Source organism: Osmerus mordax, chromosome 1, assembly GCF_038355195.1.
Source record: "Osmerus mordax isolate fOsmMor3 chromosome 1, fOsmMor3.pri, whole genome shotgun sequence".
Classification (NCBI taxonomy): Eukaryota; Metazoa; Chordata; class Actinopteri; order Osmeriformes; family Osmeridae; genus Osmerus; species Osmerus mordax.
In genome coordinates, this window is record NC_090050.1 from 22,649,817 (window position 1) to 22,717,354 (window position 67,538).

Here is a 67,538-nt window from a genome sequence, read left to right on the forward strand (position 1 = left end):
GCAATGGAGGGGGGTATGGAGGGTGGTTGAATGAAGGGAGGGGGCAGGTTAGGAACAATGGAGGAGGGGAGGGGGGGGGCAATGTATGGAGGGAGGGAACTAAAGGAGGACAGAGTAAAGGCCAGGAGTGTGAGAGGGTGAGGAGGAAGCCTAACTGTTGGCTGGCGGCCTCCCTGGCGAGCTCTGAGGGGGGGAACTGAACGAAGAGGTCTCCAGCTCGGCTGATGAGCGTCTCGTACGGGAGGTCCTGGGGAATCTGAGACAGCAGGTGGTGGACAGACGCCATGTCACACTCACAGTCCAGCACTTCCTCCTCGCGGTGCAGCACAATCTGGAAGACACACACACTTCGTAAGACACATAGACGTGCTTGAAGACACACACACACGCGTGGTGCATAGACACACCACGATTCGTAGCAGCACAGACTCACCACAGCAGCAAAGTAGATGGGCATGAGGGGGTGGCAGGCCAGGAAGAAGTCGTACAACCGCACAACGTGTCTGAAGTCTGACAGGACGTGGCCGAACCAGGTGATCAGCCAGCTCAGGGCGAAGATGGTTCCCACCTCTGCCCTGGGACACACAATATACCGGATACAGTCATGACAGATCTATGGGAAGGCTCACACAGGGTCAAAGGTCTGTGGTAACATTCAAAGACTTTTGGAAAAGTTCGATCCAGCGGTTTAATGGAAGTCAAACTGATTCTAGTGCTACGTTCCCACCAAACACATTTTTTGTGCGGAGGGATTACATGTAGAGTCAATGCAAACATGCGCAAATTCGCTATTCACGTCTCACATCTTTCACTTGAGTTGAAAATTGGGGGGTAACATCTCAGGGTTTGGGTTAGAGATTCGCGCAAATAAACACAAATGAACGCAAAGCGAAAATTTGCTTAATTTGCTTCGCTTTTGGTGTGAACACAGCACAAGGTCTGTGGTAACATTCTTAGAATTGTGGTAACAGTTAGATTCTGAGGTCTAATGGAAGTCAGACAGATTCTACATTCTGTGGTAACATTCTAATCTAAGATCTATGCCACAGATTTTTGAATGTTACCACAGATGTAAGAATCTGACTGGATCGCCTTGGAATCTGGGGGAAAGTAAGGCGAGCTGGTTACTTACTCTTGCATGTAATCGTGCACCTCCGGGTTGACCCGCTCGATGATGGGCATCAGGTAGTTCAGGATATGTTTCGTGTTATCCATCGTGGGGTCCATGAAGTCCCTGCCGATCAGCACCGGCATAGAGCATATCGTTATAGTCTCAGCAGAAGGTAGCCCATTTATATGGGATGTCAACAGCATGCAGAATGTGGTGCTAATATGCTCAAAGTGCAGAGGCTAACGTGTACTGTAGAACAGAGCAAGTGGTGTGCATGCGATGCACTAGGAAGTAGTGTCCAAGGAAGTGTGTAAGGTGTTGTGTAGTAGGGTGTAGTGTGTAAGGGTACCTGAGGTGATGAGTGGAGAGCTTCTCAACCAGCGCGGTTGCTAGGCGCTCTCCCAGGACCAATAGGAAGGTGACAACAATGTCATGGTAACCCTGGTAGTAGTGCAGCTGTGGGTTTCTCTTCAGAACTCTCAGGATTATGTCAATCAGCTCCTCCTGCAGGCCCTCGCGCTGTTCATCAGGCATGCCTGCACACAGGGTCAAAGGTCAACCCTGACCCTAACCCTACTACTGCATGCCAGGCGGTTTGAGGCAACCATGTGAAGGCAGCGTGGCTTCTCTACGGTAGGGTAAAATACTGCTGAACAATCCTACAACTCCAGTATCCGACAACATGTTATAAGTTATATTAAGTTAAGTTATATTATATTGTCTCAGTTTACTTAGCCTTAAGTCTATTATTGGGTAAGTACATTGAGACCAAAACCAGAGTCAATTCCTTGTAAGTGTATACATACTTGGCCAATAAAGTTCTGATATTCTTTGAACTTGACTCCATCAAGTGGCACAACTCTGTATAACTACTGGGAGTTAGGATTGGGTTGGGGTTAAGGTCAGAGTTCAGGGTTAGGATACTCACCTGGAGGGAACCTTCGTAGCGAGCGCTGGACATCCAGAAGGACCTGGTTGTAATCCTTGTTATTCTCCCGCTCAACCACCTCTGAGGGCCAAAAGATGCTACCGTCTTAGTTTCATGTACGTGTCTGTTTGATTATATTGATGTGAGATATTCTCTTGTATATCTCTCATCATCAAATCAAATCAACATTTATTTGTATAGCCCTTTTTACACGCAAGCATGTCACAGAGGGCTTCACATACGCCCATAGAACTGCCCCTCACATCTCTGGCCTGTGTGTAATCTCTGTCCTGTATTTGTCATCTCTGGCCTGTGTTTCTGAAGTATCTGGGCTCCTCACCTGGTTTCTCTGGCAGGTTTTGGGTGGGCACGTTAAGAAGGCGTGGCCAGACCTGACAGCGGATGTTGTCGGAGAGTAGACCTCCTTCGCTGATGGCCATCCTCCTCAGGGCTGCCACATCCACGGGGGTCACGTTCAGAGCATGCGAGATGTCCGCCTCCTTCCTCTTCCTCCGAGACTCTCCGTCTGCCGTGAGACACGCGCTGCCGGTGAAGACGCCATCCAACTAACCGTTCAACGGCTCCCTCCCTGACAGTAGCTAACCAGTACAGCCGCAAGTGGCACTAATTTACCGGGTCTAAGAATAAGAGCGTCTGCTAAATGACGAAATGTAAATGTCTACACCATGTCCTGGCTAGTGGGTGTGACTAATAAACTGCACGGCTGCCTACCAAACATGACCCTCCATCCTCCCAAATCATGTTAAGTCTTTCGTATCAACAAGCAGCACACATAGACCTAACACTGTATACTCTGATTAGGTTAGCCAATCTTAAGATTTAGGGAATGTGATGAAATACTCAACCTTTCCCCTTGATTGTGAAGCAATCTCTCCCCATTCCCGTTATAATTTTTTTAAGTAGCAGCAGATCGTTTGAGACACAATTATGCTTCTTCTATCAGAATATTGCAGTTCCGTTGGTCATTTGATTTGATCGAGTTTGTCTCCTGTCCTGACCAGCTACACTTCTCAACCCAGTAACGTTACTCACCAAGTCTCATCTTCACCCTAACTGTGTCCTAGAGTCAATCTAATAATGTATCAGGGAACTTAAATTAAACTATGCCGTAGAGTCCACGTCACCAGGCAGACATCATTTAGCCGTCAGTAAACAATTTCTCTAGCAAATTGACATTTTTTGTCTGTCCTACTGTAGTCTATCGATATAGCGAGTTGGCTATTGAACAGTCAGTGTACTAGCTTGTCAAGGCATCTTGAAATTCCGCCTCACCGTGTGGAATACCCATTCCTCTTGTGTAAACGGCAACATTGACATCCCACGCAGATTAGGTAGCTACTGTACCAAGCTAGTCTATTAGCACAACTAGCTGGTGAGCTGCTGCTATTCGTTCATTAAGATTTACATAGTTAGGCAGCTGCTAGCAAGTAACAACATTAGCTAGCTATACTACAGTAGTCTAGCTACTATAGCCTATAGCTAGACTTATAGCTTGATATAGCTTGACTTACCGTGTCTTCCAATTCCATTTAAAGGTGAAGATGCACCAGCACTTCTAGATCTCTTCATTTTCCCTCTGCTATTAGCTAGTGCAACCTCGTTACCATTTTAATGTAGTTGGATCGACGGCTAACGTTAGCCAAGTTCAGCCTGTCTGCTAATAGCAACTCCTACCCACCAACTAACGTTAGCTGGTTGCTAGCAAGGCCACGGTGGGTCGAACGCAAGCAAGCTGGGAAGCAATGTCATTCAGAAATTGACCGTATGTTATATTGCTTGCCATCACATCAAACGCCATATTATTATCAGTTTCGAAGTAGAGTGCTGTCATCTGGCGGCTACATATTCGCAATGCTGTGACGTGCTAGCTAGATAACTAGCCTGGCTTGTTTACTAGTCACGTCTGCTTTGCGAGGATCAAGGTTTGATTCCTGAGCTTACTGAAGATGGTGCTACTGATGAGGACCAACAAGAAGGCTGACAACGCGTAAAAGTTAAGATGACGTGTGGCTCAGCGACTGTAATAAACCCTTGCACGTAGCTGGTACTGTACTGGGTGTGGTAAAGTAATAAGTTATCGTGTAAATTCATAATTCCGTTTATTGTTCTTATTTGGTAGCTGTAAACATTTACATTGGCACTGTCCCAAAATAGAAGAGCTCTTTACAGTTTTAAAGACACATGTAAAGTCAAAATTATGACATTTCTATTTATTCTTTGGTAATTGTAAACATTTGCATTTAGGTCTGCACAAAATATATTTTTTACACCATTTTGATGTGTGATGTAGGTAATGTAATTATGAAACAGACTAAACCTTTATTATCAACAAAACAAACTTGATTAGGTTTAGACGCTACATTTTAAGCCACATTTTCAACACTGCATAGGTCAATCAACACACCTATTCAGCATAAAGAATCGAATTTAAATTGACATAAATGGAATGAATACAAGCAACCTAAACAATTCATTCTCATTCACAACCATATTTTGTAAAATTGTACACGTTATAACAAAATGGACACAGTTCCCAACACTGTACCAACAAACTCCTGGAGAATGAAGAAAGGTTTAATAAACCCCAAAAGAAACAAGAAAAAAAATTGTAGGGAAAGTTATAAAGTGCTTTATATGAGGAACCAAGAAAAGTGAGTGTCAGATCTAACGGCCTCTTCCAGAGTGGGAACCTGGAGCCTGTGTTGTGGCTTCATTTACACCAACAGTAGTGACCAGGGTGAAACATGATTTCTTCACCTGGACGGAGAGGTAAGCAGTTCTAGCCTGTACGGTCCTGTTGTTTTTGGTCATCATTTTTAGCAATATATTATATAACAAGTCTACCGTGTAAAAGCTTTGGGAAACAAAAAAAGTACATGTGGTAAATTGGGGTTTGTGAAAAAAAGCCTTTAAAAGATGAAATTCTAATTTCCACCACAGCCCCAACGACACACAAACACATTTGATCCTGTACACAGCTATAACACCTGTATGTTAGTCTACTGTACTTCACACATTATAACAACACAAAACACCTTGTTCGTGCATACATAGAGCCATGATTGTGGTGGAAATTTGTACTTTCTTTTGAGGCTTTTCACAAACCATAAAACATCATTTTTTGTTGATTTATATTTGCCTTATAGATAGAAACAAATAGGATAGCAGTTTCACTGTAGTACAGTGCTGTAGCCGAGGGCAACCATCTAGCACGCATGGAGAGGAGTCTGGTCTCAGTGGCAGTTCTGGCAGTTGGGATGACAGCGAGCCACATTGAAGTTACAGCCACAACCCCCTGAGGTGTCTCCTGTCCCCTGCAAGTCAACAAACACAGGTTACCTAGGCAACTCCCATAGACACTCATAAAACCCTCTGACCCCTTTGTTTGCCTTATATTAAAAGAGTCAACAAAGGTATGTGGCTTTAACTAAACCAGTGGTTCTTAACCCTGGTCCTCAGGGAACCTCTGTCCTGCATGTTTTAGATGTTTCTTGGCTCCAACACACCTGATTCAAATGCATGTTCATTTCCAGGCTTCTACAGAGCTAGATAACAACCCATTTATTTGAATCAGATGTGTTGGAGCAGGGAAACATCTAAAACATGCAGGACAGGGGTTCCCTGAGGACAGGGGTTCCCTGAGGACAGGGGCAAGAAACACTGAACTAAACAATGATGTTATATCTGAGATTATCCCAAAGAAAGAAGCAGGCACAGCCAGTCAGAATGCACTGCTAGGTAACCATCAGTTAAGGTCAGGTTTGGTCTAATGGTCTAAAAGGTCAATCTTACCTTGGGTCCCCAGCGAGCCTGTTTGGTGACCCAACATATCTCAGTCTTACACATCAGGCAGCAGATCCAATCACAGCCATCCTTTTTCTGAACTATGACCTTACACTTGGGACAGTGCATGGCCTCTCCACTCTGCAACAAGCCCTGCAAGCCAAACAATAACATGCAACAACAATGAAACCGCACTTTAACACTATAAAAAAATTGGCAAACAACTATATACACTACATGACCAAGGTTAGTTTCCACCTTCCATTTTAAAACCATGACCATTAATATGAAGTTGGCAGCCAAGCTATATCAGCTGCCAACGTATCTTATAATAACATCCATATAATATATATATATATATATATATATATAATTTTACACAAGGTTAGGGGTCAGGGGTCACGTACCTCCAGCATCTGGGTTGTCTGCTTGGCGGCATCGTCATTCTCGGCTCGGATGCGGAGGTCATCCTGGTACTCCTTACAGTTCATATCTTTGTGGATTGCCTTCAGAGGAGAATACGGGCAGTCGCAAGCCATCATTAGTTTACAAAGACTACGGTGTTTTTGGCCGTCAGTGCTGTTGTCGAAGGCAACACCAACACTCGCACACTCACCTTGCAGAGGAGGCAGTTGGTCTCGCTGCAGAGTTCACAGTTGAACTCGTTGACTTCATCTTCAAAGATGCACCAGCCGGCACAGTCAGGGGTCTTGCAGTGGAAGCTGTTCTCACTGCGAGTCTCAGCGATGCTCAACCGCAACTCCAGGAACTTCTGGTGCTCCTCTGGGGTGAGAAGCTGTACAGCCAAGGAGGAACAAATCAGGGTCATGTTTATAGGGTCAAGTCTGGGGCAGCTTAGGGTCGGGTGTATAAGTTCACATCAAGGTCAGGTTTATGGGGTCAGTATCAGGTCATAGGGTCAGATCAGGGTCAGCCAACTCACAGATTTGATCTCTCTGTCCTGAAGCTTGCTGTCACAGCTGTAGTTCTCGTCACCATAGGGACATGACACTTCGGCATCCATGCTGGTCACTATGGTCCCCTTCAGACACTCCCTGTTAGGGTCAGTCAATCAATCTGATGTTCAGCGAGCCTTAAGTCATCATCTCAGTGATTCGGTTTACATTATGATCATATATTTAATTTTTGTGATGTGTACATTGCCATTTAACTACTATCCTCCACTAGTTACAGATTACATAGGAGATAGCATTAGCCAACCATCTGATCAGGACAAGTTCAGCATAGATTTATACTACTTATTAAATACTACAAAGTTTAGTACAGTAATATGTACTTTAACATATACAGTATATTACAGCAAAGTGCTATATTAAGGAGGACTTTTTATAGAGTGGTTTGGAGGATAACGCACTTGCAGAAGCAGTGCAGACATTCTCTGAGAGTGGCGCCCTCTCCTGGCAGAACGGAGTTGAAGCAGATGGGGCAGAGCACCTCCTGTGTGTTTGGGACCAAACTATGGAAGTCTGTTTCCAGAAGGCTCTGGAAGTTCCTCTGACGCTCCTCGTGCAAGACCTACAAAGGAGAAACACACAAACACAGATACACAAAATGTACAAAAAAAAAAAATATATATATATACTGTATCACAAGGCTGTAGCCATGGAGTCAACATTGGGGGGGGGGGGGGGGGAGAGAAATCTCCTGGGGAGTCTGAGGGTCCCCCTGAAAACCTTTTACGTTTAGTTATGAATATGATTACATTTTTTATGATAATTTCGGAAAGCGTGCATGGTTGCCTGTCATAGCGTAGCACATTTATATATATGTTTTTTTTTGTATCAATATATTGGGGGGGGGACATTTTGACCAGATTTGAATATTGGGGGGGATGTGTACCCCCCAATATATATTATGATTACGACCCTGCTGTATCATGTCATTGACACACGCCCACACACTGACCTGGTGGTACTGTAGGTTGGCCATCTCCTCCTGCTTTATTCGCTGTATCTCCTCCTGGTCTGGCTGGTGGACGTCAGGTACCTGGTACTCTGCAGGCCTCTCTCGCCCACACATCTCACAGCCTGGCCGGGTGGGCTTGTTCACATAGGTACACTCTGGACACGACCAACCAACCTGCACGCACACACACACACACATGGAGATGCAACATTAACACACACACACGGAGAAACTACATGCATAAATACACACAGAGAAACAACATACACACACACACACACACACACACAGAAACAACAAAAACACACACACAAGCGTAATGCATTCTAACAGTGATCAATTCCAAAGCTCATGTTCTGATCTGGTCTTGGAGCAGTGAGGGGTGCTGTGCTACCTGTGGTTTGGGTGGAGGAGGAGGAGGACGTGTCACGGTGGGTTTAGGAGGCGGGGTCAGCTTCTCGATGGCGTTCCCACCCAGCGCTTGGGGCTCCGCCAAGTACACAGACTCATATATACCTGAAAGCAACCAATCAAGGGCAAGGATTCTGGTCAACTGCCAATTGTTTTGAGGATATTTCAACAGAGAAGCAGCTTGGAGGTCATGGATAGATACAGAAAATGTGCTTTAGAAATCTTCAGTATGAGCTGTTTGATACACAGCTAACTACTGCCTGGCTGAGTCTGCTTGGCCTTGCCTCCACATAATCCACAGTAACAGTTTTGCAAAGAATTGTCAGAATCAAGAACAGGTTTCGCCAGGATTTAGTCATGCCTGAGTATTAAGGCACATGGTTTTAACAAGAACAAAAACTAAGTTGTTGTTGTTCAGTTACTTATAATTTGGCAACCACTGACGTTGCCAGGCTGTATCTTACTGTCAAGGAGTCTGTGCTCCTGGTCCTGCAGGTGGTGCTGGCGGGTGAGTTTGGCAGCGTGGCAGGACTGGATGTACAGGTAGGCCTGGTCGCCGTTCTTACAGATGCCGTGACTGTATAGCGTGTCATCGTCTTTGGTCAGACGCTTCCCGATAACCCAGCGTTGCAGGTAGGGGTGGAACCCATAGTCACTGTTGATCTGCAGGGATAGAAACACACATGGAAATCTAACCTGGATATAAAGCTACTGTTGCCACTACTTTGTATAAGATAGGAAGTTTGAGTCACTACTGATATGTAGGAATATGAAATAAATGTATATGCTAATGTTTATAATGTATGTACAGTCCTGTTTATAGTGATGTTTGAGGGTACTTTTGGACCAGAGGAATACAGGAATATCACAAAACAACATTGGATAATCAATGCAGCACACAGTGTGTGATGACGGAAAGAGAGGTGGATAGAGACTCTGTTCTACGCAGGGACAGGAACTGTCAGGGCTTCAGTTGCAATACTGGTCTGGGTCTGGGCAGAATGGAGGGAACAGGTACCTTCTCTTTCAGCTCAGAGATGGTCATGTCAACAGACACCAGCACCGTCACAGGGATGTAATTTTCTGACTGGGAGTCTCCCACCCCAACCTTCAGCCTGGACAGAGAACAGCCTGGGTTTAATAGGGACGGGGACAGCTAACACACTGGTTCACACTTCTGTCCTTTTCTCTCTCTCTCTCTAAAGGTTGGGGAGGTTAAAGGTGAATGTAGACCTACTTTATGGCATCCTGTGGGTAGGCCAGATTGGAGACCTTGACGCTCACAGGAATCCCCAGGTCAGACAGGCGCTCTGAACATTTGTGTGCCTTTTCTCTGTCTCCACTGCTCAGAGCCTCACCAAGCAGTTGGGCAAGCTCCTCCGCTGCAATACACACGCACACACAAGCACACAAAAGCGCGCGCACACACACACAGGTCAACGCAACATGGGAAAGGGTGGACTCCAAACTATTCAGCCCAAACATCGACACAAGACTACATTACATTACATTACATTTACATTTAGCAGACGCTTTTATCCAGAGCGACTTACAGTAAGTACAGGGACATTCCCCCGAGGCAAGTAGGGTGAAATGCCTTGCCCAAGGACACAACGTCAGTTGGCATGACCGGGAATCGAACTGGCAACCTTCGGATTACTAGACCGATTCCCTCACCGCTCAGCCATCTGACTCCCCTAGACTATCAGTCTTCCTTATGCATTTAAATGACCTTTCCCCCCCATTAACATGTCAACAAATACAACTGTTTTTTGAGTTCTGGGAGTGTTGCCTACCCTCTTTTAGGGAGTCCTCAGCCACTGACATCACTTTACCTAATCGAAACAGAAACAAACCTGGAATGTAAAGAGTAGTGTGAATATGGCCTCTATGCTTGTTTCTATTTACTTGGATGAAAATATGTATACTAAAAGAACACATACAGTCATGTTTTAAGGCTCTGGATAAGAGCGTCTGCTAAATGACTAAATGTAACTTGTCTGAATGAATATATACTCACATACATAAAGATAATTATATGCTTTCTGTGCTATATACCGAAACATTTGCCAATGGTCAAAGTTGCATGCATTCAGGTCCTTTAAAAGACGTTTAGGCCTATTAGGCTGTGTTATGTTTTTTCCAGCACAGCAATGGTTTCATGAACTACTTTGATCCTTGTTCCTCTTATATTCTATTACTAGCAACTAATATCATAACTCAGACTGAGGTCAGAGGACCTATAACAGCAACGCTTCGACACCACATATTGACGTTATATGCCTTGATTATTCGAAACTATACATTCGAAACTATAAACCACTTCTGACTGGCGCCGAAGCAATAAATAGGGCGCGCGGTTAAAACCGAAGGCAGAAGTTAGGAGAAGAAAAGTTACGGCGGTGTTCAGTGCAAAAAAATTACATTCATATACGGTCACAACAAACTTACCTCTTTAAACTCTCCTTCAGAACGTGTACGATGCTTTAAAGGTCAAAGGACTTGATACCTTCTCTCTCGTAAGCAATGTCATCCAAAGCAGGAAAATGGAAAGTGAAACTGGGCACGTCGTGACGAAATTATATTCGGACACAAGATCCCTATATCCGGAGTCGGGATGAAGCACAACGATTAATCAATTGCCGAGTCAGAGATATGACCCCCCGCCCGTCCCCCAAAGTACTCTCCTCACAGGTCTTTTCTCATCTTAAGAAATATGTTTTTATCTCGTAATCATAGCTACGTCGTGAAAAGCAAACTATTATTTTCTAGGCAGTATGCATGCAAGCCTGTTTAGGTAGGTTCAGAGAGGTTAAGATGACTGGTAAAAGATGAAGTACTGACTACACTTTTCACTCAAGTTAGGGTAAAGAAGTGTGGGCTCTGAAGTAAAAGATTGCCATTACTAATACCTGTTTTAGTGTCAAGCTGGTAAATGGACCTCACATCAATTAATACATTAATACAAAAATACATTAAGCAGCTCGAAACTTTCTTTTTGGAAACTTTTTTTGGGAAATATATTTCTACCTATCAAAGCTTTTCTTTAGAAACTGTAGTTTTTTTTAAACATTTGTTTTGTTGAAACCTTTTTGTAGAAACTGGACGAAAGGAGAGGAGAGAACAGAGAAGCTTAAAGCAGAGCAGAGTACAGTAGAGTATAGCAGAGTCTTCATCAATAGGCTACTCAATAATGCAAAAAAAATTTGTTAAACTTTTGTAGATTTCTTTTTTCAACCTTTCAACACTCATGAAAGCCGTGCATCTGATTGCACAACACCGGAAGTTTCCCGAGAGTGGCAGTTCTCTCTATATTAGACATTCTCTGCTTTACCCTTGTAAACTGTACTGTACACTGCTTCATACAGTCTATGGTCTGCTTTGTGTGCATCCTAAACATAGATTGAGATGTAAATGAGACAATTAAACTTCTATTTGTGTAGGTGCCCTGTCTCTGGAGGGGAGAAGCCTAATCTCTTTGTTATATTGTAGGATGTGGGACTCTCTGGGAGACTAATACAACAGGAGCGGAAAGGAGATGCAGGAACTGAGAAACTCATTACAATAAAATGATGATTTCCACTGATTTGTGATCAGAACACACAAACATACATCCATATTGTATGATAAAAGTTACAGAGGGGATACAAATCATATTAGGCCGTTTTTTCACCTGATATAATGTGTATCCCCTCTGTAACTTTTGCTGTCTACCATGAGTTACAGACGGGATCCTTAAAACTCGTCATTCAAACCGTATAGTAACGATTGAATGACGAGTTTTAAGGATTTTGTGTTGAGATTAACATCTGTTATTTACAAAATAAATCTGTCGTAACTTTTCAAAAGTCAGGGGGCGGGTTAAAGCCTCTACCCCACAGACATCAATGGACATGTGTTCACGATCCTCGGCGAGATGATAAGATGAGGCTGCAGAGTGAGACGATAGAGGATCCCTCTGGATCTAAGAGAGCGTGATGAATGGTTGAGCCTGCCTGGTGTGTAATACTGTTCATTCACCAATCAGAGGCTTTAACCCGCCCCCTGACATTTGACAGGTTACGACAGATTTATTTTGCTGCAATAATCCATGTTGAACTTGCAAAAACTACAAGTAGATCTGAGAATTCTCAACAATAATCAGGCGAAAGAGACCAATTTAGCCGTCTAACTCCATAGACTCCCATTCATTCACTCATTGCCTCATGAGTCTACGGCGTTATGTCACCACCCTGTGGCTAAATGTGGAGGTTCCTTGGCGGAACTGGACTCGAGAGGAACAGGAAACAGCTTTTTTCCCTGACAGTTCCTCCTGCAAAGACCAAAACAACAAACCAGGGCTGCAGCTGCGCTGCTTATAAACACACATTTGGGTGAATAGCGACAGCAAAGGCTTTGAGAAGCCTTGGATTTCTCTTCTCGTTCTGACACTAAAGCTGGGATGAAGAATATTGAATCTAATTTCAGTCTTTTTAATGGCAGGTATTGGAAATTTCACAGTAAGAAGGAGGACATTTTTATCAGACATATAAGTGCCTTAAGCCCTCGACAAAGATCTATACCGCATCCGTAAATTGTATTTTTCGTACAATCAATGCTTTTGGAGGTTAAAATAGTCATTGTGTTGAATTGAGCGATAGCTGCAATAGTTATCCAGATAGCAAGATTCAAATAACCGTGTAGTGCGCGAGTTTACCAGTACGACCCGTTATGTCCCGTGTGTGCAAGGGATGCACAGCAGTTATCACATTTGCGTCATTTACCAACGGGACGGCTACAGAGCTGAAGACAAAATAACTGTACGAACTTTTGAAGGAAAGTAGCCAGTGGAGCTAAGATACTCCCAAAGTGACTACCCACAAGCTGTCAGTCTGTATCCGCCTAGTGTTGATCATTTGTCCACTAGTGTCAGAATAGGTGATAGGTGTTCTGTCTTTCTGTACACATTTGCGCGCTAATTATACTTGCGCGGCAAGATGAAACTCCTGGAAAACTCCAGTTTTGAGGCCATGAACACCCGACTCACCATTGAAACTGGAGACTGCCAGATAATAGGACGGTAAGAGGACACCAGCTGTAGCCTAGGGAAACTACTCAGTCTTGCATAAACTCATGGCTCATGGCCAGGCGTGCATATTCTTGGATGTAAACTGAGTTATGGTAACCCAGATTATCTCAACTGTTACCCTCTCCCTTTCTGTTCCCCTCTTATATCGCTCGCTCTCCTCCCCTCTCTCTTTTCTATCTTCTCTCTCTCCTTTTCTGTAAACAGGATTGAGAGCTACTCCTGTAAAATGGCGGGGGAGGACAAGCAGATGTTTAAACAGTTCTGTCAGGAGGGGCTCCCTCATGTCCTGGAAGCTCTCTCTCCACCCCAGTCCTCCGGCATCAGCCCAAACAAGTAAGACAGGACACACACACACACACACTTCTGTCACCATCTGATTCTCTTTCTCTCACACACATAGAATATGTGCAAATACAACCCCCCCACATACACACACACACACCACATACTTTCTATCACTGTCTAACTCTCTCTTTCAGACACACACACAATATGTGCAAATGCCCCCACCCCCCCTACACCCACAAACACAGACTTCCTGTCAGACTGTCTGACTCTCTCTCACACACACACAACCTGTCTGTGTGTGTGGCCCATACGAGCTGCTGTGCTTGTGCCCGTGCTGCAGGTTGAGCCACAGCCAAAGTGGGGATGAGGGGGAGGGTCCTCTGTCTGACAAGTGCTGCAGGAAGACTTTGTTCTACCTGATCGCCACCCTCAACGAGTCCTTCAGACCGGACTACGACTTCAGCCGCACCAAGAGCCACGACTTCAGCAGGGAGCCCAGCCTCAACTGGGTGAGGGCACCGGTGTGCGCGCTATGAGCATGTAACCAACACAGACTACTGTACTAGTATATAATCCATAAGGATGATAATCCAGTAGTGTGTGTGTTGTGCAGGTGTTCAACGCCGTGAACAGCAGTCTGTCTGCCGCTGCAGGGGAGGAGTACAGCCGCCTGCAGTCACAGCTGTGGGAGGCCATCGACACGGAGATCTGTCTGTCTGAGTGTGACATCTACAGGTTAGCTCTGCCTGTCTGTCTGTCTGTCTGAGTGTGACATCTACAGGTTAGCTCTGCCTGTCTGTCTGTCTGTCTGAGTGTGACATCTACAGGTTAGCTCTGTCTGTCTTCCAGCCTGCCTGGCTGTCTGAACTGAGCAGTTGGGATGTCTGAGTAAAGTGCTCCTGTGCTGGAGTGTAAGAGACCAGAGTGTTAGTAAGAGTGTGTCTGTGTTGCGGTTACAGCTACAACCCAGACCTGGACTCTGACCCGTACGGAGAGGAGGGTAACCTCTGGTCCTTCAACTACTTCTTCTACAACAAGAGGCTGAAGAGGATCGTCTTCTTTACCTGCCGTTCTGTCAGGTCAGACACACACACACATATACACTCGCACACACGCGTATACACACAGCTTGGTGAACTCACGCTTCTCTGTGTGTGTGTTTGTCAGTGTGTTCATGGCTCCGCGAGGCTCTGGTATGGGGAATGAGGAGCTGGATCTGGAGCTGGAGGAGGAAGACATGGATGAGGAGAGGTGAGAACACACACACACACACAGGCACACACACACAGGCACATACACACATGCGCACACACACAGGCACATACACACATGCGCACACACACACTCCCTCTATGTGTTTTACTCGCCCTGTGTTGTCCCTGCAGGTATGGGGCTCTGTGTGCATAGTGACACCTCCCATTCCCAGACAACAGCTCCACCCTGACCCCCGTTCAGAAGGCACCTCGCCCCCCGCAGTTACACCATCCTCTTCATCCAGACAGCAGACTAGGGGGTTTCAGTCCTCGTCACTATGGGAAGTTTGGTGTTAGAATAGGAGACTTTGCTGCCTGCACCTCCTGGCCAGTGTGAATCAGCAGACTGCCTTCCTTCAGTAGTGGACTGGCTGTCCCTTCCCCTGTCTTCCCTTACCAACGCCCCCCTGCACGTTGATTGGCATGTAGGCCGTGAAGTCCCCATTGGACGTCTGTAGGCAGGATGTGATGTCATTGATTCGAAACAATATGATTTCTTACACCTGTTCCAATGAAGACCATTTCCTGTTTGTTTGAGCTTTTTTTTTGCTGTTCGTGTCTTTTATTTTACCATTCCACCCCAGTTTGGATTCCACTCTGTCTACCTAGTTACTGTGATCGTCAGAAGCTAAATTGTTTGTGATGCCTTATGTTACGCTTGGCTGTTTGTGAGGTCTGATGACATTTTCATGTATCGTTTTCTCCACCTTCAACCATTCCAGTTATCCTGGCTGACCTGTAGAGAGGTCACATAAAACCCAAGTTGGATGATGTCATAGGAATGCCGGGCTCTAGACCATGGGACAAAAAAAAATAAAAAATGGCAGCCATCTTGATGTAGTTAGTATGTTTGGGAGTGGTCCCAACTGAGAAAATTTCAGTTTAATCTTAACCAGGATCCAACGAGGTGAGAATAATCTTACAGATTTATAGATTCACTTCTGGCTAAGGGAGTTGTGTTCCCACTGCAGCATGTTAAGCACTAGTTGAGGCTAGGGCTGTGTTCAGGCAGGACTATTTTAGAGACTTTTTGTCTATCTGAGAAGCGTAGCGCTGGGGATTGTATCATCTATGGCAGCTTACACCAGACTAGCTCTGGAAAGTCTGAGAATGTTTTGGTTGTACTCATCTGCAGTGTGTATCCGTAGTCCACATGACCCGTGTGTTTTCCGTGTAATAAAGGTCTTGTACAATAAAAGGTGTTTCTTGACCATGTACCGTGCAGTCAGGCTTGTGTGTATAAAAAGTAGTTGAACCATAAACCCCCCCCAAACCTTTGTTTTTTGTTTAACTTTTATTATTTTATGGTAAAAACCAAACAAAATATATACTTCCACTGATCACTGGCAGTGCGAGTATGTGCATTAGTGTGTAGTGTGGTATGTTGCAGTGTAGATTGGTGTGGTTTTTTTAACGCAGACACGGTTTCCTGTTAGTCTGAAATCTTCAGCAACAATCAGGTCACCACGTCATCTAACCAAGGCTAAAGGATCAACAGTGAGAACCTACAATCATGACACAGTGATCTCCTGTGATCTGCAGGGTTTTTGTGGTGGGAGGTCTTTGGTGACGATAAGCTCTGTAGTTGTCGAATCAGCAAAGGGAAGGGGAAAACAAGGCACTCTATTGGTTGAGTCCAGAAAGAGAAGTAGAATGTAAACAACACTGCAACAAAGGCACAGAATTTGCATCAAGTATTCCAGGATTCTGTTTGTCAGTTCGAGGTATAGGTCCAATCATTAGTTCAACAAGCAATGACACAGCCCCATGACTGGTTAGTTACCTTACCCTGTGAGGGATTTCTGCTTTATGTGTTGTCATTAGGATGACTGTGTGTGTGGTATTAGGTTGTGTGTGTGTGGGGGGGGTTATGGGGAGGGTGTGTAAGTAGGAACAACCTGGTCAGCGCACGACCTGGACCGTGAGTGTGTGGTGAGAGACAAATGTGTTTGTGCAGTGAGGGGTGTGAATGTCTGGTGGTGTGTGTGTGTGTTGGTCAGCCAGGGGTGCAGCAGCAGTTCTGAGGCCTTCAGCCTCTCCGAGGGCGATTTACGGAGCATGCAGCCAATCAGCGATCTGGCCTGAGCAGACAACCAATCGGGAAGCGTAAAGGCCCCTCGTTGTATCTTGGTGAAGAGCGCGGCGGGTTTTGTGTCTTGAAAGGGGTAGCGTCCGACCACCATGGTGTACACACACACACCCAGGCTCCACACGTCCGACGCTCGCCCAGAGTAAAGCCCACCAATCAGGATCTCCGGTCCCACGTAGGCGGGGCAACCTTGCTTGTCCGTCAGAGAGTCGTCGTCGCCATGGAAAAGGCTGGAGTCTTCCAGGTTGACGAGCAGCAGCTTAGTCCTAGAGGAGGGAGGTAGAGATGTCAGGCACTGCATCATAGCTACAATCCCCATTAAAGTAACCACCAGAACTACTACCATTATTATCATCACATACACCATTGTTATAACACACAGTCATCCTAACCATCAACAACACACACCCAACATTACTATCACCACCTCCTGACACACACACACAATTGCCTCCATCGTCAACATTACCACACACACCTGTATGGTTCACACTGGTTCATCCCACTAACCTCTGGGGGTCGGCGAAGACAAACTTGCGCAGCTTGAGGTCTCTGAGCACCAGGCCGTTGGCATGGCAATGAGCCACGGCTGCCACCATCTGGCCAAACAGGCGTACTGCCTCGACCTCCTGCAGGCGCTTACACGTACGGACGTAGGAGTGCATGTCGCCGTACGTCCTCTGGAAAAACAGGTAGGCCCGGTCGTGGCCAACCAGGACCTCCGAGATGCGGCTGATGTTGTCGTGAGGTGGCAGGCAGGCGTACGGGGTCACGACCTCCCGGTACCGGCGCAAAGGGAACACCTAATGACAACCACACACGTTAGTTTACCCGGCGCTTACCTGGCAATAATGCCAGCTAGGGGTAGTATTCTAGTGGTAACGGCTTAAATATGGTAACCTGGCAACTAAACCGGTTATAAACGGTTGCTTGAGGATATGAAGCAATTCACAAGAGAGGCAGTCAGAGAAAATGACGGGCAGACAGAGACAGCCAGGTGAAGAGACAGACAGGTATTCAGACCAGCTATGTACCTTGCAGGTGTACTGCTGTTCTGTCACTCTGTGGATGGCTCGGAAAGTCTCCGCCCCCTCGCAGGGCTCCAGCAGGATGTATGGGCCAATGCTGGACACACAATGGCTGTCAGCACACGGAGGGACTGGGCTGTGGCTGCGAGGTCTGAGGCAGGGAGCCAGGCCAGTGCAAGGGGGAGGAGCCAGACGGGGGCGCTTGTGCTTCTGTACTTCTTGCTCGGGGTCATCAAGCCCCGCCCTCTTCAGACACAGGGGCGGAGCCGAGGTGGCAGGGGTGGAGGTCAGGTTCACACTCATCTGCAGGATTCCAACAATGACGGGATTTTCAGACATGCGTTGGAATACACATGCGCTTCGTGAAACCACCTTCATTCCCACAAATAACACTCTCATGCTGAAAGACTTGTAGTAATGGCATTTGGTCATAGCAGGCCTACACAGCTAAATTAAGTCTCCTATTTGTGCTAGTCATTGATGACAGCTTAATAACACGCCGAAGGGTACTGTTGAAAATTGAGTCAACAACTCAAATAATGGTGTGGTCGGTTGACGTAATGGATTAAATGAGCTGTCTTTATAAATGCATGGTACTTTCGAAATGCGCCTCCGTATCCTCGTGAGTCATTTATAACTGATATGAAAATAGAAACTCCACTGACTGCAAGCTATGACGCAACGTTGCCTCACGGTAAAGATTGCGACACCTCTCTATGTTCTCAACTGGTAGGCTGCTCCCTAATAAACTTTTATAAAGAATGCATCAAAACCCTGACGGTTGTCGAACTGAAAATGTAAATATTGATCGTTTCAGATGTCTGAGGTAATAATATAAACATTTGAGTAACAACCCAACAAAAAGCAACTCTAGGCTACTACAACCAGTAGGGGGTGTCGTTTTGCAACATAATATCTCCACAGGACACAACAAAGACAATAACTAAATTTCTAGCATAAAACGCACAATGAACATTGCACGTTCGATCTATCAGTGTGTTACAAGGACGACACGTAACCCACATGATGAAATGTATTGAACAAAACCAGCTTACCTTGGCTGTTGAGTAGGCTACTATGATCCACACTGGACGAGAATGGAAGCCCAAGTTGGATGTTGCAATATTGTGTCACTTTCGGTTATGATTTACACTTCTAGTTTCTCCTCTTGTGAATAAGCGGCTCGTCTATTTGGTCGTCCAGAAAAGCGAGTTATCTTTTGAGTCTGGATAAATCAGACTATTTGTAACTAATGTGATACAATAACGGTAGCGACACCAGCCGGTGCTCTCCTGTTGATCGCCTTTGTTTCTTCTTCCCGCTGTGATGAGCCGGGTCTCTTGTCGAAGTTCTTAACTGCAACGTGGAAGCTACAAAATCTTGGTAGTAGTCTTGCTTAATAATGGTGAAAGAGTTATCCTGATAAATTGTGCCTTTAGCTTGAGGTATCCTCCAAGTAAACAAAAAGATTATCTGACGCTCATTTAATCACTTGAAGAAATAATCATATACTAATTGAAAATGTAGGACTGTATGCTAAATCAACATGGCAGTGTATACTAATTTTTCTGAACGGACCCTAAACCGGTATCTACTGTCTAAACTACTGATTTACAGCCACCAGTCTGGCAACTTTAAATGGTCTACCTGGCCCCAGTCCTGTCCCCGTGCCTCCAGTACAGTGAAGTATCAAAAACCCGGGGTGATGCGCGGCTCAGTTTGATTGCAACACCGTAGCTCCACCCCCTAGTCTGACGACATCAGCGGATGAACCTCGCAATAGCCTGTCACTCGGGCAGTGGAACAAAAGAGATTTAGTGGAAGTGTGGCGAGTAGTTTGCAAATAGACTATTTGATCACACATAAGTCATTCGCTGACAAAACCAGAAAGGAATTCTGTAAGGAAATGCTAGGTTGCGGGCCACTGAAAATGCTAATCAAAGTTATTGAAGAGTCAGATTTATTTTACCATTTACCAGCCTTGTAGTCAGGGATACCGATGCCCAAACAGCGCCGCTTTAGGAACACATTCTTTAAACTCTTCTGCTGTGGTAAATGACTCGTCGGCTTCAGGGTTAATAGTTTTACATAACCCAACAACAATAAACACCATGTAAAAATAGTAAGAACGAACTGGTGCTACGCGATCCAGTCAAAATGTTTGACAAAACTGAATTGTGAATCAACGGTAGAACGGGTTACAGCGACTAGTTACAGCGACTGTTACAGTAGCTTCACAGACAGTCCATGAAGGTCATGTCTGCAAGACTAAGACATTTGATACCACAACATGTTCCCTTATATGGTCACAGACAGGGGATGCCCAGCTCTTCGCCACTAACCCTTCTCGAAGACGTGTTTGACCTTGAAGTGTTGATCTGTTGGAATTTGTGGAGCTCCAGAAGTTTCTGGGAAGAGATACACAGAAGTTACCATCAGCTATTCTAGTGTGAAGCAGCTCTGAAAACAAGCCTTCTGTAAAAGCAGAATCAGGCCTGGAGATATCTGCACAGTGGACTGGCAGTGATGGAGTCAGCACAGGTTCTCTTAAAAACATATGGATGATGGGGCTTACATGCCTTCATGTCTTTCTGCTGCTCATAACAAATGTGATGAAATCACAGGCCAAGGACTCTGACTCAACCATGGCCTACCATTTACACATGCACGCACACACACTGATACACAAATTAAATGGAAGCCAAACCTTTCCACACACACCTCTCCTCTCTCTGGCACACACACACTTAGACAGAACATGCAAGCTTGGGAAAGGGACTCACAAACACGCACATATGGAACACGCAATCTTGGGAATGGAAAGGGAGCTGTGATGAAACAGTTTGTAATGCAGGATGTCTGAATGATAACTCAATCCAGGGTGGGACACCAGGGTCAGATGTCTAATCTTCCTCTGGCATCACCGGCTCTGACAGATGAAGACGAGCCTGAAAGTTGGTTTTATTTTCTTGTTAGAAGCTCCCACTGGGAAGACAGAGAACAACCAGCATGACGCAACTCAGACCTAATCACACCAACATCATATAGACCCGACTGGATGGAAACCATGACGATTGGATGTGAGGATGAGAGGAGGAGACTTAGGATCTGGAGGAGACCGGAGGGGTGGAAACAGAGAAGAAGTCAGGTGGCTGAGCGGTTAGGGAAGCGGGCTAGTAATCAGAAGGTTGCCAGTTCGATTCCCGTCCGTGCCAAATGACGTTGTGTCCTTGGGCAAGGCCTACTTGCCTCGGGGGGAATGTCCCTGTACTTACTGTAAGTCGGATAAAAGCGTCTGCTAAATGACTAAATGTAATGTAAATGTAATGTAAATGTAATGTAAATGTAAAGACAACGTTGAAAAGAGGGGAAATGGGTGAAGAAGATGAGGAGGGAAGAGAGATGGGAGGAAAGCACGAAGGAGAGAGAGGACTGGGGAAAAGGGAGGGCGAGAAAGAGGGGAGGGAGGAGAATGACAGGAGGTCAAGAGGAGAACACAGGAGGGAGGAGGAGAGGCCTGGAGAGGAGAGAGAGGAGAAAGTGATGGCGTGGAGGAGGCATAAATTTGAAATGAGCTGAGGAGAAAAGAGTGAAGGAGGAGTGGGAAGGAGGGGGGAGGGGGATTTGAAAGGGGGGAGGGAATGAGAGGCAGAGGGAGAAGAAAGACTGGAGTTGGAGAAAAGAAGTGAGAAAGTTGACTTGAGAAAAGCAAGAGACAGGTGGACAGAGAAAGGAGGGGAGTGAAACAGTGGGATATTCAGAAAGTGAAATTCTATTTCTAGTCCCTGCCCTCCTCCCTCCCTCCCTCCCCCCCACCCCCACCCTCACCTACCTCACCAGTGTTAAAAGGAGGATGACACAACAGCCAGACAGTCTTCCCTCTCTCCCTCTCCTCCCTCTCTACTGTACTCCATCAGATGCAATTCCCGGCAATAGCTGTGCTGCCGTCTGCAACATCAACAGGCGTGGACCGACTGTTATCATGGCGTAACGAGCTGCAATCAGCCTGCAACGATGACCAACACTTAGACATCACCTCTCTGTTCACGTAGCGCTGCTGTTGGCATCAAACCAAGAGCGTCATCTCACATTTACAGATTGCAGAGGTCTTGCAGAAGGCTGGTGCAGTGGAGGCGGTTGGGTAGGGAGTGGTAATCTAACCCTGTCTGACCTCACAAACAATGACCCTGGCTACCTTGTGCTCTGCTGTCACAAAGCCTCTGTTGACCTCTGCTGCCCCTTGGTGGTCAGACAAGGCTACTACAGCCAGTGACCTTAAGGTGACTTGATGTACAGTAAAACCACTTCAGTCAGATTCTTCTTAGTTGTAGCTGTAAGTAACACAATGAATACAATGGCATTATACAGATTTTATCCCTGAATTAATAATTAATGTATTTTACATGTACTTTAAATACGAATTAACCAGTAAATGTAATTTGAAACAACACGAAGACCTGAATAAAAGTTATACGGCTTAGTGTCTGAAGGTCACCTGCAGGTATGTACAGGTGTGATCATGTTGTCATGGAGACCCTGCTGAGCTGAGGGGTGTTTTAATTTTGTGGACACTAGAGGGAACTCTTCCAAAGGCTCCATACCACAGACAGGAGAGGTAGAGATAAACATACACACACACACATTCTTACATTCTTTCTATCTATCTCTTTCTCTCTCACACACACACACACACACACACTCACACTACAGAGCAGTCAGTCACAAGCTCCTCAGCACATGCACCGTGTCTTCAATTTGCGGTGTTCTCATTCCACATGACCAATCACTGACTCTCATACAGAACTCACCTCTCAAACATCCCACTGTCCCACACACACACATCTTCCTTCCACGCACACACAGCACCTCCCTCAAACACACACACACAGAGGAGGAACGCAAAAAGAGTAACCCCTTAAGACCCGGCCTCTAACTTCCCCGCCAGCCTCTTGACTTCGCATCCCCAGCCTTCGTTTCCCAGCCTCTCCTCTCCCTCCCTCTCCTCTCCCTCCCCTCAGCCCAGTCCCCCAGCCTCTCCTCTCCCTCCCCTCAGCCCAGTCCCCCAGCCTCTCCTCTCCCTCCCCTAAGCCCAGACCCCCAGCCTCTCCTCTCCCTCCCCTCAGCCCAGACCCCCAGCCTCTCTTAGCCTTTCCCTCAGTCACGAGCCTCTCACATGCAGCAGCTTAGCTGGGCCCGTGCACAGCAGCAGTTTCATAATGCATTATTAAAGCCCTGGAGTGGCTGCATGCTTTGCTCATTAGGCTTCCAGCCTGGCCTCGTTTCACATGATCCTGGTTATACACACACACACACACACAGTATACACACAGACACACACGCACACTATTTACAAACACACTATTCACACACACATACACACATATGCACACCCACACACACAGTATTCACACAGACACACACACTATTCACGCAAACATATACACACACACACACACACACACACACACACACACACACACACAGACACACACAGGAAGAAGGTTGGAATGTGAACAGTGTCCTCCCTTTCAGTCATAACAGAGATATGGAGAGTAATACAGGAGGAGACTGAAAGGAAAAGAGAAAAAGAAAGAGAGGAAAGTAAAGGAAGAGAGAGAGAGTGAGCTAGTGGAGGGAAAGTAAAAAGTTATGTGAAATCAGTCTGTGTTGTATTTGGCATTTTAAGCATATCAGGACAGAAAGTTCCAGTTTATCATCACAACAAAAACAAGCCTGCCTGCCTGCTTGCCTGCCTGCCTGCCTGCCTGCCTGTCTGCCTGCCTGTCTGCCTGTCTGTCTGCCTGTCTGTCTGTCTGTCTGTCTGTCTGCCTGTCTGCCTGTCTGTCTGTCTGTCTGCCTGCCTGCCTGCCTGCCTGCCTGTCTGCCTGTCTGCCTGTCTGTCTGTCTGTCTGTCTGTCTGTCTGCCTGTCTGCCTGCCTGTCTGTCTGTCTGTCTGTCTGCCTGCCTGCCTCTATATTTGGTTCACATAATCTGACACACTGAAACAATGCGCAGACTAAAGACTATTAAGGAATAACTAATAATACCACAACACAAAGGAATATTTGTAATGGTTGTAATTGGTCCTTCCACGGATGTAAACCCACCAACGGGTCATTGTTGTACAACACAATGAGCTATGGTGGAGATCTGGGTTGGTTTCAGGTCACACACACTCCTCACCCAGCCTCCTGATTCTCCTCACTGCCCACCCGGAGCAGAGCTGGTCTTCAACACACTGAGGCATATCTATTGGTTCAACCTAGCAATCTGGACAGATGCCCAAGCGCATGCTTAAGGAGGATGACCTGTAGATTGTGATCAAGTTTATACATATGATATGGTATGTTAACCCTTGTGCTGCCTTCGGGTCACATGACCCAAAGGTTCATAACGAACCATCGTTGTGTTTACCCAATTTTACCCAATACAAAAACAAATAAAAATAATTTTCTTTTAACCTTCGCAATGTGGGGGTCTGAGACAGCCCAACGGTTAAAAGAAAAAGCTTTACTTTGTTTTTGTATGCGGTAAATTTGTCGCAATACAACGGTGGGTCACAACGACTGATGGGTCAGAATGACACACGGGTTAAATCTTCAGATTTTGATAAAAGGTACATATCATGTCCAGTAATATCAAAGGTCAAATTGAGGATTTTTAAATATATAACCACTGGCGTAATTGATTTAGCTGGTACCTGATAGATGACAGAGGCTATATTGACCTTGTGAGGTACTGGAATTGAAGAGCATGGGTCAGTCTCATGGTTTGGATTTGAGGAGCTGTGATGGGCTGGAGTCTGAGTCTCATTACCTCTGGGATCAAAAGGTCCTCTGGACTCTGGGCACGTGAAGGAAGGGATCTGAAGGGTATGTGATGCACATACACACGTACACATGTGCACACACATGTACACACACATACGTACACACACACAAAGCAGAAAGATGTGAGAGGTGGCTTTACTGACAGGAAGCTCTTGCACTGACTGTCATCCACTTTTGGTACCTGGCCCCAAAAGGTTGTGGGTAGTAGGGAGGTATAGGGTATATTTGGGCATAGACGAGAACTGCTTCAACAAATCAGAAAGCAAATTTGATTGAGAATGGACACCAAATGTGCTGAGTTAATTCACACCTGAATTTAGAAATACTTTTCGTACATGCCTAAATCTGAACCCAATGAGTTCTTTAGAAGGCGTGTCTTCAGATTAGAACTCCAGTCACTCCCTTTGCCGACCATACACACTCCTCTAAAAGAGCGCTGTTCATTGGTCAGTGCCAATTCAATGGAGTGGTTGTGACCAATCAGGGTGCATGTGACTGCACAGGAGACACTGAGAGACTATTTAACTCATGGGAAAGAATAAACACGTTCGCACGCAACCTTCTATCTCACACATACACACACACACACGCGCTGTGGTCCCACAAGTTGATCTGCGACTCACCACACACACTCCAGCCTTAACCTCTACTGTAACAGACCCGAAGAGACCTCGTCCTCACCATGCATAGCAAGGACCAGATCAGGTGAGTCCCACCTTCCTCGCCCTCCTCTTCCTCGTCCCCTGGGCCTTTCTCCCTTTCCGATTTCCTGAGGGGACGAAGGCACACTGCTACATCTTGTGACTTTGTGGCGTTTGCTTGGTGTTATTGTTCAACCAAGAGTTGTAGAGGGCTGTTTGGCGGCTGGTTTATGATGTTGAGACAGGCTGTTTATGTTCTGTTGGGTGCTCCATGTGTGAAGAGGATTGTTGTTTCTCCCCCTGTCTTGGGACGCATTCCACACTTTCACTATCACAGGCTTATTACAGTCAAGGTTATTACAGCGAGAGAGACTGAGGCTGAGGGAGGAGGAGAGAGAGAGAGAGAGAGAGAGGGGGATTCGGAGAGGAAGAGAGGGGGAGAGGGGAAGAGAAGGATAGGATGTACAGAGATGGAGAAAGAGACATTTACGTTGTTATTCTTTTTCTAAAATGTGACCTACTTGTAAGAAGAAATGCTCAACTGCTTATCCTCAGCAGCAAAGTATGTGGCAGTCAACCGTAACCTTAGGAACAGACAGTCCAATAGTTTAACAATCCTCATTCTTTCAGATTCTGTTGTTTTGTTCAACCTTCAGTTGTCATTAGTTTTGTGTATGTACATTTGGGTTTTTATCAGTGTTTTAAATATCGCTTATCAAGGCAACAATCTATTTTAAATAATATTAAAATTGATAGACAAGTAGACTTTTTAGTAAGAGGTAGATAGGCTCTGTATGAGAGTCAAAGTCTGCAAATAATTGTGTTAAAAATCTGACTAACCAGGCTGTAAACTAGAAGACAATAGCCTGTGATTGTGAATGTGCTAAAAGTAGTATTATCAATACTGGCTAATGTTGCCTGCCTTGCCTGGGAATTCAAGTCAGTTCAATCAGTCAGACATTTACCCTGCAAGTTAGATAATTATTTTTGGTTAAGCGATAGTCATGGTGCCATTCTTACTTGGAAAATAAACAGGCAGATCAGAATAGGCTCAGATTTCTTCACATTCGAGAGGTTGTATTGATCCCTACTCATGCTCTAAGACTGTTTTGTCTATCGGTACATAGTTAGTCTGTTCTTTCAGTCAAGACGTTGGTGGTTCCAGTCCTATTCACAACATCACCATGTTGTCAAGAGTCAGTCCATGACAGAACGTCATACGTCTTGCCTGTGTTATCTCTCTGTCTGGTAGCCATGACGACTACCAGAAGACAGCTGATTGGCTGCTGTCCCAGACGCAGCACCGGCCCAAGGTAGCGATCATCTGTGGCTCTGGACTGGGCATGCTCGCTGACGGGCTCAAGTGCCAGGACTCCTTCCCGTACGCCGACATCCCTGGATTCCCCCAGAGCACCGGTGAGATGGAGGCAGGGATGGAGGGCGAGAGGGATGGAGGGATAGAGGGATGGAGGAATGGAAAGGCGAGAGGGATGGAGGGATGGAGGGATGGAGGGATGGAGGGCGAGAGGGATGGAGGGATAGAGGGATGGAGTGATGGAGGAATGGAGGGATGGAGGCAGGGATGGATGGAGAGAGGGATGCTGGGATAGAGGGATGGAGGGAGAGAGGGATGGTGGAAGGGATAGATGGATTTAGGGATAGTGGGATGAAGGGTGGAGCTATGGAGGGACGGTGGGATGGAGGGATGGAGGAATGGTGGAATGGTGGGATTGTGGATTGTGTGATGGTGGGGAAGAGGGGAAAGATGAAAGTATGGAGAGAGGGATTGAGGGAGGTGTGTATGGAGGAAAAAGTTTAGAGGTTGAAAAAATATTTTTGAAAAAAACGTTTTAAAAAAAACATTTTGGGGGAAAAAGCGATTGTTGGGGGTTGCAAAAATATTTGAGCGATGCAAACGTGCCGTGAAGTGGAAAAGGTTGGGAATGGAGGAAGGAGTGTAAGTAAAGACAGACACGGGAAGGGAGGAAGAGAGGGATGGAGAGAAGGAAGGAGAGAGGGAAGGAGAGAGGGAAGGAGAAAGGGAGTGACGTAAGTAAGGAATAATAACTATCCAAGGTGGAATACTGTTTCTGCATTTTGTTAACTGTTTATATGTGCATTTCCTTATCTGTGTGTGTGTGTGTGTGTGTGTGCAGTTCAGGGTCATGCAGGCAGACTGGTGTTTGGGGAGCTGAAGGGGAAGACTTGTGTGTGCATGCAAGGCCGTTTTCACATGTACGAGGGACACTCCCTCAGCAAGGTCAGTGTTGAGACACACACACACAACACACACACCACACACACACACACAATCACACATCCAGAGACAGGCCTGCTGGAACTGTGCCAGGGAAGCTTGTTCTCCAAAACAGAACTTACTCTAGCTCCTATTATGTCTGTCTTTGTTCGGTGTGTGTGTGTGTGTGCGTAGGTGTGTGTGTGTATAAGCATGAGAGTCAGTGTGCTTCCATAGTCACGTTGGTTCCAGTCACATGTGAGCTCTAATTTCATGGTAGATCAATGCAGGCTATTGTCTCCACTCTCCTGAACACCCAGCTAAGAGCCCAGACAACCAGGAGGCTAACCTCGCATGGGGGTCAGCCCAACATCTCATTTCAGGCAGGATCAGGAGCCTGTCACTGGATCAATTCATATAGATCCTTCCTCTCCCTCCCTCCGCCAGACCACCTTTCCTGTCAGGGTGTTCAAGCTGTTGGGGGTGGAGACTCTGATTGTGACCAATGCAGCGGGGTCACTGGCAGACAGCTACAACACGGGTGACATCATGATCATCAAAGACCACATCAACTTCCCTGGACTGGCTGGGCTCAACCCCCTCAACGGACCCAACGATGACAAGTGAGCCTGACCCCTGACCCCTCATGACCCCTCATGACCTCTGAGCACCCTTGACTGGCTTAAAGAGTGTGAGATCCTTTCAATTGAACTAACAAGTGACTTGACTGTGACCAGGCTAATATGTGTGTGTGTGTGTGTGAGCAGGTTCGGCCCCCGATTCCCGCCTATGTCTGGTGTGTATGACCGAGAGCTGCGGCGGCTGGCGCAGGACATCAGTAAGACCATGGGGGTGTCCCAGTACATGCAGGAGGGAGTGTACTGCATGGTGGGAGGCCCAAACTTCGAGAGCATCGCAGAGGCACGCCTCCTGCACAGACTAGGGGTCGATGCCGTGGGTAAGACACACACAGACACGCACGCATGGACATACACACACAGGCCTGCATAAACTAGTCCATACATACACAAACACACACACAAACACACTCACAGAGTTGAACCCTCTCCCTCCCTCCCCTCCCTCCCTCCCTCCCTCCCTCCCTCCCTCCCTCCCTCCCTCCCTCCCTCCCTCCCTCCCTCCCTCTCTCTCTCTCTCTCTCTCTCCCTCCCTCCCTCCCTCCCTCCCTCCCTCCCTCCCTCCCCTCCCTCCCTCCCTCCCTCCCTCCCTCCCTCCCTCCCTCTCTCTCTCTCTCTCTCTCTCTCTCTCTCCCTCTCTCTCTCTCTCTCTCTCTCTCTCTCCCTCCCTCTCTCTCTCTCTCTCTCTCTCTCTCTCTCCCTCTCTCCCTCTCTCTCTCCCTCTCTCTCCCTCTCCCTCTCTCTCCCTCTCTCTCTCCCTCTCTCTCTCTCTCTCTCTCTCTCCCTCTCTCTCTCTCTCTCTCTCTCTCTCTCTCTCTCTCTCTCTCTCTCTCTCTCTCTCTCTCTCTCAGGGATGAGCACAGCTCCCGAGGTGCTGGTAGCCAGCCACTGTGGCATGCGTGTGTTTGGACTCTCTCTGATCACCAACAAGGTGGTGAAGTGCTACGACGACCCTGAGTGCGTGGACCATGAGAGCGTCCTGGAAGTCAGCAAGCTACGCTCCCAGACACTGCAGGCCCTGGTCAGCGAGCTGGTGGGACGTATGGACGTCAACAACAACAACACAGCCTGAACACACGCCCACGCAGGTCCCTCTCGAGCCGGCGCCGATAGATGTCAGGTGTGGACATCCTGTGTGGAGAGCTCTCTGTGACATTGCTTCTGAGAACGCCGGGATGTGACGGGAGCAGAGTCTTAAAGATTCTCTTCTGTATGACACTCGACACTCAACACCGGTTCCCTGTGTTCCTGAATACCTAACTCGCAGCTAAACAACATGGTGCCTTGTTGGTCAACATCCAAGTTATCTTTCTATATTCTGTAAGTGTCGGTGTAAAGAATCTTACACTTTACTATCATTTTCATAATTAGTCTTTAGGCTAGGGTTAGGTGATGTGATGTTGGCCTAGTTGTTGCAAAGCTCTTTTCATCAATGTAATGTAAGTTACAGAAATCTAACTGAAAACGTTTTATTTCTCTGTTGTTTTGACAAATGTTATTTATAGAATATGGAGTGTAAAGACTGTATACTTGGATAACAAAAGTGACATATGGTACATATTGATGAGCATATTTTTAATTCATAAATTAATTGCATGTATGTAAATGTATTAGAATCCATGACTCATCACTGAAGAATTTGTAACTTTTTCTAAGAATATAACTGTACACACATTTCCTTTTTTTAAATTATTTTTCATTATTATTTCACAGTTAACAATGGTGCTTTGATTATCTGTATAGGCTACTGAACAGTTTCATATGACGATTGTACAGGGATAATCTATTTGAATTCAATCACATTAAAGACTTATTGCAATACCAGTGAGGAATTTCATTTCCGTTTGTTTGGCTGGGGAACATTGTCATATGACAACGTTTTACATAAACGTTTTTTCATATAGGCCTACAAGGCTCTCAAGTTTGATCAAAAATTCGGCGTGAGATTCCAGTACTAGCTAAGTTATAGCCTACCTGTCAGCGTTTGGGTACGTTGTCAAGTTATTCATTAGCCTACTGTACTTCTCAGTCTCAGTGAACTGGACTATTCTCCTTAAATTATTTAAAAAGTTGGAAAGATGTTCCATCAAAGAGTAATACTTTTGCAATCGAGCTAGCTGGTTATTTTAGTAACATTTGGTCATGAACATTTGGTCATGATTTTCATGTCGTAGGACAATGCTACACCGAGCACACGCCGTTAGATGGCAGTCACTTACCTTTTTTCTAACCGCGTTGGTAGGGACTGGTTGCCATGGATAACAGACCTTTCAGAAGTTAAGAAGTATGAACAATGGTTTCGTGAAACTTTTAAACTTTTCATGACTTTGAAAGACATGGATAATTTAGTCGTTTTTACGGTCAGTAAGGTATTTTTCAATACCAATAATAAATCGCTGTGTTAAAATGTTCCGTTGGAGAAGTTAGCTTTTTTTTTTGTCGCCCTCGGCTTTCTCTTGACGGACAATGACTGCATTACCAAACCATGTGGTAAAGTCTCTGAAAGATCTCAAGAAAGTGGTAAGTTAAGCAGTCTGTTCTTACAGAGAGAAAGAGATGTCATGTAGGTAGCTCTACACACTGTCAGACTTGACTTTGCTTGTGCTTGTTGTCAGGACTACAGCAAGTGGGAGCGTCGCAGCAAGGACAGGGATGCCCCAAAAGACCAGAGAGATGCTCCGTGGGAGGTCTTGCACCCCCGCCCCCACATCACCAAACCACCTCAGAAAAAAGTCATTGAGGGTAAGGACAGCAAGAGCACCACTCCCAACACACACAACACCCCCTCCCGGTTACTGACAAACCAGGTTAGGAAAACACTAGCACCACACACACACACACACACACACACACAGAGAAGAGAGTTCAGAACCTTGTCGCAAATTGCTGAATTAAGGACAGTCATGCAGCTCTTATGTCACCAGGCAAACCCAGCCAGAAGACTCGACCCGCCACAGGCTTCAAGGAGTCGAAGACCCTGCCCTCCGGTCAGTCTTGGCGCCGGAGGAGTGATGCTGTAGACCAGCTCGACCCAGCCTCTTTGAGGAGGAAAGACAATATCAAAACCCTCAAGGTAACAAGCAGGTATTTCAGAGTGAGAAAGGTTATTCAGAATCCTAATGGTGGGACAAGCTCAACAGAACCTCCAGGATGAGACTTATCATTCATAAACCCTGGAGACTTTCTCTTCCCTTCCAAAGTTTTGGACAGAATATTCAGGACGATGAGGATAAGACAGGCTGACTATAAACCTGGGGGTCAGACAGACAAGTTATTCTTAGAGAGAAACAGACCAGCACCTGAGTATTTCAGATAGTATCCCAGTATTGTCGTCATATTGGTTCTACTTTAAGAAATTCTTTTTCAGAAGGATATTCTATATAGACAATCGAAGAACCTTTTATGGTTTGAGCCAAGGTTGCGTCTTCTTGTCTTGGAGTGCGTAATGAAGGTTGTCATGTACTTAACGTCTCCATGGTAACTAAGTTTGTGGTATCTGTTTCCGTGGCGACAGATGTTGATCTGTGCTCGTCAGAGGGCTATCGAGGAGTTGGAGAAACACTGCTCCACCCTGCAGCTCAGCAATGCCCTCGCAGCATCACACATACGGGACATCGACAGCCAATCAGTAACCAGCGCACAAGACCTGCTGATCCGCTATGAGAAACTTGGGGTGAACACATCGATAAGATCCCGCTACAGGCTCTAACAGTCACAGGTTTATCTTATAACAGTCAGCCAAGTAACCAAGTTCATAACAGTCGTTAAAGCTCTGAAATGTTCAGCTCATCACCAAGCATTGTGATTTAGCTAGCCACAAAGTTTACATTGTAACTGTCAGCTAGTCACCAAGTTTCAGATTTAGAACAGCCAGGCAGACAGTGAGATTTAAAATAGAAACGGTCAAGTCAGTGAGCTCTGTGATGATTTTCCTTGCTGTGTCCCTGTCTCCCAGAGTTCCATAGCTGCGTTTAACGGCTGGAGCCACAGTCAGATCAGCCAGGCACAGGGTGAGCTGAGGGAGGTGGAGAACCATGGAAACACACTCGTACAAGGTCAGAGACTACTCACAGACGTATGTGCTAACGTTTGTGCGCTCACTTGTGAGCTAGTGTGTTTGTCATGTGTGTGTGTGTGCACCCATTCATGGAGGTACTCGTGTGCTCTTTGTTTGTGTGTGTGTGTACCGTGTGTGTGTGTACCGTGTGTGTGTGTACCGTGTGTGTGTGTGTGTACTGTGTGTGTGTGTGTACCGTGTGTGTGTGTGTGTGTGTGTGTGCAGGTCTCCAGAATCAGCTGACAGGAGTGAAGAGCAAGTTGCTGAGGGCCCAAGCAGAGCTGCACACTCTGAAGACATACAAGGACAAGGAGTACCCAGTGAAGGCTCTGCTCATCGCCGACATGAAGAGAGAGATCATCAAGCTCAAGGACGCCCAGCAGGTCTCCATGGAAACCGTTTAAACAACACTTTCAGTCTCCAGCCTCTAGTCCCCCTCCTGGTAGAGGGGAGGTGTTGGGGGAGGGAGGGGTGTGTTGAGGAGGGAGGGAGGGTGGTATGGGTTAACGGTGGGGGTAAGTTAGGTTGCAGTCGGATTTTCTAGGGTAGGTTGGTTGCAGCTAGGTTATGTTGGGGAGGGGGGTGGGGTGGGGGTGATGGGGGGGCTGGCTAAGGTATGTCAGTGGAGTGTTGGTTGTTGGTGGTGGGGTGAGGAGATGAGTAGCCTATGCTCCATGTTAGTGGGCTCTGTGAAGGGAGTGCTACATTAACGTTGTGCTAACATGGCTAACACAGGACGAACAGGAAGACGTGAGTGTGCTGTGTCAGACAGAGATGCTGAACCTGCAGAGACAAACCAAACGCAGCGAGGACGAGGTGCTGAGAGCTGTAGCCAAGGTAGGAGTTCCCCCCGATGCTGGTGTCACTGGTCCTGTCTGACCAGCGACCCATACCGACCTAGTTAGTACTGGTTCTGCTGCTAGCTGTGTTTGTGATCAACAGCGATCCCAGACTAGACTGATCTCCACTCTCTCTGTTGCAGAAGCGCATGCTTAATGTCCCCTCTGTGGTCAAAGTGATGGCCACTCACAACTCCACCATGAAGAAAGAGTTAGAAATACACAAACAGGTTGGACTGTAGCTTTTCATCTCCTGTATATATTTTGTGTAAGACGTCATGCTAATAAATACATCAAAAGTTTTTACCTGGGCCCACAAGCTCATAAAGGAACCTGTCTTTTTTCTCCACCCCCCTCCACCCCACCCCTCTCCCCTCCCCTCCCCTCCCCTCCTCTCCTCTCTCCTCCAGGAGATAGCCCTGCTGGAGAGCTCCACCTCCAGCCTGCTCCAGAGTGTCCAGGAGCTGCAGAACTCCCCCTCCAGCAGGCGGCTCCTCTTCCCACACCTCTTCCCATCAGCAGACAGGTGGGTCAAGGGTCAGAGGTCAAGGTGACAGTCAGGTGGGTCAAGGGTCAAAATAACAGTTAGGTGGGTCAGAGGTCAAGGTGACAGACAGGTGGGTCAAGGGTCAAAATGACATTCAGGTGGGTTGAGGGTCGAATTGACAAGTGGGTCAAGGGTTAAGATGAGTCAGGGGTCAGGGGTCAAAGTGACAGAAAGGTGGGTCGATGGCCTGGCTGGAAGACAGGTCCGTTTGGGTTCAGTGTGACCGGCAAGGTTGGTCAGAGGTCAAGGTGAGAGACCGGAGGGTCAAGGTGAGTCATGTGGGCAGGATGATTGTGTTTTAAGGGTTACTGTTAGGCATCTCAGGAAATCTAATTCCACTTAGTATTGCTAGTTACGTATGTACCCTTAGTATAGTTAGTCCTCATATTTAAATTTTAGATTCCTATATGTTTAATGTTTGCACCTTCATGCCAAAGCAAATTCCTTGTCTTTGCAAACTTTCATGGCGAATAAAACCCATTCTGATTCTGATTCTGAAATCAGCTTCCACCCATCTGTCCCCTGAAGAGATGGGAGGGGGGTGTACCCAGTGTGGTGTAACGGCGGGGTGGAAAAGACATGGAGCTCCTTAGATATATGAAGTGATGTGTGGCGCTGGGCCCATGGAAAAGCAGCCCATCATTAACCATTCATCAGAGGCTCCGGTTCCCTGTTTCCGCACTGGGTTCCAAAACAAGAGAGTCCCGGGAGTCAGGTGGCTGAGCGGTTAGGGAATTGGGCTAGGTTGCTAGTTCGATTCCCAGCTGTGCTAAAGTGACATTGTGTCCTTGGGCAAGGCACTTCACCCTACTTGCCTCAGGGGAATGTCCCTGTACTTACTGTAAGTCTCTCTGGATAAGAGCGTCTGCTAAATGACTAAATGTAAATGTAAGATCAGGCTCCCTATCCGTCCAACAGGACCACAGGAAACAAGATAACACAAGCTGTCCAATAGGAAAGAGATCGGTCTACCTGTCTATCCAATAGGAAAGAGAGATGGGGACATGTGTGGTGGCTTCTATCTTAGCGAAACACCTTTAGCACTGATTCGCCCTGATCTGGTTTATCTGCTTGAAGGCTGTTTTGTAGATAAACGAGGTTCTGTTTAATTGACTAACTGGTGGGATTTGCATCCGCATTGGATCCTTAACAACTGGGGGGTGACACCTGGTCTCTGCTCTGTACAAAGAGGAGGGGACATGCTCAGATAGTATTGGACAATGCTGTGGTCAGATACAGGAGTTTAGACTGCGGGACAGCCAGGCAGACTGGATAGTGTTAAAGACATCCCTCTCCGTGCTGATAAACCACCCGTCTGCAGACAACTGCTTTTCTTCACTCTGTTAGTGTCTGCCTTCGCTTTTGGGGGGAAAACTGTGTTTATTTTAAGCGGACATGTTTTTTCCTTTTTCCGTGATCTGATGCAGTCGACCAAAAGCGACAGTTAGTGGTTCTGTTTGTACCTGTTCTCTCTCCTCGCAGCCTCTATCTCTCTTCCCGCCTCGCACACTCTGTCTGTCTCGCTTTATCTCGTTGTCCTTTGAACTCTGTCCCTCATGTACAGTTTGTGTACTTGATCCGTGCGTAGTCTATGTGACACGCAGGTGTACCCTGTAAGCCCCCAAGGATTTCCCTTATGCCTCCTATAGTGAAGAGGGGGGCCGCTACATCATACTGGAAAAGTCTACTGCCTGACATGTCTGTGTGTGGGGAGATTCTGCCATATTGACTTGAGTGTGACTATAAAGATAGAGCATGAGGTGTCTGTATTTGCGTGTATATCTGCATGTCAACATGTGTGTTTCATGTATGTGCTCTTCCCATAGGTGCCTCCCAGACACGGACGTGTCTCTTAACATTCCCCAGGAGAAGTGGCTTCCCATTTAGACGTATGAACAGGGGACAGGCGTGTGTTGCTAGGAAACTGGCATGTGCTGTGAACAGGACACTCTGCCATGTGTCTGACCTGGGAACTGGTGTGTCATGACCACCTGACCACTCTCACCTACTCTCTCACTAATTATTCAATAAATAATCATACTTTTTGACACACTTTATTGACCCTGCTTTTTATTCATTGTTTTATTACTTAATTCTATATCTGTGTGTACCATACTTGACCCGGACAGTCCTACCTGATGGTTAAACTCCCTAGATGTGTCTGCTTGGCTCTGTGAAACTATAGTTTAAACACAGTTAAATAGGATGAGGGAGGAAATAGAGAGAAAGACAGAGGTTCTGAGAGAGAGAACCGTGGAACAGGAAATGACTTTGTTCCACGTGACATATGGTCGTGATCGAAGATTACCATGGAAGAATGGGAAATATCGGAAGTTTATTCTATATTGTATATAGCCTATACAGAGAGACCTATGGGGAGCTAGCAGAACGCGCGTCACAAAACTGCTCTTCAAGGTAAAAAAGAAAAGAAAACGTCGGCGCGCGCAGCCTCCAATACCTTTCCATGACTGCGGTGGTGAGTTTATCACGGTGACAAAACTTTTTACGTCTCTTAAAAGTAGTTGACGTTGTTAAGCATACGTAATATTGGTAGGAATGAGTAGGAAAAGTAGCCTAGGTATTGAGATATATTTCAATGCAGGTCATGCATTGCCTTACTAACTTCTGTGGCTGTTTGTCTTCCTCTATATCCCTCCCCCTGTCTCTCTACCTCTCCCTCTCTCTCTCTCTACCTCACACTGAGACACGCGCACAAACACGAAGAGAGAGACCTCTGATTCCACTCTTAAATTTTTAACGGCGTTGTGGAACTTCGCAGGCTGTTGCCATGACTCCGCGGGGGTACAGTTACAGCGCGCACTCAGCTCTTCTATACAAGACCAACAAACCTGATTGATCCATTTGGCCGCGCGCCGCTTTACAACGCGAGAATGACAGGTCGGGGGCTCTGCTTGCTGATGCTCTAAAACTTTGCTGTGCAGTCAGTTCTGCAGTCTTACGGGAGAGAAGTGGGCAAAAACTAGAAGATACATGGACACTGTTGTGAGTGTACAGCTGATGAGTTTATTTTCGACGCTTTTGTGTGTTGCTTCCTTTTCCCGGTTCAGGTGTAGGCTAGAAAGTAAAGCACAACTTTTAACAGTGAAGTCTGACTTTAGCTAAATAAGTGTAAAACTAACTTGGTAGGATGTGACGATGACCAATGGCTAAACTCTGTTTACTTCAGTTTATTTTATGTATGATGTATTATCTCTTGTGGGTTGTAGGGATGTTCCTGTCCTTCTCCTTAAGATGACCCTGAACACCCAGAGAGAGGGGAAGGAGACGCTAAGGAGAAGGGCCAGTACACCCCTCCCATCCTCACACCAGCCCGGGCCGAAGGAACGGGACCCACCCGCCGACCCTCGCCATCCTCCACTCGGGCAGTCTGCCTCCTACCACCCCGGGGACAAATCTCTGCACTCCCGCGCGAACTGGTCGTCAGACTCGGAGGACTCGGAAAGCTCCGGAGCGGACTGCGTGTACCGCGTCGTTTTGCTCGGGGACCATGGAGTTGGGAAGTCCAGTCTGGCAAACATCTTCGCAGGCATTCAGGAAAAGGATGTTCACGATCACTTGGGAGGTGGGCTTTCATCGCAACCACATCATCTATTTGTTTTACATGTTTTTAGCGTATTGTTGGTCTGCCAATATTGCTCAGGTAGCCTATAGTTGACTCTTTATGGATTTGTTATGAGTCTGGATTTGCAGAATGATCCATGGTGATTGATATTAGGGCAAATGCCATTGGAGGAAGTTTTTCTATTATCAGTCGATGTGTGCGTAGCCTATAGGCCTATTCTGCATTGAGGCCTCGCGATATTATTTCCATTTTATTCATTTAGCAAACTCTTTTATCCAAAGTGCATATTTCTTCAATAATTTGCAGATTCAAGCAACAGTCTGGATTGACTATCGCAAAGTAACAACATCAGGCGCGGCGAACAAAGATAAAACCATAGTGTAGGCCGACTACAATAATACAACAGTGCAACTACAGTGCAACATCGTAATTTCTGAAGGAACAACAAGATTACATCGATTATCGTGGCTAGTTGATTACAATGTAGGCCTATTACAACAACTAGCTGATTATGTTAATGATGTCGTCATTGTTCCTGATGACCTTGCTTTACCTGACGCGCTGATATATTGGTCCGTGGAACTGTCACGCGGGATTGACCTCAAAGCATTGATTGACAGTTATTGATCCGGTGGAATGTTAGTGGAGCAGCGGCACCATGCTGTTCAGCATAGCGGGGCGGTGTTATCTGACAGGGCTGTCCTGCTATTAGGGTAGTCTATATATCAAAAGGGCTGTGGTTCTTTGGGTGGGCGGGAATACTTTTTTTTAATACACATATGCAATAGTGTAAACTTGCCGTTTGGTAATAAGTCAACTACTGGTGAACTAGGAGAAATATAAGTTGTTGTTATAGTTTGGTCCTGCAGGGTTTTAGAGTTAGTAAGCCAAGCTTAGAGGTTAATGTGATGCCATTGACCATAAACCTGATTGTTTGACAGCTGTTTGTGTCAGAGTAAGATTGATTGTTGGTTGTGGGGTTTTGAACTGACTTGTATTCATATTGACATGAGTCACATTGGGAATTGGTGAGGAGGCTTTAACATTGTTTTCCTTTGGTTAATGTTTCGATTTTGTTTGTTCTTTTGTGTGTGGTTTGGCTGTTGTGTGGTTGCAATGTGGTCGTTGTGTGGTTGGTGTGTGGTTGATGTGGTCGGTGTGCGGTCGGTGTGTGGTTGATGTGGTCGGTGTGCGGTCGGTGTGTGGTTGGTGTGTGGTTGATGTGCGGTCGGTCTGCGGTCGATGTGTGGTTGGTGTGCGGTCGGTGTGTGGTTGGTGTGTGGTTGGTGTGTGGTTGGTGTGTGGTCGGTGTGTGGTCGGTGTGTGGTCGGTGTGTGGTCGATGTGTGGTCGGTGTGTGGTCGGTGTGTGGTTGATGTGTGGTCGGTGTGCAGAGGACACATATGAGAGAACCATGACGGTGGATGGCGAGGAAACCACCCTCATCGTCATGGATACCTGGGAGACTGAGAAAGAGGTGAGCAACTGATAAACAACAACAAATGAAACAAGCAAACCAAACCACGCTAAAATATTGTGTGGGCTGGGTGTGACTGGACAACACTGTCTGCCCCCCATCCTCTCCAGCAGAGCTGGAACCGTCTGCAGCCAAACTATCGACTGAGCAAGGCTGAAGTGGGGCGATAGCTGGCCAGTCGGTGTTGTGGTGTGTGCGTGTGTGGTGTGTGTATGTGTGTGTGTGTGTGTATGTGGGGGGTGTTGGAGCCTCAGGCTCTAATTACTCCAGTATTGATCCCAGCTAGTCAGTGGAGCGTTGAACGCACATGTTCAGCTCACTGGATGGATGGGCAAGGTTCTCCACAAGGGCACCAAGAGAATTCTAGAAACCAAAATGCTCTCTTTCTCTGTTTCTCTCTCTGTTTCTGTCTTTCTCTCTCTCTTTCTCTCTCTCACACACACACTCAATGTTTGAATGTTCTACTTCCTGCGGTGTGATCTTTCATGGGAGTGGTTCGACATTTGGGACCTCAGATACTGACAAGCCTATGTTTGTGTGTTTGTGTGTGTGTGTGTTTGGCACATGTGTGTGTGTGTATGTGTGTGTGTGTGTGAGTGTGTGTGTGTGTGTGTGTGTGTGCACCAGGAAGAAGATGAGAAGTGGGTTCATGACTACTGCATGCAGGTGGGCAATGCCTACGTGATTGTCTACTCCATTACTGACCGCTCTAGCTTCGAGAGCGCCTCAGAGCTCCGGATCCAGCTCCGACGCATTCGCCAGGCCGAAAACATTCCCATCATCCTCGTGGGCAACAAGAGTGACCTGGTGCGCTGCAGGGAGGTGGCCGTGGAAGGTACACACACATTTTTTTTACACACCACACACACACACACACCACACACAGACGCATACTACGTCTCATCTCACACATACACACGCCTCTCTTACACACCACACACACTATCACACGTGACGGTGACCCCCCCCCCCCCCCCCCCCCGGTGTTTCCCCCCAGAGGGCCGTGCCTGCGCGGTGGTGTTTGACTGCAAGTTCATCGAGACGTCGGCCTCCCTGCACCACAACGTGAGCGAGCTGTTCGAGGGCGTGGTGCGTCAGATCCGCCTGCGCCGGGACAGCAAGGAGACGGTGGAGCGCCGGCGCAGCGTCTACCGCAGGAAGGAGAGCATCACCAAGAAGGCACGCCGCTTCCTGGACCGCCTGGTGGCCAAGAACAACAAGAAGATGGCTCTGAAGGTTCGATCCAAGTCCTGCCATGACCTGGCCGTGCCCTAGTCACCTTTGACACTGACCCAGGAAGCAGTCTGGCCCCAGAGAGTGACTCTCGTGAACTGTGACCTTTGACATTGACCCAGGACGTGGTGACCTGCGACTCCTGAGTTGAGTTTTGGTCCTGGGAGTGACTGTAACCTATGACCTGTGATGTATGACCCAGAAACTGGCCATGTTCTTGTGACTTTTGTCCTCACTGTGCTCTAATGACCTTTGACCGATGATGTGGTGGTTCTCGAGACTTCTGAACTACGTTTTTTTGTCAAGAACTGAAGAGATCTAGTTTCTAATGACCCCTGATGTTTGCCCCGGGAACTTTAATTTCCTAATGACCTATGAATTTCTATGTGCTGCGCTCTAATGACCTACAAACTATGGCTGACCGTGCTAGAAAAACTACAATCCATAGTTCAATCCAAAGCAGAGAGAAGGGTCTATCTGCATACAACAGTACTCCTCAAAGGTGTCCCTCCTTCAACTCCTCACCCTGTAGCCCCAGCACTTTACAGAGGCAGACTGATATAGTTGGATTTCTCCTTTTCTTGGATCCTCAGGAGTCATGACAACCGCCAGTCATGACAACATGACACCCGCCTTATTCTCTTCCACCCTGGGTCCGTGTCCTCCGCCTGTTGTCTCCACACATTCTCATGTTTTCGTGGGGTGAAATGGCCCACAGCTGAGCTGGAGTTCTGTTTTCTACTGTGTTTATCTCCGCGATTGGGAAAGAATGCTGGAGGAAATGTCAGGCTAAAGACATGTACAGCTAGATGATCCCAGCTCTATGGTGGGAGATAGTTTGTTAGACAATTTATCAACTGTACGCCTTACGAGTGACGAGTTACGAAGACAGATGAACTGATCTTGCATCTATGTAGATGTTACAACACATATTTTTGTCAACTTTTTTTCTCTAGTCTGACATTTAGAGAGACGTTTCCTTCTTTGACAACATTCATGTTTTCTATTCATGTAAAGCAAAGATTTTTTCACAGTGAAAATAAGGACCAGCTTAAGTCGCTGATAACTTGAGGAGAGTGTTGAGCCCCGGGCATCACGATGTGTCTGAGACTTCGTAGCAGACCAGCTCTGGCACTGACTTTAAAAGCCCAAACATCGCCCCAGGACCTGGAAACAAACAAATCGGGGTCTAGTGGGAGATTGTTTGATTCCCATAAACAGGATTGGTTGTTCAAATCCCACCTGACACGCTTGTCTTTTCTGTCCATAGGACCATGATGTTTTTTTAATGATTTTCAGTTAGTCTGGACCCTGCTCTCTACGTCTGCACGATTCCCTGCCTTTCTCTGTGACCTCCCCAACAGGAGTGGCTAATACAGTCCTGATGAGAACCCACAGATGGTTCTACTGTTCTAGAACCAGCTTCCACTCAGCTAATACTATCCTCTACTACACTAGAGACAGATCTTCTACCGGACCAACCTGTACCATGCTAGAACCGACCTTTGCTGTAGTGTCTTCTCAAGTAGATCTTGATTCTACTGTAATAGAACTCTCTCCTATTAGTTTGTCCTGGTCGGGCCCGACACAGTTCTAACCCGCACATATGGACACCCAGGAGTTTGTGAATACAGTGCACACATTCATATGCTGTATGATGTTACAAAACAGCCGATTCAGAAATAAAAATTATTGAGAATTTATAAACAGTGTTGTGTGGTTCTAGGTTTGGCTGTGGAGGAGAGATTTGGTGAACGATACACTTTATGGTACAGGCTGTTTGTTTTTGTATGGTGGTAGTGATACTGGAACACCCAGCTAAATGTATAAGTCGTGAGGAGAATGTACACCACTGTACTGCTAGCTAGCAATGGAGGCTGATAGAGGATGTGGTACTACTGCTAGGTGGTTATGGAGGCACTGGTAGTGGCCTGGGTCACTAGTCGTAGAATACACAGAACAGAGGGGGGGTCTGGAGAATGATTTCCAGACTGAACTCGCAGGCTGAGAAACCTGGTCTGTCGTCTGACAGAGAACACTGCTTCTGGAAAGGACTGTCCCCCGCTTAGCTAAGTATTATTATTTGTTTATTTCAACAGGGAGCCACTCCGTGTCACAGCTCTTTCATAAGTGCGTCCTTGAATATAATAACGTTGCGTAATATATACTTCAATAAGGCTTGGGGTATTGAGTTATCTGATTAAAAGTGTGATAACTGCAGCATTGCGAATGATACTCCATTGTGTCGAAGCCTTCCGACAGAGCTCGTCAGCGTGTGTGTTTAGCATGATAATACAGTTGAGGAGCTGATGTGAGGTTTTGTTGTCTTTGCCTATGAGTAGGCCCTCCTGGTCCTCTTTGGACTCTGCACCCTCCGCAAGTACCTCTGTCTTCTCCCAGCTCAGGGGTAGAGAGACAGACAAACTGACAGACAGACATACAGACTCACAACCAGTGTTGTGTTGTCGTTTCAGCAGCGTGTCGGTCATCTCTGTGTGGTTTCACTGCATCAAACGGCCCCCACTCAGACATTTGAACCGTAGCTGTTGTTGTTTGAGACAGGTTCGGTTGTTGGCAGGCGCTTGGCTGTTTCACTGATTTGTGAATATGTGTGTGTGAATGTTTGTGTGCGTGCGTGTGTGTGTTTCCGTGTGTTTTGGAGAATGCAAGGAAGGGGAGCAGAGCAACGTGCAGGCCAGCCCTGCTGTCCCAGGCCTGGGTCAGCTCTTTCCACTTTCCCCCCTGTTACACCCAGAGAGGATGGGGAGTGGGAGGTATTAGGGAGGAAGTAGGGAAGGAGAGGGGGAGATGGGGAGGAACAGGGGAAGGGAGGCGAGGGAGGATGGAGGGGAGGAGAGGGGGAGATGGGGAGGAACAGGGGAAGGGAGGCGAGGGAGGATGGAGGGGAGGAGAGGGGGAGATGGGGAGGAACAGGGGAAGGGAGGCGAGGGAGGATGGAGGGGAGGAGAGAGGCATGTTGGCTCAATGTTCAGTGCATTGATTTGGTCTGGGTAATGGAAAGAATGCATCGCTCCGCTCCCCTAACGAACACTCACACACATGCACCCAAACACACACACACAAACACTCTCTTAAAGTTAAGTGCAAGAATGCAACAACACAAGACCTTCGCACGTACACACACACACATACACACACAGTACAAACATGTTTTCCCTGTCTACCAAACACAAAAAGAACTCCAAAAGTTTTGGAGATATTGCATTAATGTTGCAATAGGATAACATGCATGTTAGATGATGCCTTGCTTTCCAGGTGATCTGCCTCTTACCTGGAGAGAGAGGTCATAGGCCACAGACATCTCTCCTGGCTCTCTTAGCAGAAGAGCCGACACTGCTGTCTAACACCACTGGGAAAAACAGCCAGGGAACCCAGTGGAAAAAGTGAATAAGCATGGGGGTGGGGGGTAGGGAGCTGGCGAGGGGGGGGGGGGCTGTGAGGGGTGTGTGTGAGTATGTGTGACTGGAAGATGAACGGCTGTGCGCTATGCTGGTCGCCAGACTAGTTCCTGTAACGTGTCAAGAATCTGCCGTTCTCCAGATGTGTGTCATGTTTATACTGACCGACTCCCCCGGGGACACACTCTCTCTGTTTCTCTATTTCTCTCTCTCTCTCTTTCTCTCTCCTTTCTCTCTCTCTCTCTGTTTCTCTCTCTCTTTCTCTCTCTCTGTTTCTCTTTTCTTTCCTCTCTCTCTCTCTCTCTCTCTCTCTCTCTGTGTTTCTCTCTCTCTCTGTTTCTCTCTCTCTCTCTCTATTTCTCTCTCTCTCTCTCTGTTTCTCTCTCTCTCTGTTTCTCTTTTTTTCCTCTCTCTCTCTCTCTCTCTCTCTCTCTCTCTCTCTCTCTCTCTCTCTCTCTCTCTCTCTCTCTGTGTTTCTCTCTCTCTCTGTTTCTCTTTCTCTCTCTCTGTTTCTCTCTCTCTGTGTTTCTCTCTCTCTCCCTTTCTCTCCCTTTCTCTCTCTCTTTCTTTTTCTATCATGTTTTCTTTTTTTATTCTGGCAACTTTCTCTGTTTGTTTTCTCTCTCACACGTCCTCTCTCTCACTCTCTCCCTCTGTCCTAACCACTCTCGGTTGTTCGCTCTCCTTCTCTCCTCTACTCGCTCTCCACAATGCCTCTTTCTCTTCAGTGTTTTGGTTCCTGTTCTCCACGTCACCTATTTTATTTGTACTGTCCTCGGTCTTGGTTGTTTCTCTTCTCTCCACTCCTCGCCCCTCATCCTACTCTTCCGACTCCACTTCCTTTATCTCCCACATCCTCCCAAGAGTGTGAGACAGAGAGCAGCTGTGTGAGAGAGTGTGTGTGTGTGTGTGTGACAGAGTGTGAGTGAGTGAGTGTGTGTGTGTGTGTGACAGAGTGAGTGTGTGTGTGTGTGTGTGAGAGAGAGAGAGTGTGTGTGTGTGTGCGTGTGTGTGTGAGAGAGAGTGTGTGTGGTGGAGGCAGGAGGGGCCAGAGGACACCTACTGGTCTTTATATCTCCACTCTCGCTTCAGAGCGGAATAAGTTTAGCGCTTTTTTCATTCGTTTCACATTTTCTATCTGAGACACGTTCATTGATAGTGCTGGCCCACTGAAGAAGATGATGAAATGTTTAATCTCTAATCATCTCACAGTATGACGCACACACTTACGCAGGGAGCGGCAAAGAGAATACACACACACATACACACACACACACACATGCAGGACTCAGTGTCCACCAAAGAAATGCCTTCTCTGTATGTTTCCATCCATGCTGTCCTTCCTCCAAGGGCAGGCAGGAGCAGTGGGCCCAGGGACCAATTCCAAGTGCTCGTGCCCATGTCTTGGTCAGGGACTGGGAAGGAGACAAATCTGTTTTCTTCTGTTTATGTTTATTAGGTTTATGCATGTATGGGGTTATTGTGGAGGAAACCCTTTTGAGCATGAAGAGAACATGCAATATCCACACGGAAAGCCCGGCCGATAGGCTACCTGTGCACCGACAGGCCTGGGGAGAGCATGACCCGGTGAGAACATATCTTCGGTGCCAAAGGTGCCCTATGCGGGAATCAAACCCAGGATCTTCTTGCTGTGAGGTGGGTAATGTTTATGGGTCAACTGTTTGTTGTCTCTGCTCTCTCTTCCTCTCCCCCTCTCTTTTTCTCCCTCTCACCCCCTTATCTCTCTTCTCTGTCCCAGACATCTGAAAAGGGACTGGCGCCATGAAGGATAACAAGCGAGTCCGTAAACCACAAATATCCTAACAACTGTGCAACACAAACATTTTGCCTACATAAAATGTCTTTCTCAACGTCCACAGGTAATCAAAAGAAAGCGGTTTGTTGTTTCTCATCTCAGCATCAGATGTTTGTTCACATTACATTAGATTCACTCTTCATAAACACAGGGTCTTTTTGTAGACATATAAAGCAACATTTATAGGTCTGTACGATATCCATTCGCTCAACAAAGTGTAATTTTTTTTTCCGTAGATCATATGTAGGCTGTAAGTACATAGTTCTACAAGAACTGGAAGTTACAGAGACAGTAATACAGGTGTGTTTTCTGAGTGACAGAAACGCGGAAACGCCAAATGACCGGCTTTGATTCTCTGGCTCCCTCTGCTGCAGGAAACAGCCATTTTGGACAGCCTGACCCAGGGATTAATGTTTTTCACAATTGTTAAAACACATTTCTTGAAACAGTCAACCATTTTCTCAAAACTGTAAACACAAAAACAAATCTTCTAAATAAATTTCCAAAACCTCTGACCCTTCTGGTAAAATCAAACACTCCTAAACCATTTAACTTGTGCTCAAAATCAAACAATGCTTTCAGATCAAAAACACAGCAAGTCAATATATAAACAGTATGGAGGAATCATTAGACACAACACAATAAAATGGAAAACACAGCATCCAGAGCATGTAGTTACATGTGAAGAAAAATTTGTTGATATTCACACCGTAACTGCATTTAGCAATAAAGAAAATATTAAAGTAACCATCACAACTTACAGTAGTACTGTCAACAAAGAACAACGAAAAACGGGGTAAAAACCCTCTGGTGTGCTGGATCCAGCATTGAAAACACTCCACACCTATGTCACCACAGGCCAATCCCATTACCTATAGGAATATTACCCTGAATATGGGTTTCGGTCATAGACCTTCCACCGCCACGCAGATATAAAATCTTCAATTGGGTTGATAAAAGGCCTGTATTCTGGAAGTCAAACATTTACAGTAAAAATTGCTGGTTAATGTTGAACCATTCTCGTCTACGGACACCACGGTGAAAGCTGACATTGTCCCAAACCATCATTAGAAACAACTGTGAACCATTTCGAGTCATTGTGTTTCACACTTGACAACTGTGTTGTAGTTGTGTTTACTGTTTGCCGCCTGTGTTTACCATTTTGCAGCACAAGTGCATAACAATGCTAAATGTTTTAGTGAATGAGAATGTGTTTAGAGTTTTGCCAAAAGAGTGTCTGATTCGACAAATGGGTTTAGGCCACTGAATACTTTATTCAGAGAATGGGATTTCGTGTTTTAGAAATTGTGAAAAACTGTAAGACAAAATTATATATTTTTACATTTTCCACTAACGCTTTCTTTCTTCAAATGGATGAACACAATCAGCTTTTATAATTAAAAAAGAAACTATTATGAACACCGAACACTAAACACACTTTCCAAGTTGTGGTCACGTTACGTAATACTTTTTGGGGGTTTAAATCTTGAAAACAGTCTCGCGGCAGGACACAGTCCTCGCGCTCTTTCAGACAGCAGTTACGCAGCACGAGCGGTAAAGGTTGCGTGCATGCGCCATTAGATGAGCGCGGGGAACGACGAAACACAACAATCCTTTTTTCGTCAGATCTGATCCAAAAAACAGCCGACCAAGACTGCTAAAGGTGCGTTATTGTTCTTTTTCGCACAGTAAAATATTACTAAAACGTAACAATAACGTAACTTCAATCATTTTGCTACTTTAGACGGTGAAGGTAAAACACTCGTGGGAGGCCTAGCTACCTACGCTGGCCATAACTGGTTGCTGGCTAGCTAACGTTACGTTATCACTGCGTGTACCCTGACGAGCATAACAAGCTAGCGTATTTTGTTATTGTTCGTCAAGTTTAAGAATGTTGTACATGTCCAACATATAGAGCCCGATTAAACGTTATTTATCCAGCAGAAATGTTGTGCCTAACACAGACGTAGACGTTCGTCCGAATACTAGTCAACGTGAACTCGCTGCTACTATCCCCCGGAATTGGACTCGTTAGCCAGCTAGCTAACAAGCTAACGTTAAGCCAGACATTGGCAAAATAGTTGCTTAACTAAACATGCTATGTTGGTTAGTGTTTGGACGGTTTATATGCATCATTCCCTTGCTAATTTTAAAAACATTTTCGTAACGTCTTACATTTAAAGTTAAACGTGATAGTAATTGTGTTGAACTCCCGTTTGTTATGGTTATGTCAGGTTCTTCCAGCAAATATACTACACCCAGCTGGCCGCTACTTCCGTGTAAAATGTCGACCCAAATGAACCGTTACACTGCTGAAATACCAGACTATCGTCACACATTTGCCTGCCGGAGTTGATTGAATTAACTAGAATACTTTCCATTCCATGCATCCTATCCTATTACTGATGCGAAGCTGTAACATGTTGTGTTGTGGCCATAATGGATATGATCTGTTCTCCCACAGAGTTCCAGCACCATGGCAGATGATTTTGACATTGAGGCCATGCTTGAGGCTCCATATCGCAAGGTGGGTCTACCCTCAGTGCTGCTGGTGGCTGAAGTTTACTAACTCCATTTATGTTGACGACTAGTATCTGTATTGTTTACTCTGCCCCAGACCCTCAATTTCTAGACTACTTGCTCATTTGTCTGTGATGCTGATAATTTGATGCTGCAAGTTCCTTTTCAGACAATGAATAAATGCCCATCTATCTCTCTTTGTAGACTTGCCTAACGATATCTCACCTCTACTTCCATGAATTCCAGTGTGATCTGTCAAAAAATGAAGGTAGTAATTGCCCAATGTATTGCTGTACTGTGGTCCCCTTGGTAACAATATTGTTGGGTCATGGAGTGGCCGGTTCCACAAGGCGATTGCAGTGGATGAACAAGAACAATGTAATATGAGACTTAAGATGAAGACCGCCGACACCACATTACTCGAATGCATGGAATGGTACGAGTGCATAGCTGCTAATGATATAGACAACCTGGTACAGACCAGCGTCTTTGTGTAATGCTATAGGGAGCAGACTCATCCCTGAACCACAAAGACTGCATGGTCTGCTATTACTGAGGAGGGAGTTGGGCGGATCAACATGTCCAGTCTCACCCCATGCTGCTGTGTATGTCCCCTTCTAGTGAGAGGGACCCTCAAGGGCTTTCTTTTTTACAACACTGGTTCCACCAATGACGCGTTTAACCTGTAGAACAGCTGATGTCTCCTGACCAATCACGTGGCTCCATGTAAGAGTCCTTCCCCACCCCTCCCAAATCGATGATTGACTAGACTCTAGAATGTTATTCTGTTCTGCATGCTTTCAGTAGACCATAACATGAAACACTGTCCCACTAAGCCAGTATGGCTTCCGTGGCAGCATTGCACAAGCAGTAGAGAGAAACAGTTTTTATCAATAGGGAAACTCCATGCATTTAGGACCTTTTTTTTCCTACGTTTTTTTTCCTTTTTTTCTTCTTTTTTTACCAGCTCATATCATCTAATCTTGCCTGTGGTTGGTTGGGTGGCAGTGACTAAGCAGTGTGACTCCCTGTCTGCTTCAGGGCAAGCTGATGTGAGACAGAGAGAGAGAGGTGGCAGCAAGCTCTTACAGTCCACCCTGGAAAATGGCTGAAGACCTGAGAGGACAGGCATCATCTGCTGGAGCTGGACCAGTGTCTGGCTGCTCCCGCTGGGCACTAGGCCCCAGCAAGCAGCCCTGGTCTGGCTGGCTGGCTGGCTGCTGACCAGACTCTGAATAACTGACCCACCCTAATATGGGTTAGCCAGCCCCCCCTTCCCCAACTCCCTCTACTGTAGCAGTTGATGATGCTGTATGAACCCCTTTTAAATGATCATTATATGTTCTCTTGTTCCCCCACCCCCACCCCTTTTTTTTTTTATCCTGACGACTTGAAATGTTGCCTCTTCGTCCTCATGCTGTTCTTCTGTCGACCCTGCTTAGGATGACATCAAGCCCAGTAGTCCTAACGGACACGAGGAGCGGAGCAAGAAGTAGGTCTCACAGACACACACGCACTTTATTTGCTTCAAACACAACAAAAGCACCGAGACCAGTTTCATTTCGTCACAAGTCAAATGGTCACACGTGTCCTGAAACATGTCCCCCACACCCCCTCCCCCCCACCAGGAAGAAGCGTAGCCGTAGCCGAGAGAAGAGGAGGAGCCGGAGCGGGGAGAGGAAGAAGAGCCACGACAGGAAGAGGAGTCGCAGCCGCGAGCGCAAGAGAAGCCGCAGCAAGGAGCGACGTCGCTCACGGAGCCGGGAGCGCGGCGGGCGCTACCGAGACCACAAGACCTCCTTGTAAGTATACCCTCCACCCCACACCCACGTTCAACACCACCCCGGTTCAACATCACCCCTGTTCAACACCACCCTGTGTTCTCGTTGTCTGTCAGCCCTGTCTGGGGGGGGGGGCGGTCGGGCGGGTGCGTTCGTTTTATCTCTGGGTGAAGGGATGGCCCTATGGAGTCTGAGCACAGCGGGGAGCTGGTTCAGTGAGGCAGAGGACATGAAGCGCTCCCCTTCCTTCGGTCCCAATAGATAACATCCCCTTTATGAGCTTCTAGTGAGGCTAGGGCTGTCACATGGTCCCTAGTACCCTCTATCCCTCAACACACCACATTCCACCTCTCACACACACACACACACCCACCCACACCCCTATTTACTTGTGCGCGCACACACACCCATCTCTGTCCTGGCCCCAGGCCCTGCCCTGTAGCACAGCAGCAACAGCAGTCTTAGATCACTGAGACCAACCTTGTTTTCAATCACAGCGCTGGGCCCAAATTTAACGGTGGTTCCAGAGGCAAGATTGGCCCTCCAGCTGCCATCAAACTAAGGTCTCTATCACACTCCTTTCTGTGTTTTGAGTGGCTTGTTGTGTGTGTGTGTTTGCATGGACGTGAGGAGAGTACTGAATAATGTCTTGTCTCTTTCAGTCGTAGGCGCTCAAGAAGCAGAAGCCCTTTCAAGAAGGACAAGAGTCCAGTCAGGTGAGCTGCATGCCTCAATCCCCATTCACGCTGGCCCCTTGTAGCTCACTGGAGAAGTACCATGTAAGCAGCGGCCTGGGGTTCAAATCCGGCCGTGGCCCGTTGCTGCATGTCTCTCCCTCTCTCTTTCCTGTCACATTTGACTTAAAATACTATCCAACAAAGCATGGCCCCAAAATATATATGAAAAAAAAATTATTCACCAGAAGTGGTAGTCATTTGCCTGTGTAAGTGAGTGTGTCCCTGTGTGTGTTTCAGGCAGCCCATAGACAACCTGACCCCGGAGGAGAGAGATGCACGCACCGTGTTCTGCATGCAGCTGGCCGCCCGGATACGACCCAGAGACCTGGAGGAGTTCTTCTCTGCCGTGGGCAAAGTCAGTCCACTGTCCTGCTGTCTGCCACCTCTCCTTCTAGATCCCTCAATCCCTTGTGGGGTTTCTACGGCCATTGTTTCTACAGCCATCACTGTTTCTGGAACTGTTTACGTTAAGCATGAACTGTTTACTGTCCACTGAGACAGCAGCCAATGAGAAGCCCTGAATGGTGTTTAGTCAGCTGATGTTGTGACTCCACCTCCCAACAGGTGCGAGACGTCCGCATGATCTCAGACAGGAACTCCCGGAGGTCAAAGGGCATCGCCTACATCGAGTTTGTGGAGGCCAACTCTGTCCCCCTGGCCATCGGCCTGTCTGGTCAGAGACTGCTGGGTGTCCCCATCATCGTCCAGGCCTCACAGGTAATGGTCAGTAATCACCTCAGCACCCACACGCCCCATTTCCACCCAAGTGTTGTGCAGGAGCTGTCTACATGTGACCGTGTGTTTTGTGTTTGTGCGTGGACGATGCTCTCGCGTGCGTGTGCAGGCGGAGAAGAACAGAGCCGCCGCCATGGCCAACAACCTGCAGAAGGGCAACGCGGGGCCCATGAGGCTGTACGTGGGCTCCCTGCACTTCAACATCACAGAGGAGATGCTGAGGGGGATATTCGAGCCTTTCGGAAGGGTGAGCCTCCTTCCTCCTCCTCGCTGGCCTGCAGGGACACGCTCCCTGCAGGCCACGTGGCGCTGTGGGCTAGCTAGGCCGAGCCGGGGCCTGTAGCGTTAGCCTAGCACTAACCCGGGTGTCCTGTTTGTGAACCTGCAGATAGAGAGTATCCAACTGATGATGGACAGCGAGACGGGCCGGTCTAAAGGATATGGATTCATCACGGTGAGGCTCTCTTGCTTTTGCTCCAGCTGTGTTTCTCTCCGTTTATAACAAGATCACCTATAGACAATGTATTACTTTCGCAATCTGTGTGTTTGTACGACCTGTGTGTGTGTGTGTGTTCTGTGTGTAGTTTGCGGACGCCGAGTGCGCCAAGAAGGCCCTGGAGCAGCTGAACGGCTTCGAGCTGGCGGGCCGGCCCATGAAGGTGGGTCACGTGACGGAGCGCACCGACGCCTCCAACGCCAGCTCCTTCCTGGACAGCGATGAGCTGGAGCGCACCGGCATCGACCTGGGCACCACCGGGCGGCTGCAGCTCATGGCCCGCCTGGCAGAGGGTGAGAACATTTACATTACATTTAGTCATTTAGCAGACGCTCTTATCCAGAGCGACTTACAGTAAGTACAGGGACATTCCCCCGAGGCAAGTAGGGTGAAGTGTCTTGCCCAAGGACACAGCGTCAGTATGCATGACCGGGAATCGAACTGGCAACCTTCGGATTACTAGCCCGATTCCCTCATCGCTCAGCCACCTGACTCCCTAGAACGTAGAACGTGTTGGCACGTCTACACACGGGCCTGGGGCTTAGTACTGAAGATACTGGTGGAAGTCTTGCAACCTGGATACAAGCTAATGCTTTGGTGTGTCTCTCTCTCTCTGTCTCTGTCTCTCTCAGGTACTGGTCTTCAGATCCCCCCTGCTGCTCAGCAGGCCCTCCAGATGAGTGGAGCCATCGCTATAGGAGCCATGGCTGCCGTCTCAGGTAGACCACCTGCTCCCCCTGGGCCCACACACACACACCTGGATTCATACAATTGACAAACAAATCCCGAATGACTGGGGAACACTTGATTTAACTATACCATTGTGCCACTGTAGTCACACCCATGGATCAGGTGTGTGTGTGTGTGTGTGGGCGTGTGTGTGTGTGTGTGTGTGCGTGTGTGCGTCTGACCATATCGATCTGTGCATCCACAGCTGCCATGAACCCAGGGATGAACATGAACATGAATATGAACATGAACCAGGGCATGAACACGGCCATGAATCTGCCCTCCCAGCCTCTCGCCACCCACTGCTTCCAGCTGTCCAACATGTTCAACCCACAGAAGTACGTAGTGCACACCTGCTCAGACATGGTCTCATAGACCAGTGGTCTTCAACCCTGGTCCTCAGGGCCCACTCTCCTGCATGTTTTAGATGTTTCCCTGCTCCAAGACACCTGGTTCAAATTAACTTTCTTCAGCTCTCCCTGTGAAGATCATCACTACTAACCTTCTTCTCTCCCTGGTCCTCCAGTGAGGACACACCAGGGTGGGATATGGACATCCAGCACGACGTCATCGAGGAGTGTAACAAACATGGCGGAGTTGTTCACATATACGTTGACAAGAACTCCACTGAGGTGAGCCTCTAGCTTCATCGTCCAATCAGAATCGGACGCTGCCGAAACTATCCAATCAGAAGTCAGTTGCTAATGATTTTTTTTCTTTTCCTCATCGCCAGGGTAACGTGTATGTGAAGTGTCCCACAATTCCTGCTGCCATGGCAGCCGTCAACGCCTTACACGGGAGATACTTTGCTGGTAAGACGCAGCAAAGGTTTTCTTTTTAGTCTCATTGACTTAAAGGATGTAGCTGAGCCTCATAGTACATCAAAACAGGACTTGACTGTTTCTGCGTCACCCTGGTAGCAAAGCGATCGATATTTTATGTAACGGGTCTCTAACGACTTGTCTCGTTCTCGTCCGCAGGCAAGATGATCACGGCGGCCTACGTCCCACTCCCAACCTATCACAACCTGTTTCCTGACTCTGTAACAGCCACTCAGCTCCTGATCCCGCCCCCTCGCCGATGATCTCATCTCTACTCTGCCCGCCCCCCCCCTCTGCGATCTGATTGGACACTGTACCTTATCAAAATGTCCCTCTCTTTTTTTTTTTTCTTCTATTTCTCAAGTTTCGACATCTCGTCTGTACGTGCTGTTGATTTTTCAGTCCTGCAGGTTCTGACAGTGTTTTCCTTTGATGTTACTAGATGTCGAGTTATGTTTTAGGTTTCCTCTTCAGCTGGGATTAGAGGGGCAGGTTCTGAAGGCGTCAGGTGGGCGTGTTCTGCGAAGCAGTCTGACCCCCTGAGGGGAGGAGCTTAGAGGCTCTGAGGAGGAAGTGGGCGGATTCTATGACCATTTTATCTTTATTTTTTTTTCTAAGTTTATTCTTGTGGATAACAACATTGTCTTGTGCTTGATAGCTTCGATGGGCATGTTTTTTCCCAGAGGAGGTGCTGAACAGGAGACACAACCTGGTCACAGCGAGAGGAGGGGTTCCTCCCCTTAGAGAAAAGCATTTCGGTTTCTCCTCCAGCACCAGAATATTCTCCAATGATTAAGCTCCATGAGCTGTGGAACTGTAGTGACTGGTAACTCATTGTGCTCATATATAGAGAGAGAGACCATTTGGTATTTAAGTATCTGTTTTCTAATCAAGATTTGTTTTTGTAAAGACCTTGATTAAAATTTTATTTTAAAGTCAGGTCTGCCTCTTCATTATCTCGTACAACATGTGGAGCAATTTGCTTCGTGAGAAGTAATATTTGTCTTTTTTTTTTTTTTTTCAAACATTAAAACGAAAATGCATCATAGATACAACTGACTCGGTACATTTGAACGGTAGCTTTTATAATCCTTGCATGAATCACAGGCCATGTATACTTACAAAGAGAGCTCAAACCAGGAAAGTAACAAATCTAGTGGGAAGTGATATGAATGATATCAATGTGGGCGTTTCCCATCCTGTTTCATAGTGTCTGTGTCAGAAGTCTACATGTGACGGTGCTTACACAAGCATCCCAGCTGACAAGCTGGTTGTTGGTTGGAGCAAGGAGTGTGTCTTGATGTCCCGTAGCGCTAAGTGTGGTTTGATAGTTCTAGGAGTGTTTTAATAGCTCAAGTTCAGGGGGGGGGGGGGGGGGGGGTGAGATGGCTGAGCGGTTAGAAAATCAGGCTACCAATCAGAAGGTTGACGGTTTGATTCCTGGACGTGCAATAGAAGTTGTGTCCCTGGGCAAGGCACTTCACCCTACTTGTCGGGAGAATGTCCCTGTACTTACTGTAAGTCACTGGATAAGAGCGTCTGCTAAATGACAATGTAAATGTAAGTTGCATTTTTTATGTACCGTTATGTTGATTGGTTGGGGTGTATGTTTTGAGAGAGATTGAGGTGTTTTTATGGGTGCACGTATTTGGATAAGTCTAGGTGTATGTTGATGCCCGGAGGTGTACTGGATGCATCTGATTGGGTCTAGCTGTACCGGATGCCTCTGGCTTTAGCTGTACTGGATGCATCTGATTGGCTCTAGCTGTACTGGATGCATCTGATTGGCTCTAGCTGTACTGGATGCATCTGATTGGCTCTAGCTGTACCGGATGCCTCTGATTGGCTCTAGCTGTACCGGATGCATCTGATTGGCTCTAGCTATCGGGGCTGTTGAGGTGGATGACGGTGACGGTGACGTCGTCCCGGTACATCCGGCTCAGGTCCTGCGGCAGGCTGAGCATCTTGGCCAGGCGGCGAGGGTCCACCCCGCCGTAGCCGTCGCCCCCCAGCGCGTGGCGGATCACGTGCGTGGCCGTGTTGTCGTCCTCCAGGGCCCACAGCGCCCGGCTCCTCCTCTCCAGCAGGAGGCGCTGCATCTGCCCCAGGGTGGTGGAGGAGGCGCCAGACACCGGCTGCTGCCAGCGCTGCCCCGACAGGTGCTCCCCGATCACCTGCACCACCGTCTGCCGGTGCATCAGCTCCCACAGCCCGTCGGTGGCCAGCACCAGGAACTTGTCCCTGGGCCTCAGCCGGTGTCGGGTCACCTCTGGCTCGGCCGTCAGGTACGGCGGTGTGTGATAGTTGGGGGGCAGGGTCTTGGAGAACTCGCTAGCCAGGGACTGGATCTCCGGACGGGCCTCGTGGATCCGGCTGAGCATCTCCCCGCTCCATTTGAACTTGACGTCTCCGAAGGCCCGGAAGGGCATGAGCAGCCCCAGCAGGCGGTCGTGTTTCACCGCGGTGCGCCTCTCCTGGGCGGGGTGCTCCGACAGCACCCGTTGGAGCTCGTCCGGGTTGTTGGCGTTGTGGTCGTTGGTGATGGTGAGAGCATTCCAGCTGCCGTCGTCCTCCTGCACGCCCAGCACCGCCCTGCTGTCCCCCAGGTTGGCCACGTGGAGCATGGGGCCGTCCAGGTGGGCCACGCAGGCCGTGCAGCCCGACAGGGCCACCCTCAGCGGGGTGAAGAGAGAGAAGGGGTCCCCTCCCTCCCTGTGGTCCACCTGGGCCTCCAGGGAGATGTCGTTGTCCAGCCTGCGGAAGGCCTTGACCAGGGCCTTGGGGACATCCCTCTCCTGCTGCTCCTCCTCGTGCATCTCCAGGTCGATCCTCTCCTGCCAGTAGGTCCTCAGGCTGCTGAAGTACAGCTTCCCCGCGTCCGTGCTCACGTGGTCGTTGGGGTGCTTGTGCCACTGCAGCATGGGGAAGACGGGCCTCTCGTTCTCCACCGCCTCCTCCATGTCCAGCAGGGTCTGCAGGGGCAGCAACGCCACAGCGATGTAGTAGAACAGCCTCTCGCTGACTGCCTGGGCGCAGGCGGAGCCCGCGTGGCCGTCGAACACCCCCAGCAGCACTCCCCTGCTCTGCAGGCAGGTGGCGGCGCTTCGCCGGTCCTCCATGGGGGAGTTGGAGGCTAGGACGTTGCTGTCGAACCCCGACGCCCAGTTGGCCGGGCTGCGGGCGTCGTAGCTGTTCCCTCCCACCTTGTAGCTGTACTCGTTGGCTTTCAGAAGGTTGTTGATTTTGGGAGGGGTGATCTGGCTGGACTGGTAGTCAGTCCTGTACTTCCTCTTTACACCGAGGCATGCTGGGTAGTGTAGTTTTGTCAAGTGAGTTGGTGAGGCCGAGGAGTGGTAGGGTCTGGGGCAGGGGCCAGGCCAGCCCTCAGTGAGGGATCTAGCCCTGGTTATCTTCAGTGGAGACTTGGTCCAGTGCAGCATCACCCAGCGTGGCATCACCCAGCGTGGCATGGTCCAGCGTGGCATGGTCCAGCGTGGCATGGTCCAGGAGTGGAGGGGACCAATCAGCAGTGGCTTCTCTTCCTCGCCTTGTTTACAGACAGAAAATGCCTTGGGTCAGAATGTAGATCGATGCTTTACAGAACAGAGAAGTTTGCGAGATCACAAACAGGTAAATATGTTCGGCTTTTCAATGCTTTGTTACTGGTTGAGAAGACTTCATGCAAAATAGTGAGCACATTTTTTAGCTCTTCTACCGCTTGTTGATTTCCTTTTTGGGAGATCAGTTCAAATATACAATTCTGAAAAAGTGATAAAGACCCACGGAGAGACAGTTGTATGTGAAGTTGGCTTTGACACAGAGCACTGTCAGTTGTAACTCACACGTGATCCTGTGCTTTCAGACTTGTGGCTAAGTTCTGTATGCCAAGAGGTTTCCCAAACAAACTCCGCATCTCACAAGCAGATACATTGTGGAGAAATACAGATATTTTTAAACTAACAACCACCCTCACTTAAGTATAACACGGAAGCCAGACCGCTTACCTGAAAATCTGTGATCTTGATAAGAGCTTGGTCACATTGTCACTTGATTTTTCCCCCCCTCAAGTCATTGTGTTCCTGCTGGTTTACTACATTAATCATAAATGCTCACAGAAGAGTGCAAATCATTTGTACTATTTCAAACACTTCTCATGAAAGACACCGTGGAAGGAGAGTGGCTTCATAAGTGGAGTGTCGATTTTGCTCCTGTACTGTCTACACAAGGTAGTCTGACCTTTGACTAGAACATAATCATGTGTCAGTTTACCAATGGCTGATCTATAAACTAACGGGGCTGTGGTTATGTTGAAATACACTCACCACTTTTCCCCCTCTCAGAATGGAACATGTAGATGACGGCTGGTTCGATTAAAAGAGCCCACATCTTTATTGATCCTAGGCCTCACTTTATAAAAATCAATTAGCTTGCATTAATTATGCAAAATAATGTTTACCCCAGGACTCGCAACAGTTTATGGTGGTGTTTCAAGGATCTTATAAACACAGTACATGCTTAGTTCTACAGCACCAAAACAGTGAGAAACGCCAGATCCAAGCACTCACGGGAATGTTGACAGCAAATTTCAAAAAGCTACTACTTCAACACGCCTCTGTTGCAAGTTAACACACATTTCAGAATTGCCCTTCGGGGCAAAAAATTTACTCCTGGAAATATTAAAGAACTGAGCTGGACGATTCTGCGAGTCTGCAGGTTAAGGTGTGAATGAATAAAGAACACTTGATATTCATCCCTGAGGCGGCAGATTCCATTAGAAGCTGCAGCTGTGACTCAACAATTTCGGTCCGTCTGGACTCTCCACAGATGCATGCCGTGCTGCCCTGCGGCCTGTAGATGGCGCTGTAGCTTATCCATTTCCCGTGGAGACGATGGTCCATTCTACAGAAGAAACAGACTACCAACCGCGCCACATGGTGATGTTTCTGTTTTTGATTCCCCCTCTGCACTTAATGTTGTTACAGTCTATTAATTTCCATTTCCACTTGAGTCAGGAGTTTGATAGATTCATGTTTGGTCGACCTGCCAGAGACATAGAATGAGAGAGAGAATGAGAGAGAGAAAAAGAGGCAAAGAGAGAAAAAAAGCTGAGACAAAGAAATAAAATGTTAGAGGCCAGAGTGAGAGAGAGAGAGAGTGAGAGAGAGACATCAGAAACAAAAACAGAAAGAAAGGTAGAGATAGAAAGAGACAGTAACAGAGAAAGACAGGGGGGGAGAGAGAGTGAGAAAGAAAGAGACAGAACGAACATAGATGTTAATGAAAGCTGCATCATATTTTGATGCTTGGTCAGATGTGATAAAGGTAGATAACCCGGCATCTATTTTCTATTTCTGTGCTCTGGAATACCAAGCAGGAGTGAATGGGAGTGTGTGAGAGGTGAGTTTGGAAAAGCTCTTCGTTTTTAATGCAGGTAGAAATCCTGTCTATTAGTATCAGCAGTCACATCTCCATAGCCTGTCACAGCCCAAACTGTAAACCCGCTCACATTCAACTTCCGGAGGCTCTTCTGGGACGTGTGTGTGTCTGTGGGAGGGAGCCTTACACACACACGTCCCAGAAGAGCCTCCGGAAGTTGAATGTGAGCGGGTTTACAGTTTGGGCTGTGACACCCATCCCACCCCTCAGCCCCGATACTGCTGGAACCTGGTTGGAGGATATGACATCAGCCACTTCACAGGATTTGACGTGACTAAGAGTGAGAAGTTACATTTATCAGGCAAGTTCCCTGTGGGTGTGGGTGTGTGTGTGGGTGTGGGTGTGTGTGTGTGTTGGGAGCTCAGGTTGGAGGAGTCAGTTTAGAGATACTGCTGATCATACTGCTGTGCACATTTACTACGTGTTCACTTTCAGCCTCCTCTAACCGATAACCTCAACAAACCACAACAACAACCTTCCCCCTTCATCCTCCCCCCCATCCCTCCCTCCCTCCCTCCCTCCCTCCCTCCCTCCCTCCCTCCCTCCCTCCCTCCCTCCCTCCCTCCCTCCCTCCCTCCCTCCCTCCCTCCCTCCCTCCTCCAGACCCCCCACCTGCGTGCTCCAGCTGTGGAGGAGATGGAAGGGGATCTGGGCTGATCACAACCTCTGTGGACCTGCAGCCTTTAACGAGGGCAACATCCAATCACGTACCCCTGCCTCGCCTGCCTACCTTCGACACAATGAATTATTCACTGTGAATTAAGATTTCTCAAACGAGCATGCGAGCGATCAGGAGAGGGATGCTGGGGGGGGGGGGGGACGAGTGGGCTGTGTGTGTGTGATGTGTGGAAAGGCTGAGGTGCGTTCTCGAAGGGGTAGTATGTGAGATTGAGGAGGACGAAGAGGAGGGCTGTAGAGAGGAGAGCTCAGCAGGTCTTTCATCATCTCTGGAACAGGTGCATGCATGCACACACACACCCTAATACTCAAACACACATACACACAGACACGTACACACACAAGCACACACAAGCACACACACACACACCCATGCACACACACACACACACACACACACATCCAAGCACGCACACACACACATGCAAACACACACACAAACACAACACATTAGATGCATCCATGCAACAGCCTGCTGTTTCTGTCCTATGTAATATTCCTCTGCACACCTCCCTCTCTCCCTCCTTCCATTCACTCTCTCACTCCTAACACAGCAGGAAGCTACTTGCTCACGTCAATTCTGATTATCACACACAGGCTTTCCTCGTCGCACACACGCACACACACACACACACACACACTCTCCGCTTCGCACACGCATACATCCTCCCCCGCCCACATACACACATACATACATTTATGCATACACATTGTCACTCTCTCTCACTCTCTCGCGCCCACACTGACATACACATACTCTTTCTCACACACACACACTGACATACACATACTCTTTCTCTCACACACACACACACACACTGAGCCATGCAGTCTAAATGAGGATACTTTATCTGATCCTGGTGAGCTGGTGTGTTTGTGGAAATATGTACGTATGTCAATGTATGTCTGTGCATGTTGAGAGCCAGTGAGGCTGTGTGTGTACGTGTTTATGTGTGTGTGTAGTACGTCTGTGTGTGGGTGGGTGTGTAGTACTTCTGTGTGTGTGTGTGTGTGTAGCTAGTCTGAATCCAGCCTGGGGGCTGGAACACCTGCATCAGAACTGGGAATGTGAAGCATTGAGAGGAGCTTTCAAAACAAGTCCAATTCTGATGTTTCATTGACGTTTGAAGTTGGGCTTACATTTAGTCATTTAGCAGACGCTAAATGAGCGACTTACAGTAAGTACAGGGACATTCCCCCCAAGGCAAGTAGGGAGTAAGTGCCTTGCCCAAGGACACAACGTCATTTTGGCAGAGCCAGGAATCGAATCGGTAACCTTCAGATTACTAGCCCGACTCCCTAACCGCTCAGCCACCTGACAAGCCCAATTCTGATGTTTCATTGATGTTTGAAGTTGGGCTTGATAATATAAATATGATCCTGGACCTATCAGAATAGAGTTAAATTGCCAAATGAAAAATTGAGATTTTAATGTATTGTAGACTCAAATCTGTTTTGTGATGTGTCCCAGAGCATTGGGACATAAATGAAATGCTTGAAACTTGACTTGATTATGTGTTAAATATCTCATGCCAAAGCCTCTGCTAATATATTTGGAAACAATGTCCTAGTATATACAAATTGAATGTGATTTAATTAGATGTGTGATTGTGTTTAAAGGCCATGTTGTATGGAGAATTCAGACCTCAATCATGACCCCTGGGTCTAACCGCAGGGAAAAAAATTCAATCCGGCTAATGACTCCAAGAAACTTAACTAAGACTGCAAAAGAGAGAGACCACAGAACAGTGTTTCTCCTCTACATTTCTTTCACAAAAACATTCCTGTTAGCAAGTTACAATCTAGGCAGGACTCCAAACCACCTCTTCTACATTACAGCTGCTGATCTATTTCTGCCAGCTGTAGAGAAAAGGACAGTCCTCTACGGAGGAAACTTTCCCACAGTTGTTTTGCAGGAATCAGGGAAGTGTTAGAGGGGTGTGAGGATGTAATATTAACCACACCTGGGAGAGCAGACAGCTGTGTGTGTTTGGGGGCTGCGTGGGAGAGGGCTGGACGTGTTGCTGTTGGTCATGTTGGTGTTGTTGTTTGGTGTTTGTTTCCCTGTGGTCTACAAGTCCGGTGTCACAGGTTAGCCTCGCATCATCCATCACTGGTAACGAGTATGACAAGGAGTCGTCTCAGGCCCCCGAGGAGGAACATGTGATCGCAGCACTGCAGCACCGGGGAAATGTAAGGAGTGAGTATGCATGTGTTTCGGTGTGTGTGTGTGTATCATGGCTGTGTGTGTGTGTCTGTGTATCATGGATGTGGGTGTGTGTGTGTGGCGTTGCTGTGTGTGCATCCTCACTGTGGAAGTGTAAGGAGCGAGTATGTATGTGTTTCAGAGTGTGTGTGTATCATCAGTGTGTGTGTGAGTGTAGCAGTGCTTCAGGGTGGGGCTGAATTCTGTGATAATACACTCCCACTGTCAGACCTGTCTGGGAGACATTGATTACTGTTCTGGCCAACTCTGTGCTCATTATGTACACACACACACACACACACACACATTAGGAATGCTGCTGTTTGCTTGCTGTCTGTCCTCTCAAGATGTATGGTGCTCATTACGCAGGCTCCTCTAGGGTGAGGGGACTAAGCTGAACAGGAAGAAAAGAAAGGGCGGGAAAGGAGAGGTGGAGAGAGAGGAGAGGAAAAAGAGGGAGGGGGTGGAAGGAGGGAAAAAAGAGAGGAAAGAAGAAAGAAAAAAGAAAGAAAGAAAGAGGAGAGGGGAACGAGGGAGAGGAGAGCTGAGAAAGAGAGGAGAGAGAGAGAGGAGAGGAGATGGGAGGAGAACAGAGAACGTATATAGACAAAATAAAGCTTAGATACTATAGATAAAGCAGTGACTAGAATCTTTTGTCAGATCAAACAATATTCAGGGTTTTCTGATCATTTGGTCACATTAGAGCATAGATCAAGGGGAATGTGTGTGTGTGTGCTGAAGAGAGGAAGGGTGGGGGGGGAAGAAAGGGGGCATTAAACCAGTCCTGTTCTCGTGAGGATGTGAAAGGAGGAGAGGAGAGAAGAAAGAGCTGTTGGAGAACAGAGTCTTCCACGATACCAAACAACCACAATCTCTGTGTTCATTAGTAGGAGTGGCAGATACCTACCTGGGAATCCGAAGGACAGAAATCATGTGACAATGACATACCAGTCATACTCTAACCGCTCAGCCACCTGACTCCACCTGATTATACTTCTGCAACATGCTGACATGCTGCTCAGAACTTCTCTCTCTCTTACACACACACACACACACACACATACAAATACCTACACAAGCATAGGCTGCATCAGATATTTCAGTAATGAATGAAAATTCCTAGTAGAATTCAGCAAGATGATTATCCTGATGAGTAGGGAGTCAGGTGGCTGAGCGGTGAGGGAATCGGGCTAGTAATCCGAAGGTTGCCAGTTCGATTCCCGGTCATGCCAACTGACGTTGTGTCCTTGGGCAAGGCACTTCACCCTACTTGCCTCGGGGGAATGTCCCTGTACTTACTGTAAGTCGCTCTGGATAAGAGCGTCTGCTAAATGACTAAATGTAATGTAAATGTAGTTGCGGCAATGTTACAGACGTGAAAACATTCATGGTAAATGTATTGTTCCTGATGAGTGAGTGAGTCAGGCTTTTAGCTCAGGCATAGCTTTGTGAGATAACAATGCAAACCCAACTAAAGGAGCTGTGTTGGTCTCTGTCAGTGTGGGTTTGAAATAATTTCCAACGTTTACATTGACGCAACAAACAGCCGCTTTTCATTGCCGACAATGTTAATTGATTGTCGAATTAATTGACACAACACCCTCTCACTCTTCTCTTCACGGGGTGCTTATGGAGTTATTGTGTTGAGCAGAAAAAGAGTCTTCTGGAGATGAGATGTCTAGAGGCTTTATAACGTTCAATTCTCCACATGAAAAGCTCATTTGGAGGATCACTCAGGCAAATAAGTGAGTGTGTTTTGTGTCACTCTCTCCATGCGCTCCGGGCTTCGACGGTCTGGGAGAGGAGGGAGGACTGAGAAGAGGGGGGGAGGTCTTTGTTGTGGTGTGTTTGTTGAAATAATGGTGCATTAATACTATTCAGCGGCCCTGCTCTTAGCCAGAGACGTCAAACTGCTGTTTTCCACCCAACAATGGCAGTCTTTAAATGGAGCCCAGAGGAGGATGAATAACCCTGATGCTTCCCAGTGAATCACCCATCTCTGATCCTCATTATCCTCCAGGAAGAAGCTGCTGGAGATGAAAGCAGAGGGGAAGGCTGACGAATGTCTGCTGTGTTGAGGCTCCGTTGCCTGTTAATCCTGTTGAAGTCGATCTGCGTCCCTGGTTCGCTGAGTCGGTTCTGAACCTCGCCGAGTCGCAAGTGGCCGAGAGATCTGAGGCTGGGTCCAGTTTGATGCGAGCTTGCAGACGAGGACGGAATGTTGCAAAGTAGTGAAGGCTCACAGTCATTCTCGTAGCACGAAATGAATCCTGGCTGGATTTCGTTTTACTTTACAAAGGAGCCTCCACTAACAGACGTAAAGCAGGTAAACTGGTGCACCTCAGACACCTGCACCGAGCACTCTATCACACATACACATCCCTACCTAGGTTACAGCCTTCTGGTCAAACCACTGTAGCATTTACTTGTACGAAACATAAAACACTGGGTTATAATGACTGTATAGGCACAGTCTCATAATCCTATCACATAAACAGGAAGAAAACGTCAGGGTCAGTTCCTGGTCTGAAGTGTCTCAGGGCTGCTGGAGATGAAGCCCTGACTCCTGGTCTGTCTGCAGCTCCTGTGTGGCATCTCACTGGTGAGGTCAGCCTGCAGCCTGCTGCCTGCAGCCTGCAGCCTGCTGCCTGCAGCCTGCAGCCTCACGACGAGCCTCCTGCCCAACTGTCCCGCAAGCAGCATTATCTATCTTCAGACCAAAACACTGGTGTGGGAGGAGAGAGAGAAAGCACCCCTCCTGTCCAGAGTAAAGAGTCGTTTCTGAGCTGTGTTATATATTATTTATGCCTGATGAATGGTGCGAGGCCGTGTTGTGTGTTTGCACGAGGTTTGAGCGTGTGTGTGGGTGTGTGTGTGTGTGTGTGTGTGTGGGGATGGGGGTCGAAGTAGCTGGACCTTGTGTCTCAGTGCTACAGACTAACGATGCTCGTTAGCTCCCTGGTTAGAGTGGTAAAAACAGCCTGAGGGCTGAGGTAATTAAAGTTATTTCAGAATCAATACGTATTAATTTAGGTTTCATGTGTGACTGTGCCTGCCCTGGAGCTGGTGGCTATTACTGGGAGGCGAGAGAGAGGGGCGTGTCAGGTACCCACACTAACCACAAGGGCTGTAGCTCCAACCAATAAGAGACCTCTAATGGCTGACATTAATCTTCTCAACGGACAACATTCCACCGGAACATTCTCTACAAAACGTCACCTGTCACCTTCCAAAACAAGTTAAGAACTGTCGCATGCAAGTAAAGTATGGCTAATCATCTCCTGTGAAATATTTTTAATTCTGTCATAACATGTACACTTTTTCAGCTAACATCAAACAACAGCAGTGGCAGTAGCAGAGAAATGAGACCAGTTAGAGAGCACATCAAAAAGAATGTAATATCATGTAAAAAAAGGTTTGTGTGGAGGCTGGAGGAGGCCACAGCCAATACTGTGTATTGCCTCAAACTGTTTTATACGTTGCATATATCTGACTGAGAGTAATCACACACACACACACACACACACACACCAGGTGCTCCTCCCCTGTGAGATCCTGTGTGGAATCCCTGTCTCTAGGGAGTACAGGAGAGAAAGGGGGAGAGGAGAGAGGAGAGGAGAGAGGAGAGAGGAGAGAGAAGAGAGGGGAGAGGGGAGAGGGGAGAGGGGAGAGAAGAGAGGAGAGAGGGGAGAGGAGAGAAGAGAGGAGAGAGGGGAGAGGGGAGAGGACAGAGAAGAGAGGGGAGAGGGGAGAGGAGAGAGGAGAGAAGAGAGAAGAGAGGAGAGAGGGGAGAGGAGAGAGGGGAGAGGAGAGAGGAGAGAGGGGAGAGGGGAGAGGAGAGGAGAGAGGAGAGAGGACAGAGGGGAGAGGGGAGAGGGGAGAGGAGAGAGGAGAGAGGAGAGAGGAGAGAGGAGAGAGGAGAGAGGAGAGAGGAGAGGAGAGAGGAGAGAGAAAAAGAAACTGGAAAGGAGAGAAGTAGAAGAGGAGAGGAAAAGGTTAAGCAGAATGAGGGAGGAGGATGGAGATAAAAGGGGGATGAGAGGTGATCTAAGCTAATTACTCTGCTCTAAATGCTGAGATAAGCAACTCTGGTAGTGGGGTGGGGGTGGAGGGATGTGGGTGGAGGAAGAAAGGAGGGGGGGGGAGTGAGGGGGAATCTGGGGGAAGACATGTTAGAACGTTGTTCCCGTGTGTGTATTGGTACTGCTGTATCTTGGCACTACCCTTCCAGCCAGACAATATCTGTTCCATTTAAGAATCCTTCCTAATGACCAATCAATAGTTGATCAATAGTTGACAATCTATTGTTCCCCGACCAATGACATTTGGGAAACAGCAGCAAAACCTGACTGCCACTGAGCCATCCAAACCCCTTCCCCTTCCTGTTGCTCCCAGGCCCCTCCCCTTCCTGTTGCACCCAGGCCCCTCCCCTTCCTGTTGCACCCAGGCCCCTCCCCTTCCTGTTGCTTCCAGGCCCCTCCCCTTCCGGCTGCCTCTAGACCCCTCCCCCTTCCAGATGTCTGAGTTGACCAGAGTGTGCTGGCTGGAGAAACGCCTGTCAGATCTACATGGTCGACTCACACTCCCACAGCTCCTGCACAGCCAGGGAAGTCAAGCCCTCCCATAGGAAGGTGAAGGCCTGTCGTAGGGCTGATGCAGTGCTGTCAATGGGCTAAGCTCTTTGTGTGCGGGCCAGAGGCCATCCACAGTGTGTCTGCTGTAGGGAGATGAGCAGCTCTTTGATGTTTCTGGGGGGAGCAGAGGCTTCTGGGATCTGAAGTCCCGGGTGGGATCAGAACAGAGACAACCTGCCAGCACCAGAATTTAGGGTATAGAGCCCACAACCATGGTCATCCAGATACAAAATATGCATTTCAGAGACAACCTGGATGATCTGAACACTGCTGTTCAACTGGGTTAGCTTTGACTGTCTCTCTCTCTCCTTCTCTCCCTTTCATTCTTTCACTCTTTCTTTCTTTCTTTCTTTCTCTTTCTTTCTTTCTTTCTTTCTTTCTTTCCTCCCTCACATCCCTCTCTCTTTTTGGAACTTTTTGTTTGTCTCTTGGAATCTCTCTCTCATTCACCCTGTTTACCCTCTCTCCTCCCTTTTCCCACCAACCTCAGTTATTAGTTATGCAGCTCAGTGTTCTCTGAAACAAAGACATGGATATAGTGCTTGTGTGCGTTTGTGTGTGTATGTGTGTGTGTATATGAGTGTGTGTACGTGTGTGTGTATGTGTGTGTGTATGTGTGTATGTGTGTGTGTACGTGTGTGTATGTGTGTGTATGTGTGTGTGTGTGTACATGGGTGTCCCGCACACTTCCTGGATCACTCTTAATCACCCTCAGCATCACAAACATTGTTGTCATCTTCTTCATCATCTTCATCATCATCGTCTACCACAGAACCACAGAACACTTCTGTCCAGACATCAAACAGTTCTGATCACATCAAACAGCTGCTAATGTAAACGTGTTTGCTCTGCTGCTGAGCAAACAGTAACATGCTTCTAGCCTCTGATATTTGCTTTCACTGTAGTGAGTCAACGTGGAAATGTGTGCGCGCATGTGTGTGTGTGTTAATGTGAATGCAAATCAGTCAAATGTAAACATTCTCAGAACACAGCCCCAGCTTGTTTATCTGACACCAGGCAGCCAATCAGCTATGCATGGTTACTTTTCATTTGTCCAATCAGTACCTCCACAAAAAACAAGAACCCACACACATACATTGACACACACACACACACACACACACACACACACACACACACACACACACACACACACACACACACACACACACACACACACACACACTTACAGACACACACACACTCACTCACAGACACAGACTTTCAGAGACTGCAGTGAACATATTGCCCCAGGGTCTCTGTGTGTTATTGTTTATGATGCTGCTTTGAGTTAGTGTTAGCTACAGTGCAGGAGAGAACCACTCTCCAAACCAGATCTGCCTCCACACAGACACCCCAGCCCCCCCTGCCTCCACACAGACACCCCAGCCCCCCCTGCCTCCACACAGACACCCCAGCCCCCCCTGCCTCCACACAGACACCCCAGCCCCCCCTGCCTCCACACAGACACCCCAGCCCCCCTGCCTCCACACAGACACCCTAACACCCCCCCTGCCTCCACACAGACACCCCAGCCCCCCCGG

General features: G+C 47.5%; 9 protein-coding genes across 15 annotated transcripts in view; 5 read left to right on the plus strand and 4 right to left on the minus strand.

Annotated features, from left to right (window-relative positions):
• tbc1d20 (TBC1 domain family, member 20) overlaps window positions 1-3,949 on the minus strand; it is a 4,792-nt gene extending 843 nt beyond the window's left edge. The window contains exons 1-7 of the mRNA XM_067238179.1: window positions 3,572-3,949; window positions 2,380-2,565; window positions 2,040-2,120; window positions 1,461-1,647; window positions 1,133-1,234; window positions 434-575; window positions 156-331 (exon numbers count right to left, since the gene is read on the minus strand). Coding sequence (XP_067094280.1) covers window positions 156-331; window positions 434-575; window positions 1,133-1,234; window positions 1,461-1,647; window positions 2,040-2,120; window positions 2,380-2,565; window positions 3,572-3,629 — 932 coding nt within the window. The 5' untranslated portion in view covers window positions 3,630-3,949. The remainder of the gene's footprint in view (window positions 1-155; window positions 332-433; window positions 576-1,132; window positions 1,235-1,460; window positions 1,648-2,039; window positions 2,121-2,379; window positions 2,566-3,571) is intronic.
• Window positions 3,950-4,143: 194 nt separating this feature from the next.
• On the minus strand, window positions 4,144-10,751 carry rbck1 (RanBP-type and C3HC4-type zinc finger containing 1). Of its 3 annotated transcripts, none has more exons than XM_067236807.1 (13): window positions 10,632-10,751; window positions 9,977-10,015; window positions 9,418-9,562; window positions 9,199-9,295; window positions 8,645-8,843; window positions 8,164-8,285; window positions 7,770-7,943; window positions 7,219-7,379; window positions 6,787-6,898; window positions 6,460-6,639; window positions 6,251-6,349; window positions 5,853-5,996; window positions 4,144-5,374 (listed from the first exon to the last, which is right to left on the minus strand). In XM_067236807.1, exons 2-13 carry the CDS (start codon window positions 10,005-10,007, stop codon window positions 5,294-5,296), a joined length of 1,545 nt encoding a protein of 514 aa, XP_067092908.1. In that variant the 5' UTR covers window positions 10,008-10,015; window positions 10,632-10,751; the 3' UTR covers window positions 4,144-5,293. The 3 variants fall into 3 exon arrangements, with proteins under 3 accessions (XP_067092908.1, XP_067092900.1, XP_067092918.1); XM_067236799.1 differs by having other exon boundaries at window positions 9,977-10,036; window positions 10,632-10,709; XM_067236817.1 differs by lacking the exon at window positions 9,977-10,015 and having other exon boundaries at window positions 10,632-10,704.
• A 1,740-nt stretch (window positions 10,752-12,491) lies between these two features.
• maf1a (MAF1 homolog, negative regulator of RNA polymerase III a) lies at window positions 12,492-16,006 on the plus strand. Its single transcript, XM_067235384.1, has 7 exons — window positions 12,492-13,239; window positions 13,453-13,581; window positions 13,877-14,045; window positions 14,150-14,271; window positions 14,496-14,615; window positions 14,704-14,787; window positions 14,922-16,006. Exons 1-7 carry the CDS (start codon window positions 13,157-13,159, stop codon window positions 14,941-14,943), a joined length of 729 nt encoding a protein of 242 aa, XP_067091485.1. The 5' UTR covers window positions 12,492-13,156; the 3' UTR covers window positions 14,944-16,006.
• A 58-nt stretch (window positions 16,007-16,064) lies between these two features.
• On the minus strand, window positions 16,065-19,575 carry trib3 (tribbles pseudokinase 3). Its single transcript, XM_067235374.1, has 4 exons — window positions 18,962-19,575; window positions 17,913-18,209; window positions 17,389-17,681; window positions 16,065-17,144 (listed from the first exon to the last, which is right to left on the minus strand). Exons 2-4 carry the CDS (start codon window positions 18,207-18,209, stop codon window positions 16,658-16,660), a joined length of 1,077 nt encoding a protein of 358 aa, XP_067091475.1. The 5' UTR covers window positions 18,962-19,575; the 3' UTR covers window positions 16,065-16,657.
• A 5,820-nt stretch (window positions 19,576-25,395) lies between these two features.
• pnp4a (purine nucleoside phosphorylase 4a) lies at window positions 25,396-29,814 on the plus strand. The gene is made up of 6 exons (XM_067240524.1): window positions 25,396-25,441; window positions 26,630-26,793; window positions 27,534-27,637; window positions 28,061-28,236; window positions 28,381-28,571; window positions 29,103-29,814. The coding sequence occupies exons 1-6, from the start codon at window positions 25,419-25,421 to the stop codon at window positions 29,321-29,323; spliced, it is 879 nt and encodes a 292-aa protein (XP_067096625.1). The 5' UTR covers window positions 25,396-25,418; the 3' UTR covers window positions 29,324-29,814.
• A 709-nt stretch (window positions 29,815-30,523) lies between these two features.
• Window positions 30,524-35,746, plus strand: c1h20orf96 (chromosome 1 C20orf96 homolog). The gene is made up of 10 exons (XM_067244808.1): window positions 30,524-30,771; window positions 30,867-30,993; window positions 31,176-31,324; window positions 31,766-31,924; window positions 32,207-32,306; window positions 32,534-32,691; window positions 33,044-33,145; window positions 33,291-33,377; window positions 33,558-33,673; window positions 35,521-35,746. Exons 1-10 carry the CDS (start codon window positions 30,718-30,720, stop codon window positions 35,579-35,581), a joined length of 1,113 nt encoding a protein of 370 aa, XP_067100909.1. The 5' UTR covers window positions 30,524-30,717; the 3' UTR covers window positions 35,582-35,746.
• A 302-nt stretch (window positions 35,747-36,048) lies between these two features.
• Window positions 36,049-41,654, plus strand: rem1 (RAS (RAD and GEM)-like GTP-binding 1). Of its 2 annotated transcripts, none has more exons than XM_067238192.1 (5): window positions 36,049-36,184; window positions 36,922-37,277; window positions 38,671-38,753; window positions 39,381-39,588; window positions 39,751-41,654. In XM_067238192.1, exons 1-5 carry the CDS (start codon window positions 36,159-36,161, stop codon window positions 40,026-40,028), a joined length of 951 nt encoding a protein of 316 aa, XP_067094293.1. In that variant the 5' UTR covers window positions 36,049-36,158; the 3' UTR covers window positions 40,029-41,654. The 2 variants fall into 2 exon arrangements, with proteins under 2 accessions (XP_067094293.1, XP_067094301.1); XM_067238200.1 differs by lacking the exon at window positions 36,049-36,184 and adding an exon at window positions 36,446-36,697.
• A 5,093-nt stretch (window positions 41,655-46,747) lies between these two features.
• Window positions 46,748-53,979, plus strand: rbm39a (RNA binding motif protein 39a). 4 transcript variants are annotated; one of them, XM_067236294.1, is made up of 16 exons: window positions 46,748-46,884; window positions 47,686-47,748; window positions 49,184-49,233; window positions 49,370-49,543; window positions 50,020-50,085; window positions 50,185-50,238; window positions 50,497-50,614; window positions 50,824-50,982; window positions 51,104-51,241; window positions 51,383-51,448; window positions 51,579-51,783; window positions 52,123-52,209; window positions 52,425-52,557; window positions 52,746-52,851; window positions 52,953-53,031; window positions 53,200-53,979. In XM_067236294.1, exons 2-16 carry the CDS (start codon window positions 47,698-47,700, stop codon window positions 53,301-53,303), a joined length of 1,590 nt encoding a protein of 529 aa, XP_067092395.1. In that variant the 5' UTR covers window positions 46,748-46,884; window positions 47,686-47,697; the 3' UTR covers window positions 53,304-53,979. The 4 variants fall into 4 exon arrangements, with proteins under 4 accessions (XP_067092395.1, XP_067092404.1, XP_067092413.1 ...); XM_067236303.1 differs by having other exon boundaries at window positions 50,824-50,976; XM_067236312.1 differs by lacking the exon at window positions 50,020-50,085.
• A 938-nt stretch (window positions 53,980-54,917) lies between these two features.
• Window positions 54,918-56,540, minus strand: si:ch211-15p9.2 (uncharacterized protein LOC562650 homolog). The gene has a single exon (XM_067234315.1). It carries the CDS (start codon window positions 56,538-56,540, stop codon window positions 54,918-54,920), a length of 1,623 nt encoding a protein of 540 aa, XP_067090416.1.
• Window positions 56,541-67,538: the final 10,998 nt, after the last annotated feature.

Bases quoted from the DNA above. Each gene is read 5' to 3' on its own strand.
- rbck1 (XM_067236807.1), bottom strand. From the start codon at position 10,007: ATGTCAGTGGCTGAGGACTCCCTAAAAGAGG. The intron at 5,997-6,250 runs GTACGTGACCCC...TTTGGCTTGCAG, and splicing joins AGACAACCCAGATGCTGGAG to GGCTTGTTGCAGAGTGGAGA. The intron at 5,375-5,852 runs GTAAGATTGACC...GTTGACTTGCAG, and splicing joins AGGCTCGCTGGGGACCCAAG to GGGACAGGAGACACCTCAGG.
- maf1a (XM_067235384.1), top strand. From the start codon at position 13,157: ATGAAACTCCTGGAAAACTCCAGTTTTGAGGCCATGAACACCCGACTC. The intron at 13,240-13,452 runs GTAAGAGGACAC...TTCTGTAAACAG, and splicing joins GACTGCCAGATAATAGGACG to GATTGAGAGCTACTCCTGTA. The intron at 13,582-13,876 runs GTAAGACAGGAC...CCCGTGCTGCAG, and splicing joins TCCGGCATCAGCCCAAACAA to GTTGAGCCACAGCCAAAGTG.
- trib3 (XM_067235374.1), bottom strand. From the start codon at position 18,209: ATGAGTGTGAACCTGACCTCCACCCCTGCCACCTCGGCTCCGCCCCTG. The intron at 17,682-17,912 runs GTACATAGCTGG...GGTTGTCATTAG, and splicing joins AACAGCAGTACACCTGCAAG to GTGTTCCCTTTGCGCCGGTA. The intron at 17,145-17,388 runs GTTAGTGGGATG...TCCCTCCTCTAG, and splicing joins GTCTTCGCCGACCCCCAGAG to GACTAAGCTGCTGCTCGTCA.
- pnp4a (XM_067240524.1), top strand. From the start codon at position 25,419: ATGCATAGCAAGGACCAGATCAG. The intron at 27,638-28,060 runs GTCAGTGTTGAG...TCCCTCCGCCAG, and splicing joins AGGGACACTCCCTCAGCAAG to ACCACCTTTCCTGTCAGGGT. The intron at 28,237-28,380 runs GTGAGCCTGACC...GTGTGTGAGCAG, and splicing joins AACGGACCCAACGATGACAA to GTTCGGCCCCCGATTCCCGC.
- c1h20orf96 (XM_067244808.1), top strand. From the start codon at position 30,718: ATGACTGCATTACCAAACCATGTGGTAAAGTCTCTGAAAGATCTCAAG. The intron at 31,925-32,206 runs GTGAACACATCG...CCTGTCTCCCAG, and splicing joins TCCGCTATGAGAAACTTGGG to AGTTCCATAGCTGCGTTTAA. The intron at 33,674-35,520 runs GTGGGTCAAGGG...CTCTTCCCATAG, and splicing joins CTCTTCCCATCAGCAGACAG to GTGCCTCCCAGACACGGACG.
- rem1 (XM_067238192.1), top strand. From the start codon at position 36,159: ATGACTGCGGTGGTGAGTTTATCACG. The intron at 37,278-38,670 runs GTGGGCTTTCAT...GTCGGTGTGCAG, and splicing joins TGTTCACGATCACTTGGGAG to AGGACACATATGAGAGAACC. The intron at 38,754-39,380 runs GTGAGCAACTGA...TGTGTGCACCAG, and splicing joins CCTGGGAGACTGAGAAAGAG to GAAGAAGATGAGAAGTGGGT.
- rbm39a (XM_067236294.1), top strand. From the start codon at position 47,698: ATGGCAGATGATTTTGACATTGAGGCCATGCTTGAGGCTCCATATCGC. The intron at 50,239-50,496 runs GTGAGCTGCATG...TGTGTGTTTCAG, and splicing joins AAGGACAAGAGTCCAGTCAG to GCAGCCCATAGACAACCTGA. The intron at 51,242-51,382 runs GTGAGCCTCCTT...GTGAACCTGCAG, and splicing joins TATTCGAGCCTTTCGGAAGG to ATAGAGAGTATCCAACTGAT.
- si:ch211-15p9.2 (XM_067234315.1), bottom strand. From the start codon at position 56,540: ATGCCACGCTGGACCATGCCACGCTGGACCATGCCACGCTGGGTGATG.